This window comes from Gastrolobium bilobum, unplaced genomic scaffold (assembly GCF_033153095.1).
Source record: "Gastrolobium bilobum isolate Gb01-03AN ecotype WA unplaced genomic scaffold, APGP_CSIRO_Gbil_v1 utg10370, whole genome shotgun sequence".
Classification (NCBI taxonomy): Eukaryota; Viridiplantae; Streptophyta; class Magnoliopsida; order Fabales; family Fabaceae; genus Gastrolobium; species Gastrolobium bilobum.
The window spans coordinates 23922-83075 of NW_026895774.1; the positions used below are offsets into that span (position 1 = coordinate 23922).

At 33.5% G+C, this 59154-nt stretch overlaps 3 protein-coding genes across 6 annotated transcripts; all 3 read left to right on the forward strand.

The window, feature by feature from the left end:
- The first annotated feature begins 1201 nt into the window (after positions 1–1201).
- Positions 1202–4932, forward strand: LOC133295779 (LEAF RUST 10 DISEASE-RESISTANCE LOCUS RECEPTOR-LIKE PROTEIN KINASE-like 2.5). 2 transcript variants are annotated; one of them, XM_061494632.1, is made up of 3 exons: positions 1202–1977; positions 2228–2263; positions 3469–4932. In XM_061494632.1, the coding sequence occupies exons 1-3, from the start codon at positions 1248–1250 to the stop codon at positions 4566–4568; spliced, it is 1866 nt and encodes a 621-aa protein (XP_061350616.1). In that variant the 5' UTR covers positions 1202–1247; the 3' UTR covers positions 4569–4932. The 2 variants fall into 2 exon arrangements, with proteins under 2 accessions (XP_061350616.1, XP_061350617.1); XM_061494633.1 differs by having other exon boundaries at positions 3526–4932.
- Positions 4933–17408: 12476 nt separating this feature from the next.
- On the forward strand, positions 17409–28279 carry LOC133295770 (LEAF RUST 10 DISEASE-RESISTANCE LOCUS RECEPTOR-LIKE PROTEIN KINASE-like 2.5). 3 transcript variants are annotated; one of them, XM_061494624.1, is made up of 5 exons: positions 17409–18324; positions 18669–18704; positions 21445–21552; positions 26903–27007; positions 27077–28279. In XM_061494624.1, exons 1-5 carry the CDS (start codon positions 17538–17540, stop codon positions 28000–28002), a joined length of 1962 nt encoding a protein of 653 aa, XP_061350608.1. In that variant the 5' UTR covers positions 17409–17537; the 3' UTR covers positions 28003–28279. The 3 variants fall into 3 exon arrangements, with proteins under 3 accessions (XP_061350608.1, XP_061350607.1, XP_061350609.1); XM_061494623.1 differs by having other exon boundaries at positions 26903–28279; XM_061494625.1 differs by lacking the exon at positions 21445–21552 and having other exon boundaries at positions 26903–28279.
- A 5290-nt stretch (positions 28280–33569) lies between these two features.
- Positions 33570–46803, forward strand: LOC133295777 (LEAF RUST 10 DISEASE-RESISTANCE LOCUS RECEPTOR-LIKE PROTEIN KINASE-like 2.3). Its single transcript, XM_061494630.1, has 4 exons — positions 33570–34385; positions 35453–35545; positions 37545–37583; positions 45618–46803. Exons 1-4 carry the CDS (start codon positions 33587–33589, stop codon positions 46715–46717), a joined length of 2031 nt encoding a protein of 676 aa, XP_061350614.1. The 5' UTR covers positions 33570–33586; the 3' UTR covers positions 46718–46803.
- The last annotated feature ends 12351 nt before the right edge of the window (positions 46804–59154 follow it).

The following is a 59154-nucleotide window of genomic DNA, read 5'->3' on the forward strand; positions in this document are numbered from 1 at the left end:
AGCAAAGGTAGTGCATTTAACGGTACTGAACGCTGTAGAAAATGTACGAAGCACTCCTTTTAAAGAAGACAAAAAATAAGTTTACCGGAAGAAAAAAAAAGACAAAAAATAAAATTTGTGTTATCAATATAACTTGCAAGGTTCATTGTTTGTCATGTCTTAAAAATTAATTTTATTTCCTAAACATATAAAAATATATACTATTCATATGAGGGTATATGAGAAGTAAAGAGGAAAAAAAGAAAAAATTAGGGCCTGTTAAAATACTGTTTTTAAAAATATTTTTTTATTTTCAAAACAAATTTTTTATAATGTCTGTTTTATAAAAAAATATTTAAAAATTATATATATATTTTGTTTTCAAATTTAATTTAGAGAATATCTCTGAATTATTTTTATTTTATATTTTGACTTTTAACTTTTAAAATAAAAATATAAAAAACAAATTTTTTTTAATTATTCTATAAAATAATTTAAAAAGAAGAACACAATAAAACAGACTATAGTTTCATAAACTCATATTTTCTTAAAAGTTGTTATTTTAATTATTTCAACAATAAAAAGTAAAGTTAGGAAAGTATTTTCATCTTTTTAAAAATTTTAATTCTGTTTCTTTTGGTCAATGGATGTCATCCAGTGAAATTGGAAACTCTACGTGTGATATATGTTGTACTGACATTGATACGAGATATGAGATATAATATGACATGACACTTTGACATATTAATTTAAAAAAAAATTAAATTTCGACATGTTAGGACATATTTTGATATTATAAAGTATTTTTAATTTTTATAGTATATATTATATTAAATATTTAATTTAACAAAAAAAAATTAAGCTAAATTTATAATACGCATTAATTTTGTAAAGAAACACAAGATATCTCAATTGTTTATATTAAATTCAAAAAAATAATAATCGTAATTCAACAAATATAATAATTGGAACTCAAGATGTAAAGCAACGTAATTTTTTGAATATTTTTTGAGTCTTTGCAACAAGTATTAAAGTGTCAATGTCAAAATGTCAATAAATATCACGAAACTTGAGACTAGAGATTTTGAAGTGTCGTGCTTTGCAGGGTGATTTCATCTGTGACTGTTGAATTTTAGTTTCCTCGAGAAATAGAAAACACTTTAAAATCTATGTGTATGTGTGGCGTTAAGTAACTTACTGTAAGGGCGTAGTTGATAAGAATGGATGATAATATTCATATACGCTCAGTCATTGCAACCATAGCCACCATGCTTTTGTTCATCTTAACCAATTTGCCACAGTCCCATTCTCAAGAAGAAGAGACCAAATACACAAGCTGTAGCAGGCAGCCATACAACTGTGGAGATGTGTCCAACATCTTCTACCCTTTCTGGGGACACAACAGACCCCAATATTGTGGCGGTGGCCACCAATTAGATTTCAAACTTGAGTGTCAGAACGATAATACCACCGTTCTAATTGGCTCACCAAATTTCCAAGTTTTGCGTATCGACGCAACAGCTTACACCATTACAATGAAGCAAACGGTCGATGATGTTTGTTCTCCGACATTTTACGACACTTTCTTGGGTCTGGACCCAGCCTTCTTCGTGTATCCACCAACTGTGCACAACATCACAATTTTCTACAACTGTTCCTCTTTAGAATTCTCTGCTGCAGATAGATACGAATTCACGTGTGGAAATGAGAATGGTACCTATGGTGTGGGTGGGAAAGATGACGTGTTGAAAGAACATCCAGAGCTTCAGAATTGCGAGCGACATATCCAAGTGCCGATTCAGGTTCCTCTGGATGATATGAAAGGTGCTTTGGATGGTGGGTTTGAGGTGAACTATAATAATCCACACGGTAAAGAATGCAGACGATGTTCGGATAGTAAAGGAGTTTGTGGACACAATTCAACTTCTCATGAATTTACCTGTTTTTGCAAAGATGGATCATCTGATGCTATTGTTTGCTATGGTGGAGGTTCTAATAGTATGCCTTCTTTACCCTCTTTCTTCTTCTTAATTACTTATCTGCCATTTTTCTCATACAGCACCTTCAAATATTAGATTTTCATTATACAATACAATTTTGCTAGAATATTTTGAAAATATATATTATTTGATGTGTCCAATATCAAAGTATAATATTCTCCTTTGAAACTTAAAACCTTCCAATAAGACTAAGTCACCACTGCTGTAATTAACAAGACTCATTTTTGCAATCACTACTACTGTTTCAGGTACTCGGTCGCACTTGCTACGGAAAATACTTACAGGTAATAAATTATATTTTTCCCCTTCACTCTTTCTTGTAATATTTATGATAAATCTTTAATCAATCTGCACTAAATGAAGAATAATTATCCTTCATTAGATCGGAAAGCGCAGACATATCTCTTCTTTGGTTAATAAAGCTTTAATTTTTTTTTTTTTTATACCTTTGTTTTTTGGTATGCCTTTTTCTTTTATACCTTCGACGACACTTTTTCGGACTTCTATTGAAAATAATTTTGAAATATGAAATATCAAGTAATCTGAAATAAAAGTATGGGAAAAATGTTTGTGCAGTTAATGTAGATAAAACGATTTCGTTTTGGTATTGAAAACTTAAAAAATTATAAATATAAAAACTATTATAACCCTTAAATAAATTAAAATTACAAAAACACCATGATTTTTGTCCAAAACGACGTCATATTGAGCTTACTGCAGATAATTTATCTGCATAACTACGTAACAAGCGAACCCTAAAGATATACCCTTCAACGTCCCAAACACAGAATTCAAACACAGGAACCACAAGCATATGAATCAACAAGTGAGATATTATTCAGATTAATTAGTGATTTTGAGTTATAAAGCTATTTTAAAACTTGTCATATCCGGCTTGAATCCAGATTATTCAGCCTTCATTGGCAACTAAATACTAGATGATTTATAAAAAAAATAAAAATAAAAATAAACATTGAGAGCACAATTCTTATTTAAAACTTTAGTAGTTTTATTTTAATCATTTTTCTCTATTCACTTCAACTTTTCCAAGCGTGGTAATTAAGCATAGGGGGAAGGCTACGAGGTATATATGAGTTGTAGTCATTAAATTGTCAGACATAATACCTTCTAGGGTTTGTTTTTTCTGATGTTACTTTAGATAATTTTATCTAATGTTCATTAAAACGACGTCGTTTTGTGACGGAAATCATGGTATTTTTGTAATTTTAATTTATTTCAAGGTTATAATAGTCTTTATCACTCTAATTTTTTAATTTTTCAACTCCAAAACGACGTCGTTTCGATGAACATTAGATAAAAGTTATCTAAAATAACATCTCAAACTTTTTTCCCTAACTTCTATAGGAAATATCCTAGAACTACAACTCTTAATTATTTAGGTTTTGTTTCTCCTGCACATTTTAATTTATGAAAAATAAAACTATATCAAATGTTTCTTACCACTAATTCATTGACTGTCTGCTAACAGGTATTATTGGTGGAGTGATAGCAGGATTGTTGATATGTATTACTATTTTTTGTTTAGGATGCAAGTCCTCGTCTTGGCGTGGAAAATTTTGGTTGACCACAAAAGATAACAAAGATATTGAAGCATTCTTAAAAAATCATGGAGCCTTAACTCTAAAAAGATACAAATTCTCAGATGTCAAGAAAATGACCAACTCCTTCAAAAATAAACTTGGGCAAGGTGGTTTTGGTTCTGTATACAAAGGACAACTATTTAATGGTTGCCCTGTGGCTGTAAAGATATTGAGGTCATCGAAAGGAAACAATGAAGACTTCATCAACGAGGTTGCCAGTATCAGTAGCACTTCGCATGTCAATGTTGTCACCCTTCTTGGATTTTGTTTTGAAGGCCGCAAGAAAGCTCTCATCTATGAATTTATGTCCAATGGTTCCCTTGAAAAGTTTATTTACAGAAATGGACATGAAGCCGTTGCTTCTTTGAACTGGGAGGATTTGTATCAAATTGCCATGGGGATTGCTCGAGGGCTGGAGTACTTGCATAGGGGATGCAATACTAGAATTTTGCATTTTGACATAAAACCACATAATATCCTTTTGGATGAGAATTTCTGCCCCAAGATATCAGATTTTGGGCTAGCAAAGCTCTGTCCTAGGAAAGAGAGCATGATTTCAATGTCAGATGCTAGAGGGACAATTGGGTATGTAGCTCCAGAAATGTGGAATAGACATTTTGGAGGAGTATCTCATAAATCTGATGTTTATAGCTACGGAATGATGCTGCTAGAAATGGTGGGAGGGAGAAGGAACGTTAATGCTGACGCCAGTCACACTAGTGAGTTATACTTCCCACACTGGGTATACAACAGGCTTGAGCAAAGCAGTGATTTGAGGCCAGATGAGGTGATGAAAACAGAAGAAAATGAGATAGCAAAGAGATTGACCGTAGTGGGTTTATGGTGCACTCAAACGTTTCCAGATGATAGACCTACAATGAGTAGAGTGATAGATATGTTGGAAGGCAGCATGAATTCCCTCGAAATTCCACCAAAACCTATGTTATCTTCTCCTACTAGATCAGTGTCTGGATCCTCCACCTCTTGAAATCTCGTTGCATTTTGGATAAATAGTTTAAGTTATACTGTAAAACGGATCATTCAACATATGTGTTGAAAAGCAAGTGTATCTCATATGTGTATTAAACAGTTAATATATTGAATGCAAAATCCAGAGCAATTGATGGATCTGTTGCAGAAGGTCTGGGAACAGTTGATGACTCATATGAAGGAACGTTCGGGACTGTTTGCTAGGTTTTATAGTGAGAATTATCTCCCTGTTGACAGTCTCCCTCTTTTTTCTGAACTACTTCTCGTTCCCCATTTGTTCATGAGTTCTTTCCTTTCATAGTGGATTGACTCTTATTTATCTTATTCCATCTATCACTTCAATAAACTTCAATGAATAGCTTTGTCCCGTGTGGATTTTCTATTCTTTGTGACCGAGAATCGAGTTTCTGCATTGATCCATTGAAATATATTTGCCATTTTTAGTTATCATTAACTATGATTTATGTCGTGTGAAGTATTAATTTTGTGAAAATACTTTTTTTTTTTTTTTGTGAAAGTTCATAATTAAGTGGTTGAATTATCCTTGAAAATGCTTTGTTTTTTCTGCTGATGCCTAGAAGCATAACACCAAATACTACTTAAACGTTTGGTTTCATGATCTACGTTTAAAGAGCCATGTTTCATTCAAGTTTATACTGAAAGATACTATATGTCTGGTAATCTATTCCTAGATCAAACATATTTGCTTCAATATGCAAGTTCAATGTTTCTAAAATGCTTTTCCACTGACCAATAAATATTAAAGAGAAAAGAAAAAATAATAGCTACTTTGGAATTACTGGTTGTTGAGATTAGAGGGTTTGTGTAACATCCCGATCACTACGAGGGCGGAGAGTGATAGCTGGTGTAAAAAGGCACAGATAAAGAGCGGGTCCTGACAGACTTCTAACGGGGGTTACATGCATGAATGAATCGAATCGACACCCGAAAAAGAGAGATTCCAAAGACTGTTCAGGTATGAGACTGCACAGTTTGGGATAACTTATAAGAATTAATTGGTACTACCTATACTAACAAGATGCATTTACTTTTCGGTAGCCCATGATGGAAGTACTTCATAGTTGAGCGTGTTTAACTTGCAGTATTTTTCAGAAAGTGTGCAAGTAAGGAAAAAGCACACTGAAAAACCTCGTCTTAGTATGTGGGGATTCTTGAAGCGGCCAGAAGTTACACTTTGAGTGGAGCTCACAATTCAAAATCTGATATTAACATAAAAAGTTGAAAATAAAAGAGAAAATTCATAATATACAAAGTATCAATAAAGAAAATGCATGCTTTGACTATATGACTTAATTAATAGTCTATATTGGAGAGAATTATTTTGCGTAATTGATTCATTTATCTTATAAAATTATTGAGAACTCAACCATGAGTATTGTGGATTTGTATGAAGAAATCTCATATTAAATAAAAATGAACAAATTAAGAAACATATAAAGTGAAAGGACCATAATCTCAATGGCTTAAGATTTATAAGAAGGGAAGAGGAAGAAAAAGGCACAAAAAAAAAAAAAAAAATTGTTTAGTTTTATCAATTGTCAAATATTTTGGTCAAATGGCAAAACAAGTCCAACCCAAATCATGCAAGTCCAGATGTAATACTCCATGCTCAAATCTTCAGGCTCAATACCAACGTCTGCCAACAAGTGAGCCTAAATGACGAAGCCCAAAGAAATTGCATTTTCTAATATGATTGCACTTTGTATTTTAAATTTAATTTTGTAAAATTACTTCATTTATTTAACATTTTACATTCTAATATTTTATTTTCAACATTTATATTTTATTGATCAAATTTACATATATAATTGTCAAATCTGATACTTGATCCTTTAAAATTACTAAACAATTGATCGATAATCCATAAAGTAAATATTCTCCTCTTAAGTTCACAATTAGAGTTAAAAAAAAAAATTAAAAAATTAAGCATAGACAAATTTTCACCCAAACAAATTATCATACCTTCAAAGTTGAAAGTTGAAACCATATTATTTTAAAACTCTTGACAATTATTCCGGTAAACAATAATACCCTTCAAAAAGCTTATATTGTCAGGATATTCTTTTATGAATACTTGCATTGCGGTGTTGCCAGTAACAAGTTGGCAATATATAAACAGGAACTTGTGCATTTGGACAAAAATGAACGCCCGTGTCCCTTTCATTGCGTCCAGCATCACCATCTCCTCTTTCTTCTTTGTTTTAATTGCCATAATTAATTCCAATGACTCCGTGATTATGACAAAAAATAAGCATTGTCCATTGAACACGGATTTTGCGGTGATCAGTGAGTCAAGAGTCTTGTACCCATTTTCAATTTCTAGATTGTTGTTAATATATTGATGGGCCAGTAAAGCTTATCTTATTTATCTATGCTGAATTCTAATTTCATGTTTGGGACCATGCACCACTAGTACTCTCTGAAGACGACTTTGAAACAATAATTTTCAAAATGTCATTAAGAAAGGTTGTGAAGTGATTAAGAAAGGTTGTGAAGATCATCAAGCCTTCACGAGTCTTGTTATTAATTAAGATCCAGAAACTCTGTAGCAGGAACGAGACTGTTAGACTCCCACCTGGTTGCTGATGACCGGAACCTCCAACTTTTCGATATGTCCCTCCCAGTGGTTGTAGGCTTCTGTTAGATAACGATAGAAGGGGGTCTCTGTACTCCAAGTTGTTAAGTAGTTAGGTTGCTGTAGTTGTCTTTGTTTTCCTTATTTTATCCAAAAAAAAAAAAAAAAAAAAAACAATTTTTTTTTCAAAATGTTTGGAAATGTCTCATTTGTCATTTTCTTTACAACAAAAAGAAATCCTGTATGTTAAATGATAACAATATCTTCTAAACAAGAAACAAAACGCCGTGAGCACGTAAACATGAATAGAAATGAAGTTATTTTCTTTTCTTTTCTTTTTTTCATTTCCACTTTCTTTGTGCATTTCTCACGCACTTAGGCTTTGTTTGGGAGTTTGGAGGGGAAGGGAAGGAAGGGGATCCAAGGAGGAGGGAGGAGAAGGAATGAGAGGAAATTCGAGGGTATCCCCTTCCCTTGTTTGAGAGTCAAAACAATGGAATGGAAGGATAATGGAGGGTCAATCCGATAATTTTACCATTTTATCCTTTTTTTTTAAATTAATATAATTATTATACTTTACAAATTAAATTAAATTTAAAATTTCTAAAAAAAATTACTTATATACTTTTCACAACACCAAAAAAGATCATATTTTTTATGAAATTTCTACGTTGCAAACGATGAAGACTTCATTACAATATTATTTTTTTCGTCGAAATACTTTTCGTCGAAAAGCGACGAAATTTTTCAACCGATGAAAATTTTTACAAAAATAAATTTTCTATCGAAATTTTCGACGAAATCCAGTTTCCATCAAAAGTTTTGACGAAAATGATTTCCTCCATCAAAAGTTTTAAAAGAAAAAGAATTCTGTAAAAAATTTTAAAATTTCGATGGAAATATATTCTCACGAAAATTTCAACAGAAATTATTTTGTTAGAAATTTTGAGGGAAATGTTTCATTCGAAACTTTCGACGAAGTTTTAATTCTGTAAAGAATTTTGACAGAATATTTTTTCGTGAAAATCTTTTACGGAAATATTTTCTGTCGAAATTTTTTAACAGAAATGCATTCCGTTGAAAATTTTGATTGAAATGTTTTTTATCAAAAAACTTGACGAAAATATTTTTTGTCGAAAATTTTCGATGGAAACGTCTTTCGTTAAAAATTTCTACAGAAATTTTTTTGCCAAAGAGTTTAACGAAAATGTTTCCATCGAAACCTTTGTGCGGAATTTAAATTCTATTAAGAATTTTGATGAAATATTGTTTCGTCAACAATTTTCGATAGAAATGTGTTTTGTTGAAAATTTTGATGCAAATATTTTTCGTCAAAAATTTTGATGAATATGTTTTTTTGAGAAATATTTTGGAAAAATTTAGATTCTGTAAAGAATTTTGACAGAAAAAAAATTTCGTCAAAATTTTATACAGAATTATTTTTAGTCACAAATTTTGATGGAAATATTTTCCGTAAAAAACTTTGACGTAATTGTTTTACGTCGAAACTTTTTGATGGAAATGTGTTTCGTCAAAATTTTCGGTGGAAATATTTTCGTTAAAAGTTTCGACGTAATTTAGATTCTATCAGTAATTTTGATTGAATTTTTTTTTTCGTACAAAATTTATGTAAGTGATTATGGCAAAATCTGGTTTCGTTTCTAATTTTGTATATAGTTTTGACGGAAATATTTTGACGTATATGATTTTTATAAAATATTTCATAACTATTTTTGACGAAATATTTTTCGTCAATAAATTTTGTCGGTATTTGATACTTTTATAACAATATCGCATTTAAAAATGATTCACAATTATGTAGTTTTAACATTTTAATGCTAAGGGTAGATAAGTAATTTTCAATATTTTTCCCCTCAAACCCTCCAAATTGGGGAACTTTAATTTTAAGAAGAAGAAGAGTTTTTGAGGGTTTAGTAAAAATCTCTAAATTCTTCCCCTCCTTTTTTTAAACTCACAAACAAGGGAAGGACTTACTAAAACCCTCTCTTTCCTTTCCTTCCCCTCCTAAAACCAACTCCCAAACAAAGCCTTAGGAAACTAGCTCATTGGTGCTTTCCTCTGCGTGTGGGTCCACTTTTGTTTGCACACAAAGTTTCACCATTAAGTAAGAGAAACTCAAAAGTAAAATACATGATCATAATGTAACATTAACACCTTTTTCATGCACATAAAAATGGAAGACCATATCCCCAAGCATGTTCCGTAAGTCCAAATTCACCATCTCTCTCATGTTCTTATTAACCACCTTGCCAAAATTCACAATGTAAAGAAGAAGACACCAAATACTCAGTTTGTAGCAGGCCATACTACTGTGTGATGCTATGGTGTGATGCTTTGCATTTTTATGGTTACAGTAATCCCAACAATATGTATGGCATCTTTTTCCTCTTGCGTGCCATGGCTATAACTTGTTATAGTTATAACTCTTGGAGATGAATAATGTCATGTTAAAATTTTATATCACCTTGATGTCACCTGAAAATTTTAATTGTATTTATCTCTTAGTTCATGTTGTTCTATCTATCTTTTTGCCATATCCTAATTTAGAGATTGGTTTGATAAAATAGGTTTTGATGCAACTAGGATGCAAGATCGAATTGAAGATGGAATTGATCCAAGTTGTCATTAGGAAATCTAAAGAACTAGGAACCCCTTCAATTCAACAAAATAGAGACATGGTAGAGAAATATAATATGAAGTTACTAATGTGACATTCATAGAGTATTTTAAATTTTTGGATTAAATGGTTCTTTACATGTTATTAAAATCTATGTGAACAAGTGAATAAATATTTAAATAATTAAATGTTATAGAGTTTCTTAACACAGATACGTAAGTTTATGCATTTTTCATTCTTTGAACCCAATAAACTCTTGTAATAATTTAAAATTTAAAATTTAAATAATTCTTTAGCCTGTCCAAAATCCATTATATCTTGTCAATTAGTTGTGCAAATTACAGTTGGGAACAACTGTAATTGGTGGAACTTGTTGTACTTTGAGTAAACTTTGTTACACCCCATTAGCTGCCGGTTTATTATCATTACGTATGATATTAAACGCAATTACAATCACAACATTTGAATTAAAATATGGCTAAACTTTTACTTTTTAAACAATAAATGCTTTATGATTAAAAATTTTCCCGTTTTTAAAAACAATTTATAACTATAATTATAACTCATATACACTACGGAAACATATCATACAACTCTTATAAGACCTACCGTGAGGTTCTCATACACCTAATAGCTTAATTTCTCATTTTCAACACTTTTCTCTGCTCGCTGAGATCCTCGCTTAAGCGAGCTTCTTAGCGAGCAATTCATGTTTCCTCGCTGCACTGCTTGCTGAAGCAACTATTGCAGCGAGTAATTGATTTCCCTTGTAGTAGCTACTACCCATGCTCTGTTTCCTCGTGTGCCTTGCTCGCTGATGCCAGCGAGCAAATAACTGATTTTTAATGCATCAACAAAGGTTTCTTGCAACCCAAGGCATTGCTTGTTGGACCTGCTCACTTCAGCGAGCATGTCTGCAAGCAACACTCTGCCTAGATAGTGGCTACTTTCTTAAATTCAATCTTCTCACTGGACTTCTCGCTCAAGCGAGCAAGTCCGCAAGCAGAGTTATATGGCTCAATGCTCTCAATGTTGGCACACCACTTGGATACCCAATAGACATGGAATGACAACTTAATGCCCTACAAACATGTTTGCACTTACATCTTTACAATTACATCAAAGTATGTTTCTTTCTTATATCACAAATTATCATCCATTTAATACTTGATTTATAAGTTATTAACTTTTCTAGTTTTGCATGCATGACACATTCATTTCATAAACACATTCATTTAATAAATGTTCCACATATATAACTATCCAATTATGTATTGTTTACCTATAACTTAGGTCTCATAACATCAAAATAGGCTTAAGAGCCTTCTAATCATATAACAATATCCATGATTATGTAGTTGTCCATATCATTTAATGTTTACATAACACATCACATCATTTGAACCTTAGTTATTACAAAACATATGATCAATGTCTTTCACGCCAATCTACAACATGAAAGATACAAAAGAACCATGATTATAGCCTAAGTCCGTTGAATGCATAATACATCAACATGAATAAAATGTGACTACATATATATAAACAGTTAAATAGTCAACAACAACAACATGCAAAAGACTATGGTCTACATTGGTCTCCTGTCAATAGACGCTCCTGCACCATCAGTGCCAGTACCTGAAAGATGGATCCCTGAAACATGGGATGAGAAAAACATCTCAATAAACTAGGGATCTTTGAAGGAATCCTCCACCTCAAAGATCACTTTAGGAGTAACAACAATAAACAGAATAACACATAATATATGCATCCATGCAATATATGTCAAACAATCCTCACACAAGGTGAGATATACTCATCTTTTTAGGTAATTCCTAAGGTCTATCAGCCCTCAGCGGAATACCCTAAATCAATAATTCTATTGGACAGAGAATAATGTATGTATTACGCAAGAAACTCCATCTTGCAACATATAAAGTATAAGATGTTCCATCTTATATAGCACAAATCCCTCACATAAGGGACTGCATCTTGTATTATACAAGAGACTACATCTTGTCTCCTTTCCAAGGAAACACATATAATGCATTATATCATAATTCATTGAATTTACAAATACACATAAATCACAACCCTTTCAGGGTTTGGTGGAATAGTAAAAGGATATATCCCAAGGTTTGGAAATTTATATGTGAAGCTTTCAACCAAATGCTTACTTCTAGTACAAGTAGGTTCCTACACTTGCAATCATACTTGAAATATACACCAAAACAGATTGCTATCCAAAAACACATTTTCCAAGGTGAATTCACAATCAACCACGTATAATAAAATTCATAGCAACTAATGGATTCAACAACATCAAACCCAAAGTTAGAAAACTTGCCAAATCTTGATTCAATCACGATTCCAAACCCTAATCCATTAGTTCATCTATTGATTGATTTCCAACACCTTGTCCACTTGTCTCAATCCTAGAAACAAAGAACACAATCAATATCAACACATCCATTTACATTACTTGAATTACAAGTAATCTTAACCAATAGGCATCAAATTTTTGAAATTAAAGATGATGACCTAAATGTCTATTTTAATGCATTTTCACCATACATTTAACCTCCCAAGCATTCTTTCCAACATCAACTCAACCTAATTTATGCTCAAACATCATCATCTAGAGTCATATTATCCATGAAATAAGGAGGAAATGAAGATATCTTACCATGGATGTTCCTGGAATTAACTTAAGAGTGCTTTCAAGCTCCAATGCAAGCCAACTACTTCTCCTAGCTCTTGGATGCCCAAAAAATTGCCACCTTCAAAGGAGGATTTCTCTCCTCACAATGGTTTTCTAAGGGATTTTGATGGTGAGATATGATCACAAGGTCACCACCAACATTTTTCATGACAAAGTTTGTTGATTTGGTGACTAGAGAAGAAGTTGCAAATCCAAGCTTCTCTCAAATGGCTTCTCGGTTTCTAAGGGAAGGAGAACAAAGAAGAAGCAGAAAAATTAAGCCTAAGTGTGTTTCACACTCTTCATGAAGTTGGACTTTTAGTCAACCTTTCGAAAAATATCTAATTTGCCATATTACACATATAGCCCTCTTGATAAAACCTTAACAACTTAAGGCTTAACATTTTTCACATGATTCAAACATTCAACAATGTGTTTTAATAATGTTACACCGCATTATTTTCAAGTTCTGGACAACTTTTTCATAATTGCATTTTTGCCTTAAAACTTGCACTATTTGCACTTTTGCCCAAAAGTGACTTTTTATTTAAAATTAGACATTTCATCTAATTATCTCACATTTATCATGATTAAATCTTTAATCATTTCACAAATCCATAATTCATAGATTAAGGTAATTATAAACTTGAAATCTTTTGCAAGATGAAATTTGATTATATGCTTGTGAAGTTCCTATTCCCATGAAGCAAAGCTACAGGTTTGGTATTAAGTATGAAAACTTTGATGCATCATTTGTCAAGTCCATGAAAACATTGGCGTCAATTCGGCTTGTTGACCTTAGCCTAGAAAAAAGCCAATAATTTTTAATTAAGTGTTTGGAACATAAATCATACATAAGTAAGATTCTAATTGAATGTGTGGTAGTGTAAGGATTATGTTCTATCACATGTAGAAATACATAAATAACTTATTTCTTTTGTTATGTGTTCCGGCAATTACCTTAGTCCTTAGTACTAGACCTTGGCCCAGAGCAGGTTCTCACAATGATCCCTTTTGGGCTTGGCTTTAACCCGTGTATCCGAACTCTCTCAAGAAGATAGAAAAAGAATGATAAACCTATGGTTTACCATGTCTTAGGGCTAATTTATACATTAAATACATAGTAAATTGCATGGAAATTAGGGTTCTATATTGAAAAAGCTTGAAGAATGGATTTGGAGCTAACATTTTGTAATCTTGCTTATTTTGAAGGTAATTTGACTGTAAAGAAAGCTCGAATAAAGTAAGGAACTTGGAAGAAAAAGTTGGAGATCAAAAAAAGTCAAATTGAAGCAAGTTGTAAGTAATTCAAGTGCCAGAGAAGCTCGCTCAAGCGCTATACAGTGTTCTCAATCGCGTTATGGCAGCAAATAAGGACAAATCCACTCGAGGAGAGTGCTCAAGAACTCTACACCGCGCTCAAGTGCACTAAGATGAGTAAAATTCCTGTCGATGAGCACGTTCAAGCGCTCTCTCCAGAGCGCTCCAACACGTTAAGAAGCCTGTTGTGACATTGAAATAATTGTTTGCAAAAGAAGCCTGTTGGTCTTGTTCTTATTTGAAACTTGACATCACATGACTTGGTTATTGTAAGTGTCTTGACTATTGGTCATGTTCATTGAAACTAGACAATGATTATTCTCTTACAAATAAACTTAAGTTAATGTCTTTTTACAAATCAAATTATTTAGGCATTGTTCATAATTTATGAAACTAGCTTGATGCTTATGAACATAATATTATGATGCTTTATGATATGTTCTTCTTTGCTTGATGATATGATGCTAAGTTCTTTTAGTAGAACTAGACATTTTTGATAGATTATTCAACTGATTGAATTCATGATAATATGAAATTCATATTTGATATTCTACAAGGGATGACAGAGATGGAGAGAGCTTAATGAGTGGGATCCTGACCAAGATGACCTGCTTGAAGAATGAATATATCATTTAGAGTGTGTGGGGACTTGATAGTTCACCTGCTATTGCCCATTTTGATGGAGTCCATTTATTTGAGATTATTTGAGACTTATATTTTACTATCATTATTTTATGAACATTGTTAATTCTGAACTGATTTTGAGACTTATTTTAGATGTTGGGATTTCGATGAGTTTAGGTTGAATCTAAAACTATAAATATTTATTTTGGTTTGTTGGTCTTAGAACAAATTCATGATAATGATGGTTTATTTATTTAGATTGCAAATGACGATTGAATTTATTATTTTACCATTAAAACCCTTTGATTGATCCGAGTTAATTGTCTTGGACTAGATGTGAATTATTCATATTTGTTTGAACATTACATTGATCACTCTATTGGATTGCGTTGTATGATGAACATAGGAGGAGATTGTTTGATATATTAATAATATAATGGAAAAAACTACTCTTATACTACATGTTATAACTTTCTCTCCTAGACACCATTTGATAACTGTGTCACCTTTTTCTTTTCTTTTCTTTTTATTTTTTCAGATGGTGGAGCCCACATATTTATCTCTATGACATGAGATAACTTATCTCCTTTAACATGAGATTAATAAAACCCTAATATAATCCAATAGGATGTTCACATACAATCTCAATCAATAAGTGAAAGTATGGTTATTTGGGTCCTTATAGGCTGGAGCCCAATAGCTTACACTATCTCTAGGGTTTCCTAAGCTGTAGGCAATACTGTTGAGCATTCCAAACTTAATATTTATTGGTGTAATACTTCAAGCACCTCAAACTCCTTCTCTCTCAAACTCATTACCTCCAACATAAAATTGGTCAGAAGAAAGAATGTCCCACCTCTATCCTCATTGAACGGGGTTTAACTAAGAGTGAACTGTTTAAACTTGTTAGTTGAATCAATCATGTGATAAAACAATTCATTTGTAACAATTACAAAATGTATTAAACAGAGTACTCTGACCGTAAATTTAATTAATAATTATGAGAGACTATATCATAACCTCCTTAAGTGTTTAGTTTATAATTTGACTGGACCGTCTTGTGCAGCATCTCCATTTCCTAGGCATGAAATGGTTTTGGTTTCCCTGTACAAAAAAAAGGGCTCAATTTGATTAGAATGATTCCCTTAGATTTAGTTCTTCAGTTTGAACAGAAGTTTTATAGCCAGGAATGGTCGGTACTTAATGCTATAGAAACAGTAATAAGCACTCTTTCTAAAAAAGACATAATATTTAATGTTCGTTAACTTACATTGAAATCTCGTAAACTTATTGTCTTAATAGCTACTTGCTATCTCCCAAAAAAAAAAAAAATAGTTACTTGCTATTTCAACGATAAAATTATTTCACTTTAACATATGTACCCGGTATGCAAGAAATTTTATACGTGCAATTAATATTTCTCTATTTAAAATCTCTACTATATCCATCATTCAAAATAAATTTTTTTAAAAAAAAAGAAAAGAAAATGTTAGTATAGACCTGAACAATTTTAAAAAAATAAAATAAAATACTACTATTTAAATTGCATTGAAAATAGATAAGTAAAGACAATACTCATTTAGAATTAATGAATTACACTTGAATTTTAAAAGGAAGATTTTAATTTAAGTTTTCTGCTTTCCTTAGGTACTAACTAAGGTTTGAGCTCTCGAAATTAAAATACAAAGGACATAGAACCACTAGGATTAACCTAGTGGTGAGGGGTGTGTAGTGTTCAATTATCATTGGAATCCCAAAAAAAATACAAATGACACATGGCTAATGAGTAGTCTAATTTCTTTGGATAAGAAAATATTAACAAGATACTGTATAAATTTATAGACAAATCTAATACTACGAATTTGATTATAAATTATTATAGCACTATTTAAAAAGGTAGGATATTCTTATTATCTATTTTTTCTACTACCACTCTACTACCATTTTGATCACCATTGGATTCAAAAGTTATTTTTTTTTCTCTCTCTTCATTCAACTTTTCCTTTAATCAAATGGTGATTAGAGTGGTAGTAGAAAAAATAGGTAGTTAGAATATCCTAGCTCTTAAAAAAGTTGACCCACAAAAGGAAAACAAAAAAATAAAGTTAGGAAAGTCAGTGGTACTTTCGTCTTTTTAAAAATTTTAATTCTATTTTATTTGGTCAATCAGCAGTGTCATTCAGTGAAATAGCAAACTAGGTAATTTCGTCCGAGACCTTGAATTTTTAAAAAAATAAATAAATAAATCCAACCTGAACGAGTCAACCACCTGGCGTTGACACAAATTTCAATTTTTGAAGTTGACTATGAACTTAATTATGATCAAAGCTTAGTCACAATTAAAATTCCTTATCCCTTAATAAAATTGTATTCGGTGAAAATTGAATCAAGATTCTTTCTTCACTCTACTCAGCTTGTGTCTCCAACTAAGCTACACTCAGTTATCCCTTATTGCCAATTGAGCATATGAGATGAGAGTATGTGTTTGATTCTCTCTAGTATTATCTTTGAAAATAGTTTAAAGCATTAATCTTACACCCGCTTCGAACAGAATTGTCTCCCATAAAAAATACATATGGTTTATCCAAAACAAAACAAAAAACTATGATATATGCAACGGCGGAACCACATTGTGTGTGGGAGGAAGGGTCTGAGGGCAGCTTATTTTTGAAAATTAATCACATTTTTAAATTGATTAAATAATCATTGCTAACTTTTACGGATAAAATTTAGTGTTAAACTCCATTTAAATTTTTGTTGGACTTAGCTAAATAAATAAGCTGGCTCCGCGGCTGCATATATGTGTACGTGTGGCATTAAGTCAAAGGGTGGCATAGATAATACATATGTAACGATCAAGGACCCCAAATGTCCTATTAGTAATTTTGTTAAAATCATGGGTGTAGCTACTTTCTGTTATTTTTCTTATGATGTTATTTTGCTTTTCTGTAACAACATATTGGGTCGAATATGAATATATGATACTGAAAGACATACTGAAGATTTACCAAAATTCGATTCTCTCTTCTCCAATTCTCTCTCCTTCCCAATTCTCTCAAACACTTGGGTGATCCGTTACAAGATAAAAATGGACGATAACATTCATATACGCTTAGTCCTTACAACCATAGCCACCATGTTTTTCTTCATCTTAACCAATTTGCCACAGTCCCAATCCCAAGGAGGAGAAAACAAATACACAAATTGTAGCAAGCCATACAACTGTGGAAATGTGTCCAACATCTTCTACCCTTTCTGGGGACACCACAGACCCCAATATTGTGGCGGTGGCGACCAATTAGATTTCAAACTTCAGTGTCAGAATGATCATACCATCATTCTAAACGGCTTACAAAATTTCCAAGTTTTGCATATCGACACAACAGCTTACACCGTTAGAATGAAACAAACGGTCGATGATGTTTGTTCTCCGACATTTAACGACATTTACTTGGACCTGGACGCAACCGTCTTCACGTATCCAGCAACTGTGTACAACATCACCATTTTCTACAACTGTCCCTCTTCGGTTTTCACTCATGAAAACAACTTCACGTGTGGAAATGAGAATGGTACCTATCATGTGGGTGAGAAAGATGACGTGTTGAAAGAACATCCAGAGTTTCAGAATTGCACGCGACATATCCAAGTGCCGATTCAGGTTCCTCTGAATCTTGATGGCGATAGATTTGATGCTCTGGAAGGTGCTTTGGATGGTGGGTTTGAGGTGAACTATACTAAAGCACACGCTCAAGAATGCATACGATGTTTGGATAGTGAAGGAGCTTGTGGAGTTAATTTAACTTCTCATCGATTTACCTGTTATTGCCAAGATGGATCCGATGCTATTCATTGCTATGGTCGAGGTTCTAATAGTATGTCTTCTTTACCCCTCTTGTTCTTAATTACTTTATCTACCATTTTTCTCATATATTAGATTTAGATTATGGGAAGAAGGTGTGTCATTTTAAATCACACACCTTATATCCTTTCACTCTCATAAAAATGTGAGATTCATATTTTTTTAAAAAAAATTCATTCATTTTCTCTATCATAATTTATCTTTTTCTCTCACTTAAAATAACACAATTTTATGTCTTTTAAAATGATACATATTTTTTTCTTAGATTATACAATACAATTTTGCTAGAATATTTTGAAAATATTATTTGATGTTACCAAATACCAATCCTTTTTTCTCTTACTACTACTGTTTCAGGTACTCGGTGGAACTTGACATGGAAATTACTTATAGGTAATAAATCTAATTTCTTATTATATTTTTTACCTTCACTGTTTCTTGTAATATTTATGAGAAATCTATAATCAATCTAAACTAAAAGAAGAATAATTATCTTTCATTAGATGGGACTACGGTTGGTAAAACAAGTCAACCCGACCCAACCCGCATGTAACTCGAAAAAAATGAGCCGGGTTAGAATTGGCTCGAAAAAAAGAGAGTCAGAAAACCCAACTCGACCCGAGTCAGGTTAGGGTTGGCTCGTGGGTTGGCTTGAAAAAATAGCTCGCGAGTTAGCTCGAAAATTGCTCGCGGGTTGGCTCATTTTCAGTCTATTTAAATGAACCTGTAGTATTAATGGACCAGCTATATGGCTTCTATCAACTTAAACAAAGGGTTACAAAATGAGAAATAAAAGCAAAATATTTTAGTTGCGAATTTTCTTCACAACAAATTTACACCAACATCATGAAACAATCAGAACCACTTGCTACCAAGTGGGTAATATATTTGAACCAAACAGAGTCAGCACAGCCTAATAATAAAAAAATGGCAAGGATGTGAGTAGATTAGGGACTTAGGATTAAAGAAGGAAGAAAGACGACGATAGCATGTGTGGGTTTTGTCCATTTTTATATATTATATTTTGTATTTTTTTATAATAAAAAAAAACTCAACCCGTGAGCTAGCCCATTTAACCCGCGAATTGGCTCGTTTTTTCCCTAGCTGGCTCGGGTCGGGTTGGCTCGAGTTGGCAGCTCATTTTTGCCAACCCAACCCGACTCATTTTTTACGCGGGTTGGCTCTTTTTTGCCAAATTTAGATGGGACACGCAAACATATTTTTTATTTGGTTAATAAATGTTAGGAAATAGAATCTCATCGAATAGAACTATAACAATAGATAAAGGAAATTAAGAGCGATAAATTGAACACACATATTTAACGTGGAAAAACCCTCAAACAAATTAAGGTGAAAAATCACGGACTAAAAAAAAATTACTATGGAAAATCCCAAAATTACAACCTCCCTTTTTTTTGGTATTACTTACAACCTCCTTTTAATTGCAAGGAGAGAATAATTTTACCTCTCTCGAGAACACTTCACAAAAAATCACTCAAAAAATAAATATAAAACAAGAGAATTTTGATGTGTCTCAAAAGGTTGGAGGGGCCTTTAGTTAGATCTCCCTCACCCCCTTCTTTCCTAACCTTACACCGGTGTGGGACTTGAGCTTCAACAATCTCCATACAAATTTTTTTATCTTGCTATCTTTATGTTGTCTACGTCTCTGCCAAGCCAAATGAAGATCTAAACCATATGAACTTATCAGTGTTGATTGACTTTGTCAGCACATCTGCTATATTCTCCTTTATGTGAATCTTTTGCAAATTCATGCTTCTATCTTCTACCACTTCATGAACAAAATGATATTGAATTCCTATGTGTTTCAATTTGAAATGAAAGACTGGATTACTTGTAATGTGCAAGGGACTCTGACTATCACAATACAAAAGAATATTTTCCTGTTTGTGACTGTGCTCTTCCATGAACCTCTTTATCCAGATTGCTTCTTTACAAGCTTGTGTCTTTGCCATATACTTAGCCTCTATCATAGAAAGTGCCACGACTGACTGTAATTTTGATACGCAACTCATAACTCCTTTTGTAATTGTAAACACATAGCATGTGGTAGATTTTCTTTTCTCCATATCACCAGCAAAATCAAAATCAACATATACTCTGACAATATATTAAGATCCTCCATAACCTAGAGCAAAGATACCTTTGATATATCTCAGGATCTTCTTAACAGCAATCCAATGCTCCTGACAAAGAACACTTACTTTGTTCTTGAACAAAATTTCAAAAGTGTTTCTAATGGTGGTTTTAATGCTTTTTACTCATTAGGTATAACTCATATCATTCTTTCCAAAGGGACTCATGCCCATTTTAAGTCATAAAATATATCATTACTATCCATTTAATTGTGCCGGAGCATAGAATAAAAGAAGTTCATTAATAACCAACAACATTTCTTAAAATCCGAAAGTAGGTGCGAAATCTACTTCAAATGACCTGAAATTTTAATGGTCGAAAGTAGACATTTTGCACTTGAAATTGGTATAAAGTTTGTCCCATTTGGAGGTCTATATCCCCATAAACATAATTTATAAAATGACAGGCATAATTGAAGTTCAAGAAGACTTGTATATATTCCGAAAATCATATAAAATTGAAATCTTCTTCAAGTGATGTGAAATTTTAATGGTCGAAAGTAGACATCTTGATATTCAAAATGGTATAAAGTTTTATTCATTCGGTGGTTTATAGCCCTAGAAATAGAATTTATGAAATGACAAGCAGAATTGAAGTTCAAACTAGGTTTTTGTTATGCAGTATACCATTAACTTCAAAAATTGGTTCTGTTCTACCACATTACATGTTCTAAAAACATTACATTCTTCTAAAGTTTATTATAAGTCACAATCCATAACATTCATCATCATTACTCAAGAAACCTTACTTTGTTCATAGACCAAATTTCGAGAATGAGTGTAACGATAGTTTTCAATGCTTTTTCACCATTAGATACAACTCTTAAACACTTCTTCCAAAGAGATTATTGTCCATTTAAAGTCATGAGTTATCACATCACTATTCATCAAAACCTAAACTTTTTATGAATCTACAAGAAATTTCAAGGAAAGTCTAGTTATCTTACCTCAAACTCCACAAAATGATGCTAGGGTAGTTTCCAAGCTTCAAGGAATCAAGACTCCTCCCAATCACCAATCTTCAAGAATGGCGCCATACTTTGGGAAGGATTTTCTGTCAACACAAAGCTTCTCCAAGGAAAATGGTTGGTGGGTTTTGTTCCTCGTGAGATTCTAAACAATTTTGATGAAGGAACTTAAGTGTTTTGATAGCTTAATCAAAAGTGATGTTTTGGAGCTCAAACCATGGAGTTCATCGGGTGTGGATATTTCTCAACGAAGAAGGAGAAAAATTGGAAGAAATGACTTGGTTTCATAACTTTAAGTGAGTTTTGGCTTTGGTCAACTCAATTAATGGTTAAATGACTAAGTTACCCTTAATGAATAACTTTTAATTTCCTTCAATCCATGAATTAGATCATCTAATATGTATTTTAAGATTTACCAAAATGATTAGATAGTTTCTCACAACATTATTTCCAAGTTTCAGGTAATTTTTATGTAATTATATTTTTATCTCAAAACTTTCACTAATTGCACTTTTGCCTTGAAAAATGATTTTTGTCACAAAATTATATTTAATCTAATTAACTCTTTTAATTTGACTCCTTAGCTTCATGGCATAATGGGTTTGTGTGGAGTATATTACATGGAATTATTTCTAAGTCTGGGTAATTTTTACTAAATTACCATTTTGCTCCCAATGGAGACTTGTCCCTAAAATCAATATTTCTACTTAATTAACCCTCTAACTATGCATTCATTTCTAATTAATGTAATCTGATTATTTGGGTTATTATAGCAAGGTTTTTTTTCAAATAATTCTTCTATGATAGCAAAATTTTGTTTTTATTCATGTCTGTTGATTTGCATTCCTAGAATCTTGTTTACTGGTCTTAAGTCCTTTATTTCAAACTTCCTAGCCAATTATACCTTTAATTCTTGAATTAGATCTTTGTTGGGGCCTATTACCAATATATCATCAACATACAGCAGCAAGATAATGAAATCATTATTAACAAGCATCTTGAAATAAGCACAAAGGTTTGAATTCAGTCTATTGTATTTAAGGCTCAATATGAAGGAATCAAATCTCTTATAGAGATTTGTTAAATTTGAAAACTAAGTTCTCCTTATCTAGTTCTTCAAAACCTTCAGGTTGGAGCATATGTATTTCTTCTTCAAGATCTCCATGAAGAAATACAATTTTTACATCTAACTGCTTTAGATGTAAGTTAAATATTGTACATATAGCCATGACTACACGAATCGTAGCCAGACGAACCAGAAGTGAAAATATTTCGTAAAGTCAATATATTCTTTTTGAGAATAACCTTTCACCACCAATCGTGCACGATATCACTCCCTAGATCATCACAATTTCGTTTGATCTTGTAAATCCATTTGTTACCAATGGGCTTTCTTGCATAAGTTCCCAAGCCTTGTTCTTATTAAGAGCCTATATTTCTTCCTGCATTGTTGCCATCCATAGTGCATACGAGCTAGCTGTTGCATCTCTAAATATTGATTATTCTCCATATTTTGTTAAAATACAATATGCAACATTGCCCTCCAAAACATAGTCAGACTGCCAAGTTGGTTCTTTCTTCTCACGAGGTGACCGTTGAACTTTTGTAGTTTCAAACTCAATTGGTTCTTACTCCTTGTGTTCTGATGTTATTTCTAAAGAATCTTATTGTCCAGATTCGTTTTCCAATTGAATCGTCAAAGTTTCTGAATTATTAGCTAAAGTGCTACTTACATCTTTCTCTTGTAGCTTGTCTCCTACAAATAGTACATCGCTGCTGATAACGGCAATACCGGAAATAAGATCCCATAGTCGATACCACTTGCCTCCATCAATATACCCTAAGAGTCTTCACTTCCTGGATTTTGGATCCAGCTTTTGACTTCTTGGGTGTTGTACATTACGAACACGTGACTCCCAAATGTGTGTACATGTGAATAAACAAATGGCTTACCAATCCACATCTTCATCTGTGTCTTCATATCAATCGTAGTTGTTGGTGAATGATTAAGCTTCAGCCCAAAATGACTTTGCCATACTTGTTGTCTTCAACATAGCTCCAGTTATTTTCAGTACAGTTTTATTCATCTGCTTTGCCACTCCATTCTGTTGTGAAGTGTATGCCACCGTGAATTGTCTTTTGATATATTCATGATTACAAAAGACATTAAATTCATCACTTGTATATTCTCCACCATTGTCTGTCCTAAGGCACTTGATCTTCTTCTCTATCTCCAATTCTATCTGTGCTTTGAATGTATTCAAGACTGAAAACAAGTTTGCATTCATCTTGATCAAATACACCCAACATCTCCTGGAATAATCATTAATGAAGGATACAAAGTACTTCGCTCCTCTTAAGGACATAATCGGTGCTTGCCATACATCAGAGTGAATCAATTCTAGAATATTTTTAATTCTAGAATTCGAAGCAATGAACTTCAATCTATGTTGCTTACTTGTAACACAATGCTCACAAAAAGGTAAGGTTTTCTTTGTGAGACTAACGAATAGTTTTCGTTCAACCAGAATCTTCAACCCTTGTTCTGATATGTGACCCAATTTGTGATGCCACGTCTTTGTTATATCTTACACAGAACTGGTTGATTCAACAGATGCTTCTACCTCTAGATGCGTCTCTCATATAAGCCTATACAAGTTTGCTGCAGTTTTTTTAGCCTTCATAACTACAAGTGAACCCTTATCAATCTTCATCATCTCATTTTCATTACGGGTGTTGCAGTCATTTTCATCAAATTGCCCTAAAGACAATAGATTTTTCTTCAAGCCCTTCACATGTCACACATTTTGGATTGAGTGAATCATTCCATCATACATCTTCGTCTTGATAGTACCAATCCTAGCAATCTCCAAAGGCATGATCATTTCCTATATACACAGACCCTCTAGAAATAAGTTTGTAAGTACAAAACCAATTTCTACGAGAAGTAATGTGCCATGTTACTCTTGAATCCATTATCAATGCATCAGTGAGATCTAATCTATCCGTAGATATGGTTGTTACTTCACTATATAAAACATTTGAGTTAACAACACATTATTGGGAAATTGATGATTCAGAGGTCTTGTTTCAACCCTTCTTGAATCGACACTCATTTTTAAAGTGTCCCTTCATGTCATAATTGTAGCACTTGACATGCTTCTTACTCCTAAACTTTGACCTTCTTTGTTTGTGACTCCCACTGGAACCATGTTACACTGATCGTCCTCTTGTCATCGACGAGACCTTCGCTTGATGCAAATTTTCGAACCTGTCTTCTTTGTTTATCTGTCGGCTTTCCTTTTCAAGAACAACAATAACAATATCGTCGAACACCAAAGATTTTGTTTGTTACTGATGATGAGTTGGTCATATGAATCTAGAAGACTCTGGAATAGAATCTCAGCATGTTCCTTTGGCTCAATATTACGTCCCAATGTTGAAAGTTGAGAACATAGAGAGGTTAAAGTATTGATGTGCTATATTGCTAATCTAGATTTATACACTCGAAGTGTGTAAAGCTTCCTCTTCAAAAATATTTTGTTGTGAAGTAACTTGGATGCATACAGTTTTGTGAGATGATCTCATGTCTCCTTCGCTGTTTTCTTTTTCTCTATCCTTGATAATATGTCATCTGAAAAGGATTGGAGCAGATCAGAGATGGCCAATTCATCAATTATTTTCAACAATAACTTTGTCCCATTAAATTTGCTGATATCCATCTTTGTTTCCAGGGTTCTATCACGAACTGCTTTAGCTACAAAATAGCTCCAACTGCTTTGTTTGGGTCTTGGGCTCCTTAAACCAGTATTTGTACAGTGCACCAGGAAAGTTTCCAGGAAGACTGGAGGGGTCACTAATTCTCCCACTTAAAATCCAAATCTCCTTAATTAGACCATTTATAGTCTTTGTGACAAAGCTTTCCTAGATATGCACTTAATCACCCGAAATATCTCTTCTAAAAATTCTCCGATTGTGAACAGTAACTGTATACAACAGTAGTCCATGTATAATACCTACAACACGTCATTGTAAATTAATACAGAGATCCACCCAACAGCTCCCTAAGGACAATCCGTTTTTGATGTGACCGATCAGCCTAAGTTTTAGTCACATAACATAGTTTAGAAAACCTAAACTTACCTCTGATACCACTGTCAGGAAATAAAATTCCATCGGATAGAACTATAACAATAAATAAAGGAAATTGAAAGCAATAAATGGAACACATATTTAAAGTGGAAAAACCTCAAACAAATAAAAGGAAAAAACCATGGGCGTGAGTAGCAAAAACTTTACTATAGGAAACCCCAAAATTACAACCTTCCTTTAATTACAAGGAGAGAACAATTTTACCTCGCTCTTGAATTAAGAGAGCACCTCACAAAAAATCACTCAATTAAGAAAATAAATAGAAAAGAAGGGGATTTTGGTGTGTCTTAAAAGGGTGGAGGGGGGCTTTATTTATAGTCCCCCACCCCTTCTTTTCTAACCTCCCATCAATGAGGGACTTGAGCTTCAAAAGTAAAGCCTTAATTTTTTTTGTACCTTTGACGACACTTTGCAGACTTCAATTGAAAATAATTTTGAAATATGAATATCAAGTAATCTGAAATAAAAGCATACCCTTCAACATTCTCAACATAGAATAGAGAGCGCGAACCACAAGCATATGGATAAAATGACAGAGAATTGTTCCATCTTAACAAGTGGTTTTGAGTTTCAAATCTTGGTGTACAAGTGTGTTAAAACTTGATAAGGAGAACTTTGTCAAGTAGAATTCCAATTTTAAACTTTAGTAGTTTTATTTTAACTATTTTCTATATTCACTTCAACTTTTCCAAATGTTGTACATAAGCATAGGGGGGAGGCTATGACTAGTTTCAGTCACTAAGAGTCTCTTTAGCATGTCTTATTTTTAATTTATCTTCTCCTTAAAAGCAAAAGTTTAACTAAATATAACTTTATAAAAGTTCTTATTATAAAAAGAGATTTTTTTTATAATAAAATACTAAAACTAAAAGCTAAAAATTCCTTGGAAGAGCTTTTTTTTTAAGATGTGTGCTAACTTTTTGGAGTCCTCATTTTTATTTTACAGTTTTTCTCTTATTCTAAACTTGTATTTATAAATTTTATCCTTTACGCTAATTATTTACTCTAATGACAAATCATGTCATCTCGTTCTTTTAAAACCCTAAAAATAGGCTTATATAATTACGAAAAAAAATCAAAAAAACTTTTATGCTCTTTTTTTTTTTAATTTTAATTTAAAAATAACTTTTAACTTAAAAAAAAAGGTGCCAAACAAGTTCTAAATGGTCAGACATGATAACTTCTATGGGAAATATCCTAGAACTACTACTCTTAATTATTTAGGTTTTGTTTCTCCTTCACATATTAATTTACGAAAATAAAACTATATCAAATGTTTCTTAACCACTAATTCATTGACTCTGTCTGCCAACAGGTATTATTGGTGGAGTGATAACAGTATTGTTGATATGTATCGCTACTTTTTGTTTTAGATGCAAGTCCTCATCTTGGCATGGAAAATTTTGGTTGACCACAAAAGGTAACAAAGATATTGAAGCATTCTTAAAAAATCATGGAGCCTTAACTCTAAAAAGATACAAATTCTCAGATGTCAAGAAAATGACCAACTCCTTCAAAAATAAACTCGGGCAAGGTGGTTTTGGTGCTGTATACAAAGGACAACTATTTAATGGTTGCCCTGTGGCCGTAAAGATATTGAGGTCATCGAAAGGAAACAATGAAGACTTCATCAACGAGGTTGCCAGTATCAGTAGCACTTCTCATGTCAATGTTGTCACCCTTCTTGGATTTTGTTTTGAAGGCCGCAAGAAAGCTCTCATCTATGAATTTATGTCCAATGGTTCCCTTGAAAAGTTTATTTACAGAAATGGACATGAAGCCGTTGCTTCTTTGAACTGGGAGGATTTGTATCAAATTGCCATGGGGATTGCTCGAGGGCTGGAGTACTTGCATAGGGGATGCAATACTAGAATTTTGCATTTTGACATAAAACCACATAATATCCTTTTGGATGAGAATTTCTGCCCCAAGATATCAGATTTTGGGCTAGCAAAGCTCTGTCCTAGGAAAGAGAGCATGATTTCAATGTCAGATGCTAGAGGGACAATTGGGTATGTAGCTCCAGAAATGTGGAATAGACATTTTGGAGGAGTATCTCATAAGTCAGATGTTTATAGCTACGGAATGATGCTGCTAGAAATGGTGGGAGGGAGAAGGAACGTTAATGCTGACGCCAGTCATACTAGTGAGTTATACTTCCCACATTGGGTATACAACAGGCTTAAGCAAGGCACGGATTTGAGACCATATGAGGTGATTAAAACAGAAGAAAATGAGATAGCAAAAAGATTGACCATAGTGGGTTTGTGGTGCACTCAAACGTTTCCAAATGATAGACCTACAATTAGTAGAGTGATAGATATGTTGGAAGGCAGCATGAATTCCCTGGAAATTCCACCAAAACCTTTTCTTTCTTCTCCTACTAGATCAGTATCTGAATCCTCCACTTTTTGAAATATCATTGCATTTTGGGTAAATAGTTTAAATTATACTGTAAAACGGATCATTCAACATACTTGTTTTGTAGTTTTCAATCATCCTGAAAAGCAAGCGTATCTTATATGTGTGTTAAACTGTTAATATATTGAATGCTAATGCCAAAGCAGTGGATGGAGTAAACTCTATGTTATGACTCAAATGAAGGAAGGTTCAGGGTTGATTGATAGGATTTACAGTGAGAATTATATCCCTATATATTGACGGTCTCCCTGTTCTTCCTGAACTACTTCCCTTTCCCCACCTGTTCATGAGTTCATTTCTTTCATAGTGGATTGACTCTTATTTGTCTTATTCCATCTATCAATTCAATAAACTTCAATCAATAGCTTTTTCCAGTTTGGATTTTCTAATCATTGTGACTGAGAACTGAGTTTCTGCATTGATTCCTAGAAATCTGATTGCCATTCTTTGTTATCATTACACTCTGATTGTTGTCGTATGAAGTAATAATTTTTTGAAAATTCTTTCTTTCTTTTTTTATGTGGAAGTTCATGATCATGTGGTTGCAATATTCTTGAAAATACATTTTTTTTTCACTGATGCCTAGAAGCATAGCACCAGATAATATAGACTCGGCAGTGTCTATAACACAACGAAGAAACTGCTTGAAAATTTCACTTCGGTTTCACATGCAAAATCCTTGTATGTTCGTTAGAAACTTTTCCACACTCTCTTGCATAAGTGCTGCATTATCGACGAAACTAATCTCTGATTATTCCAAAAGGCATAGTTGATTGACGGAAAAGTAAAACTAAAACAGGACACAATTATCACCGCGTAATTTATGTTAACTCTGACTTAGATTTTTAAATGGAAGTGTGAATTATTTTCTAGTCAAAATCAGACAATTATTACTAGGAGAAAATGAATATTGAATCTTACGAGAATAATTTGATTTGATTTCATTTGATTTAGCAATCAAATTTTATATTTCGAACTTATAGACAATAGCACTGATTCGATTTCATTTTTTTGTTGTATACTTTTACGCTCATTTGACAAAATTACGATATTTAAAAGATTGTAATCCATGCAATTTTACAAATCAAATTGATTTCTATTTTTTCAAACACAAGATTTGATTATCAAATTAAATGCATCTATATTGATTCCAAACACAATCTTTAGAACTTTTACTGCTGAATTAAAGTGGAAAAAGATCCCTACCAAAAAAAATAAATGGAAAAAGATATGGTGACCGAAATGTGAAGTGCAAACTCCATAGTCACGAGAAGTCAATCCTAGAAATAAGTGGGAAATCTTGCCTGTGATGCCCTTTCACCTTTTTGCCAAAGTTTATTCAAATTCCCAAATCTTCAATTGGTATTATATCTAATCTTACTAAGATTTATCTTCAACTTGTTACACAAGCAATATGAAGCTTTCTCTCTGCCTTCCTACTACAAATTACAGTGTTTTTAGGTTGTTTGTAACTCATACTAAGTAGTTAGAATGGTAGGAAATAAGAGGGAAAATTCATAATATACAAAGTATTAAGAAAGAAAATGCATGCTTTGATGATATGATTTAATTATTGGTCTATATTGGAGATAATTATTTTGTGTAATTGATTCACTTATCATATAAAATTATTGAGAATTCATTTGAGTAAAGAAATCTCATATTATATAGAAATGTACAAAGTAAGAAACAAACAAAGTGGAAGGACCTAATCTCAATGGCTTAAGATTTATAAGAAGGGAAGAGGAATTGAGAAAAAGAAAAAAGAATTTGTAAGATTTGGAAAGACCAATTGTCCAATATTTTGGTCAAATTGTCCAAGCCCAAATCATGCAAGTCCGAATGTTATACTCCATCCTCAAATCTTCAATTTCAATAACAACATATGCCAACAAGTGGGCCTAAATTAACAAGCCCAAGGAAATTGCATTTTTTAAACTTTATTGCACTTTGTATTTTAATTTTGTTAAATTACTCGTTTATTAAACCTTTTACATCCTAATATTTTATTTTCAACATTTACATTTTATTTATCAAATTTACATATATGATTGTCTAATCTGATACTTGAAGCTTGAAAATCACAAAACAATATTCTCCTCTTAAGTTGACAACTAGAGTTCAAAAAAAAAAATTTAAGCATAAACAAATTTTCACACAAACAAATTAACACACCTTCAACATATTGTTTTAAGAGGATGGTTATAGTTACAACCAAAATGTTTTACAACTTTTTTAACAACTTTTTTTTCTCACCGTTAGATTAGCTCTTGATCGACGGTTTACAATTTTTCCTTCTCTCTCCTCAGTTTGTCCATCTCCTGCCATCGTTCTTCCTTGGGTCTCACCAGAAGAAGAAAAACCACCGACTGGAAGAGGAAGACACTCCATTAATCATCCAATCAAACCTAACAGAGGAAGAGATATCAGCTTCTCACATTTTATTTCGTTTTCAAAAACCCTAATCAATCCTTGTTCTTGTTCTCAGGTGATTCTCTTATTCGATGACTTCATGATCCATTCTCATTTCTTTTTTCTTTTTCTTTTTTCTTTTGTATTTTATTTTTTAAATCTCCAAAATTAAAGATAATTTAGATGTTTTCCCCTTGTTTTCGTTGGTCGCTCCATATATTGCTGTGATTGTGTTGGGTTGGGTGACCAATGAACAGAGGGCAAAAAGCAAAAGAGAGCATGGAGGTGAGTCAGATGTAGAGACAGTGCTTGGATTACATCAAATCCTTATTCATGGAGGTAAAAGCGTAAAAGCAAACAAACATTATTTGCAAATCCAACCATTCTCTTGTTTTAAAGGAAAAAGTATTTTTCGTAGAAGCTAAAATTATCTTAAAACTATGGGAAATTAATATATTTTAGGAATTTTATTTGTTTCTTTATTATATGCAGTGTAATTAAACCCGGATTGGACCGGCCGGTTAGAGATAGCCGATCCGAGTAAGCTATTAGATCGGATATGTATTAAAACCAGTGTGAACCGTTCGACTCTGTCGATTTTATTAAAACCCAGCAACTCGGATCGGTTCAAAATAAAAATCGGTAAACATCCAACTCATTAGGTAAGTCACGTGCAGTCCACGTTGCACGATGTTTACACTAGATGGTACTGAAAGTGGTTATAAAGAATGAATTAATTTCTGTGTGGGTCGATGTGGACACTAAGCTCTGTGAATAATCAATTGAGCTTTATTATCGCTGCTGTCATTGCTGGGAGCTGCGACCGGTAGCTGTTCTTGGTCTTGCAGGGGACGGTGGCATTCGACCTTTGTGTTCAACTTTTTGTACACACTACTCAGCCTCTTACTCAATGTGTTAGTGGCTCAAGGCTTAGGCCTTGCCATTGGTGCTGTTGCACTGGACCAAAAATCTGCAACCACACTTGCCTCAGTAATCATGCTATGTTTCTTGTTGGCTGGTGGGTTTTATGTTCAACATGTTCCAAAATTTATAGCATGGGTGAAGTACATCTCCATTAGCTACTATACATACCAGCTCTTTATTGGGTCTCAATATCACACTGGTGAAACATACCCTTGTTCAAATAATGGCCAGTGTCCAATTGTTGAATTTCCATGCTTGTATTTGAATATATTATTAATTTTTATAAATAAAATATAAATTTTTATGCAACCTATATAAAGGACTCAAAAATCTAAAATGAAGTAATCCTGTGATTGACTTTGTTATAAATTGGGTTGCGATTTATTTTGGTTGCACACTTCATTTATTTCTAATGTTGTGGTTTTTTTTACTTGTTTATTTCTTTCATATTTGACGTTTTTCTATTCCTATAAAAATTAAATATGCTTGTATTTGAATATATTATTAATTTTTATAAATAAAATATAAATTTTTATGTACAAACTCGCATCATGCGGTTAAACCAGTGACTCACTGATTGAACCAGTGACCTAGTACCCTGACTGGTTCGATGTCCGGGTCAGTTCTGATAATATTGATTATATGAATTTTGTCAAAATACCCTTTTTAATTCCCTCAACCTTAGAAAATAACATAGATTTAAAATTACAAAGAAATAACTTTATCTCCTAAAAGGAGAATCGATAAACCCTATTTTAAAGTCTTGACAATTATTCCAGTAAACAATATAAACAGGATATTCTTTTTTTTTTCTTTTTTTTGTAGAAAGGATATTCTTCTTTAATACTTGCATTGCGGTGTTGCCAGTAACAAGTTGGCAATATAAACACGAACTTGTGCATTTGGACAAAAATGGACGCCCATGTTTCGGAACAGTGATCATTTTGTCATTGTTGCCAAAAAAAAAATATCAAATTGTCACACTAACAGTAAATTTTGTTAAAATGCCACATGGCATATTTCGTTACACTGTGTAGCAAAATATGTGTGCAAATAATTCGTTACACGGTGTAGCGAAATATGCCGCGTCAGAATGCACAGAACCAAAAATGCCACGTGTCAGACAGGGAGAATTTAGCTACATTGTGTAGCGAAATTCTCCTTGTTTGACACGTGACATATTTCGCTATACTGTGTAACAAATTATTTACACACATATTTTACTACACAGTATAACAAAATATACCACGTGATATTTTGACAAAATTTACTGTTAGCGTGACATTTTAGTATTTTTTTTCCAACGGTGGCACTTTAGCCACTGTTCCCCTATGTCCCCTTCCTTACGTCAATCGTCATTACCATATCCTCCTTTTTCTTCTTTGTTTTTTAAGGCCATAATTAATTCCAGTGACCCTGTGATTTTGACCAAAAATAAGCATTGGCCATTGAACACGGGGATTTTGCAGTGATCAGTGCGTCAAAAAGTCTTGCACCCATTTTCAATTTCTGGCGTAGTTATATGATAGGCAAGCATCTAACATAAAATAAAATAAGATTTTATAAAAGTTAAGGAATAATGATAGGCCTTAATTTTTTATTTATTTTTTTGTTTTAAAACTTATGTTAAAGGGCCAATAAAATAAAATTCCCTCTCTGTTGACAACTTTGAAACAATCATTTTTATTTTATTTTTTAAAATTTCTCCATTTCATCAATTACCCAAATTCTTCAAGTATGTGAAATGATAAGAATATCTTCAAAGGGTTCGTTTTTTCTGCAGTTATCGCAGACAAATTATCTACAGTAAATTTAACACGATGTTATTTTGGACGAAAATCATAGTGTTTTTTGTAATTTTAATTTATTTCAGGGTTATTATAGTATTTATAATTATAATTTTTTAATATTTTAATTCTAAAATAACGTCATTTTGAAAGTAAATAGATAATTTATCTGCATTAACTGCAGAAATATTTTTATCATCTTCAAAACAAGAAAATTAAACGCCAGCTAGGAGCACGTAAACATGAATAGAAATAAAGCTTTTTTTTCTTTAATTCTCATTTCCATTTTCCTTGTCCACTTTGCACGCAAACAAGAAACTCAAAGGTGCTTTCCTCTGCGTGTGGGTCCACTTTCGTTTGCACCGTTAAGAAGAGAAACTCAAAATTAAAATACATGATCATAATGTAACATTAACATCATTCTCATGCACGTAAGAAAGGAAGACCATATCCCCATGTTCCGTAAGTCCAAATTCACCATCTCTTTCATCTTCTTATTAACCACCTTGCTACAATCTCACTCGAAAGTTGAAGACACGAAATACTCAGTTTGTAGCAGGCCATACAACTGTGGAGAAGTGTCCAACATATCCTACCCTTTCTGGGGACAGAACAGACCCCATTACTGTGGCAGCACCGAGCAGTTAAAGCTAAACTGTGAGGCAAACCAAGACACTTCATTTCAATTTGACACACAAAATTTCAGAGTATTGAGGATTGACACTTTATCTAAAACCATGAGACTTGTTCGAACAGACCTTGTCTATGATGATTGTTCCTCTGACTTGACCAACACCTCGTTGAGTTCCAAAATCTTTGAATTTCCCGAAGATGTACACAACATCACCATATTCTACGGTTGTCCCACTGGGTTTTCGTTAGGTGGTAACAACTTTACGTGCAAAGATGACACAAAGTATAGGATTGCTGGCGCACAATTTGGTTTCTATGTGAAAATGACAGAGAGTCTGTTGCAGCAATATCCAGAGCTTGAGACATGCGCGACACGTATACATGTGCTGGTTTACAGGGAAATTCCTCTGGATTCTGACGGTGGTATAGATTCTCTGAGAAAAGCTGCTGCTAATGGTTTTGACGTGTTCTATAATATTGCAGATGATGGAGAATGCACAAGTTGCATGGAAAGTAAAGGAGCTTGTGGAACGAATGATACTGCTAAGGATCAATTTTCTTGTCATTGCCCTGATGGGTCTGATGCTTTGCAATGCTATGGTCACAATACTAATCCCAGCAGTATGGCCTCTTTTCTTTTCCCTCTTGCGCCTTATTGTCTTTAACTAGTTATAGTTATAATGTTGTATTTATCTCTCAGATCATGTTCCTCTGTCTGTCTTTTTGCCATGTACTAATTTAGAGATTGGTTTGATGAAATAGATTTTGATGCAACAAGGATTCAAGAACTGAAGATGAAACATCTTGCTTGATCCAAGTTATAATTAGGAAATTTATACGACTAGCTGATGGGATATTCAAGTGTGATGATTCATAATAAGTTAGATCTATATAAATGAAGGATCCACGAACTTAATATTTTAAGATTCTGGATTGAGATATGGTGGTTGGCTAGAGGTTTCATTGACACGTGAGGGAGAGATTATTATGATATTCAAATGTGATAGAATATTAACTTCAGGTTTTAGATTGAGACACAGTGTTAGACCCACTTGTTATTGGTGTAACTTGACCCATTGGTGATAATTTTCCTTGATGGGCTACTCTTGACTGAGACTATGAACCCCTTTCAGTTCAACGGAATAGAGGTATTAGCCTGTCTAAACTCAACTAATTACATGAGCAAATTACAGTTGGGAATAGCTGTAATTGGTGGAACCCGCTATTGGGTGAACTTGAAATCTTTTGCAGGATGAAATCTGATTATGTGCGCGCGATGTTCCTATTCGCATTAAGCATAGCTATGGGTTTGGTATGAATTAGGTGTGGAAACTTTAATGCATCATTTGTCAAGTCAATGAAAACATTGGCGTCAATTCGGTTTGTTGACCTCAGCTTAGAAAAAAGCCAATGACTTTTAATTAAGTGTTTGGAACATAAATCATACATAAGTAAGATTCTAATTGAATGTGTGGTAGTGGGAGGATTACGTTCCATCACATGTAGCAATACATAAATCACTTACCTCTTTTGTTATGTATTCTATATGTATAATTCTGTGTGTATATAATAAATTGTTTACGGAAGAAAATTTAGACCAGCATATTTTTGCATGGCACAATTGTGAACGAACAATTTATAACAAGATTGCAGCAACAACTGATGTGAAACTTGTGGTAATGATCCAGCATTATCACCATCACCATTGCCAACACCGGCACCGGCACTGTTACCGCCTAGTCCTTCGTCAAACTTCCCAGACCCATCTCCACATGCTACTAGTATGTATTCTTCCTTCTTCTGATTTAGATTACGTTTTTTTTATTGATGGCATTAAATTTTCTTTAAAAAGCTAGATATTTTATTAGTATGCCCTCACCTCACCCTTATTTTTATTGGTCGGAGTTCAATGGAGGGTGATTTTATTTAAACTGGTTAGTTGAACCCAACCATGTCATAAAACAATTCATTTGTAATAATACAAAATGTACTAAACAGAGTAATCAGGCTATAAATTTAATTATTAATTATGAGAGACTATACCATAACCTCCTTAAGTGTTTGGTTTATAATTAGACTGGACCGTCTAGTCCAGCATCTCCATTCCTAGACATGGTTTTGGTTTCCCCGTAAAAAAAGGGGGAATTTTTTTTTTAAAATATTACTTTTTTAATAAATAATTACGAATAAGTTGCTGTTACAAACCTATTTACGAATTTATTACACCCATTCACGTCCAAATTAGGCGTGACCATTCACGCCTAAGTTAGGCGTGACTCCCAAGGCATTCATGCCTAATTTAGGCGTGAATAGTCACATCCAATTTGGACGTGACTCATTTGGTATTGACACATGATACAAAAAGTTAATAGTTTAACCGTAAAATTTTATAAGGCCGCAACTTTTGACTCGGGTATCCAAATCAGATAATTCTTTTTTTGATTTCACATAACTTTTCGAGATCTACGCAATGACATCTCATTTGATATATTTTATCCCTCACAAACACAGTTCAAATTTGCAATAATGGTAGTATAAAGATGGTACCAAAGTAGATTAGTCCATCTAAAGTTTGGAAAAATATGTGATACAAAACAAAGGCTGAGTCTTTATGGTTGGATTCGTTGGAAGCTTATGAATGATTTTCAAAAACAAAATTTTTCTTCCTTAAAGATTTAGAATATTTATTTAATTATTTCCTTTATTAATACAGATTGTTCAAATTGGTTTTTGAGTTTAAATCACAAATCAAATCTTTATTTTGTTTTCCTTATTAATACTAATTTTTTAATTTTTTTTACTTTAAATCACAAACCAATTCTTTATTTGTTTTTTATATTAAAAATTAAAAATTTTGATTTTTTAATTTAAATCATAAATCAAATCTTTATTTTTTTTTTTAACTCGGAAGTTTATGGTTTAAACGCTCTTATAATATCATTATTGCAAATTTGAATTGTTTTTGTGATAGATAAAATATGTCAAATGAGGTGTCATTGCGCAGATCTCGAATAGTTTTGTGGAATCAAATTTTTTTTACCTGATTTGTATACCTGAGTCAAAAGTTATGGCTTTCCAAAGGCTTACGGTTCGTAAGTTGACTTTTTTGTACCACATGTCAACATCAGACGAGTCACGCCCAAATTGGGCGTGAATAGTCACGCCTAATTTAGGCGTGAATGCCTTTGGAGTCACGTCTAATTTAGGCTTGAATAGTCATGCCTAATTTGAGCGTGAATGAGTGCTATAGATCCGTAAATAGTTTCGAAGCGGCTATGTATTCGTAATTATTTATTAAAATAGTAATATTTTACTTTTCTTGCCGACAAAAAAGTGCACAATTTGATTAGAATGATCCCCTTAAATTTAGTTCTTTTGTTTGAATAGAAGTTTTATAACCAGGATTGAGCTTTTGAAGACTGCATAATAAGATGAAGTGTTCGAATTTTGAAATTCAATATACAATGTATGTCTCTAGAGTATTTGAGTTAATTGTAATAGAGAAAAAAGTGAACGCCAAAATTGAAATTTCTTTTAATTTTAAAGGAAAAACTCAAGTGTTTCCTTCCTCTGTCATAAATTTTTAAACTACACTGCTGAGATAAAGTTGAAAAAGATATGGTGACTGAGATGTAATCATGCCATATTTGTAATTCCCCTTTCAAAATTAAGTGATTGCATAGAGTAGAATGTTCTAATTCTATCTGAATAACATTCCAACAAGATTGTCACCGGACACCTATACTCTTAACATACTCTTCTTCGCTCTCACTGTTGCAGGTCATAAATGGAATAGAAAGAGGAAACTCATTATTATAGGTAATAGACCTAACTTCCTTTTATATTTCCTCTTCAACTGTTTTGTGTAATATTTATGAGAAATCTTCAATTCATCTTAGCTAAAGGAAGAATCGCATTATCCTTCAGTGGATAGGCAAGCTTCGACAATGCCTTCTGCTTTTGTTGATGAACTTGAAATGGAAACTTACATTTTTGCCCCCCTTTGAGGACACTAGTTTGGAAGTGTAACACCCCGTTCTAGAACCAATTTGTTAACATTGCATTATGATATTAAGCACAGTTACAATCACATTGGTTCAATTAGAAATTCAGATAAAATTTTCTTTTTGAACAAAGACGAATTTAAAATAACCAATTACGTGATCATAACCATATTACGTTGCGGAATAAATGAAACTAAGTTTAACATCATATTCTTATTTTATTAGACCACACGTCGTTAAACATCTTCATCCCTTTTAATATTATATGAATTCTATACTTCCTCTATAGTTCTCATCTCTTATTATATTGTATATCTCTTTGTTAGCTTCAAGGGGTTCAAACCGCGCCCAAATCGGAGCTCTGTAGCTCGAGTTATGCCAGTTTTACTAAACTATGTTTCTGCTGATTTTTCGGGTAGAGCGTTTTAGCGCCCAACTGGGCGTTAAAACACACGTAGGCAGTGAATTTTGCCTTCTATAGGTCTTTAGCGTGTTTTAGCGCCCAACTTGGGCGTTAAAACGCCCCCTTGAGTGTTTTAGCGCCCATTTGCGCGTTAAAACGCCCAAGGACAGAGACATTTCCTCCATTTCATGAACATAACGTGTTTTAGCGCCCATATCAGTGCTAAAACGCTCTCTAGCAGGGCAAAACATGCCCTCCCCTATTTTCATGTAACTTCATGAGAGATTTCCTCCCTCTTTCACCATTCTCTTAACACCTAATAGACATCATACCATCACTTCAATACATGATCCTTAATTATGTTACTACTTATTTATCAAATGGCATCCATGCCCTTCCATCATTTCTACAATAAGAACAATATTACACAATATCCAAGTGTCTTTAATACATAACCATGGGACTTAGCTACAAAACACTATGATCAACTCCTTGGCTCCCATCAACAAAAGAGACACCAAGGGAAGTGAGCATAGGCCAAGTCCACCAAAATAAAACATGATGTACACATATCAATTGGCTTTCAAATGTGAATCCTATATATAGAACTACTAAATGTCATGCATAACCAGAATAATGCAACATCTTCATATATCAATCTAGTCCAAGTATGGCCACTTGCCATCAGAGGCTCCTGCAGCATCTGTACCTGAAAGGGGGTCCCCACAACACGGGATGAGATATATGAATACATCTCAGTAAACCAGGGGTCCTTGGAGTATTTCTCCATCCCATAGTTCACTCACAGTATAATAGCAATAACTGTAAATAATCCAATAAATACATATCTATGTAGTGTGTAAAAACATATCCACGAGAAATCCCTCGAGCTCTCAAGCTGTCCTATGGATACTCAGATGCAAAATAGTCCTACTGGCCAGCTAAACTACTAAGTATGAATTACGCATCGTCATGCAACATACAAAACATAGGAAAACACCATCCTATGCCACTCCCAAAGAATACACATACGTATAACAAAGCATTAAACTACTTTATTGCATTTACATACACTATTAACAATCATTACCCATTCCGGGCTTGGTGGAACAATAAAGGGATTAACACCCAAGGCCCAAAGGCTTACCTCAATGCTCCAATTCAACCTTTGTTCACCAACAAGTTTGCAACCAATCGAACTCTGAATTCAAGCTACGATTTGTAAAATACACACCTACACCAAGGTGTCACACAATCAATCATCTAACTCACTAATTTCTCAAAATGCTAGAACATCCATAAGCCCAAGCATGAATTTTCCCATATATTGAACAATAACCAAATGACTGTCTAAACTCATTTATACCATTTATTTATCATCTACAACAACTTTTACAAAGGGCTTAAGCTTCAATCAAGCTATAAACTACCCCAACATGCACCCAATTTCTCAAATAAAACCCTAACATACCCATCACCATAAAAATCTTGGAAAAGCTTGTATCTAATGAACTCACCTAGAATCATGCAAGGAAGAGATTGCAAGTCTCCAAGCAAAGAAAATCACTCTTTAAGCTCCTCAATCACAAGTGGGTCACCATTTTCACCACCATTTTTCTCTCAATGCAAGACTTTTTGGTAGATTATGGATTAAGGGTTGTGTTTGCCTCTCAATTCTAAGAAATATTGGTTCAAGAATCAAATGATTTGGTTGAGAGATGGAGAAGTTAAGATTTTGGAGCTCTCATCAATGGTCTCATTTCCCTCTCTTTGTCGCGCGAAGGAGATGAAGCAAATGGGTAGAGTTTCATTTGTTTTATCACTTAACATAGGTTGAGTTATCTCAACCGGGTATTAGCTCATCTATTTATTCAACTCCATTCACCACTAAATTTTACCCAAAGGTCTGGAATATTTTTCTAGGAATATTTTCACTTTTACTTTTATATTTTGGGTACTTTTATCTACACCTATTTTTACCCTATAATTTTCACTGACAGCACTTTTTACCTCAAGAGTGACCCTGATTCATTTAATTAGGTCTTATACTTAATTTTACTCAGTAATACATGCTTAATTACTTAATTACATGTAATTTACTTAGGCCTTATGCTTAACTCAACCAGCGGAAGATATCTGTCTCATGCAGTACCCTGCTCCAGGGTGCAAGCCCTCAGCATATCCTCCAATGTCTGAATGGTCCTCTCAGTCTGACCATCCGTCTGTGGATGATAGGCAGTGCTCAGTCTCAACTAAGTGCCAAGAGCCTCCTGCAATTCTCCCTAGAAGCAAGAAGTGAACTTCGGGTCCCGATCGCTAACAATGCTCTCAGGCACCCCATGAAGCCTTACAATCTCCTTCACATAGAGCCTAGCCAATCTCTCAGCAGAGAAATCTACCCGTACTGGCAAAAAGTGTGCGGACTTTGTCAATCTATCCATAATTACCCATATAGAATCATAACTAGCCTGTGTTCGCGGCAAACCTACTACGAAATTCATGGAGATACTTTCTCATTTCCATTCAGGAACATCCAGAGGTTGCAACATACCAGAAGGCTTTTGATGCTCAATCTTGACCTTCTGACATACGAGACACTTAGAGACGAATTTTGCAATATCTTTCTTCATACCAGGCCACCAGAAATTAATCCTTAGGTCCTGATACATCTTTGTAGCTCCTGGATGAACAGTGAATTGACTCTTATAGGCCTCTGTCATCACTTCCTTCGCCAACTGCCTAGGTACAATAATACGACCCTGATATAATAGTATACCCTGCTCATTGCAGGATACACCACTCTGACCTTTCAATCGTTTAGCACTTTCATTTTGCAGTTAAGCTTCTTTAATTCTGGTCAGCATTTCATTTTCAATTCTTGTAATTTCGATGTCACATATACTACTTGGAAAGACTTCAGATAAATTCATGTCTCGGAACCTCTCAATCACATCATAATCTATCATCATCGTGCTTGCTATGCTCGCAGATTTCTGGCTCAATGCATCAGCTACAACATTAGCCTTGCCGGGATGATATTTCAATTCGAAGTCGTAGTCCTTTAGGAACTCAGTCCACCGTCGTTGTCTCATATTCAACTCCTTTTGATCAAACAAGTACTTCAAGCTCTTGTGGTCACTGAATACAGCAAACTTCATTCCATACAAGAAATACCTCCATTGTTTCAACCCAAAAACGATCGCAGCAAGCTCCAAGTCATGAGTCAGATAGTTTTCTTCATGCAGTTTCAATTGCCTCGATGCATACGCCACTACTCGCTTATCTTGCATCAGCACACATCTCAATCCCTTTTTAGAAGCATCGCTGTATAATTCAAATTCACCTTCCGGATCAGGAAGTACTAACACCGGAGCAGTCGTCAATTTCTCCTTAAGATTCTGAAAACATTCCTCGCATTCATGCGTCCAAATAAACAGAGTATCCTTCGGAGTCAAACGGGTCAATGGCAGAACCATCGCATAAAACTCTTTGATAAATCTCCGATAGTAACCGGCCAAACCTAGAAAACTCCTTACTTCAGTCACCGTCTTGGGTCTCTCCCAATCAATAATTGCCTCTATCTTGCTAGGATCAACCGCCACTCCATCAGCAGAAATGACATGACCCAAGAATTGCACTTGAGAAAGCCAAAATTCGCATTTTGAAGGCTTTGCATACAACTGTTTCTCTCTAAGAATTTGCAACACAGTACTCAAGTGATCCTCATGCTCTTCCTTACTCTTGAAATATATCAGGATATCATCAATAAACACAATCACGAATTGATCCAAAAACGGCTTAAATATGCGATTCATATAATCCATAAACACTGCCGGAGCATTAGTGAGTCCAAATGGAATTACTTGGTACTCATAATGTCTGTATCTAGATCGGAAAGCAGTCTTTGGAATATCTTCCTGCTTAATTCGGATCTGGTGATAACCTGACCTCAAATCAATTTTTGAAAAGACACAAGCACCCCTCAACTGATCAAGCAAATCATCCATGCGAGGGAGAGGATACTTGTTCTTAATAGTAACCTTATTCAACTGACGGTAATCAGTGTACAATCTCATGCTACCGTCTTTCTTCTTGACAAATATAACTGGTGCTCCCCACGGGGACACACTTGGCCTGATAAACTGCTTAGCCGAAAGCTCTTCAATATGTTTCTTTAACTCGGCTAATTCCGATGGTGACATCCGATATGGAGCCAAAGAAATAGGCCCCACACCAGGCAACAAATCAATCGTGAACTCAATCTCTCTAGGAGGTGGAAGCTGCGGAATCTCATCCGGAAACACATCCACAAACTCTTTCACCACGGGACTAGTGTCGATCTCCTCATGACTTCCACCCACTAAACCCCCCACAAATACATATCCCAATGCCCCGTCCCTCAAAGCCTTTCGAACCTGCAACACAGATAGATATGGGGAAGAACTAGTAGCAGAATCATCAGCAGAAAGCACAATCCTTTTTCCACAGCAGTCTATCATAGCATAGTTTTTCGATAACCAGTCCATTCCCAAGATAACTTGAAGACTGATCATAGGCAGACAAATAAAATCCAGCACGTAGTCTCGGCCTTCATATTTAAATTCAACTTCCTTGCATAAAACTGATGTATAACACTTCTCTTCAGTAGCAATCACCACTTTCATTGGAGGAGAAATTTTGTACATACGTAAATTTAGCCCAATAGCCATAAAATCAGACATACAGGAGTGTGTAGCTCCTGAGTCAAACAAGACTTCAATATCCATATTATCAATATAAATTGTACCTTTCACAAGGTTTGGAGCCTTTTCTGATTGCTGACGGTCCATGGTATATACTCTACAACAGTCGGGACTCTATCATAGGTGGAACAAACGAAACAGGAACAACAACAGCTTGAACTGTCATAGTCCTCACTTCATTTTGAGGGCACTTCCTAGAGTAATGATCGGATCTTCCACACTTATAGCAAATAACTTCACCCGTAGCACACGGACCTCGATGCTCTTTTCCGCATCCTCTACACTTTGGAGGAGGTCCTCTATCAACAAAACTCTTTGCGTTTCCGGGCTTCTTGAATATATCGACTAGATTATTCACACTTAGCTTCTTACCCTTCATTTTCTTGTTTTTCCAATAATTTGAGCCAGTTGCTCTACTTGCATTAGATGCCTGGGCCTCAGAAGGCTTCTTGTTCTTAATCACACTATAAACTTCTTCCACTTTTCGACATTGGTTCAAAAATTTGCTAAACTCATGGATATCGCAATTAGACATCTTCCGAGATATTTTCTCATTTAGACCCATTGAAACTTGGAGGTCATCTCGGCTGAAGTAGGTAGAGCTCTCCCGTAGTTAGCATACTTTACCAATTCATTGAACTTGGAAAAATATCGGTCAATGGTCATCACCCCCTGCTTCAAATCATTATAGTCATTTTGCTTCCTTTCCCTAGCCTCCCTAGGAAAGTAGTTATCCAAGAACAAAGTCTCAAACATCCGCCAGGTGATTTCCTGGCCTTCAGCTTCCAACAGTTGCATGGTGTTCGTCCACCAATCCTCAGCTTCACCTTCAAGCATGTACACAGAGTATACCAACTTCAGTGCATCAGGGCATCTCATCACCATGAAAATCTTCTCCATAGCTTGGAGCCATTGCGCCGCAACCAATGGATCATAACCTCCAGTGAAGGATGGAGGTTTGTGTTTTCGAAAAATAGTCAATCGCCTTTCATTCGCGTCTGGCCCATCAACATGTCCCACATGTGGTTGATGAACCACAGTATGATGACTAGAACCATCATCATGGTGACTAGCCTCTTCTTCATTGTTGCTCGCTCCACCCTCTGCATGGAGAGTATGTGGAGTAGGCGTGGTAGTGTGAGGAGAAGGAGTGGGTGGTCGGTTCTCATGTCTAGCACCCCTCAGCGTCCTCAACTCATTCATCATCGCGGTCATAGCATTTTGCGTATCTTCATTCGTCTTCATCAAATTCTCATTAGCTTGACGACTAGTAGTCAACTCCCTTTGAACAGCTTCCAGAGTTTCAGCCACAGGATCAGACTGTCCACCTATTACCCCACGACCACTTCGGGGCCTAACTAAAGCAGCCAAAACAAGATCTGGCTGAGCATTGGCATTCGATGGCCTAGGGTTATTCTGGTTCCTCATCATGACACTACACATGTTACACAAAAAATGAGTTGATCAGACTCACACTCAGTGATCACAGATGCAATAATCATAAAGAGTACCAAAACAACTATAAAGCATTAAACACCAAGCAAACATAGCAATAATCCACAAGTTTCCCTAAGAAACGACTCTAATACCATAAAAATCATGGAAAAGCTTGTATCTAAACATGAACTCGCCTAGAATCATGCAAGGAAGAGATTGCAAGTCTCCAAGCAAAGCAAATCATTCTCCAAGCTCCTCAATCACAAGTGGGTCACCACTTTCACCACCATTTTTCTCTCAATGCAAGGCTTTTTGGTAGATTATGGATTAGGGGTTGTGTTTGCCTCTCAATTCTAAGCAATAAAAGTTAGGATTTTGGAGCTCTCATCAATGGTCTCCTTTCCCTCTCTCTGTCGCGCGAAGGAGATGAAGCAAATGGGTTGAGTTTCATTTGTTTTATCACTTAACATAGGTTGAGTTATCTCAACCGGGTATTAGCTCATCTATCTATTCAACTTCATTCACCACTAAACTTTATCCAAAGGTCTGGAATATTTTTCTAGGAATATTTTTACTTTTACTTTTATATTTTGGGTACTTTTATTTACACCAATTTTTACCCCATAATTTTCACTGACAACACTTTTTATCTCAAGAGTGTCCCTGATTCATTTAATTAGGCCTTATACTTAATTTTACTCACTAATACATGCTTAATTACTTAATTACATGTAATTTACTAATTAATTAGGCTAGGGCTATTATAGGAAGCAACTTTTATATATCACCTACTTTGAAATAAAAGCTTAACCTTTAGGATCAGCAAATGCATAACATGATTCTCATGCTTAATTAAGACATCAATCGGGTTCGATCCTCATCGCCCCCCTCCCCCTCCCCCCAAACTTTCTTTCAAGTGAATTTTTTTTCTTTGCACAGGTAGGTCGGCTTGTGCATTGTCTACACTTCAAACCCAGTAGGCTTTCATGTGAGGGGGCGTGTTGAGATATATAAAAAACCATTAATATAGCATCAGCTTAAGCTTTTGGATTGAATTGGTTCTTTACAGTCTCTTCAACTTTTGCTAGCATAAGTAATTAAGCATTAGGTGCAGAGTAAGAAATGATTATATCATCAACAAACCAAACATCTTAACTTTCATTTGAATTATCATAATTAGGTTTCTGTTTCTCATGCGCATATTAATTTTTAAGGTAATAAAAGGATATCAAATGTTCACTAATTCTCCAACTATATCTGCTCACAGGTGTTACAGGTGCAGCAATTGGAGGATTGTTGATATGTATTGCAATTTTCTATTTGAGATATAAATCATCAACATGGCTAGGAGATTTTGGGTTGACTGCAAAGAGTAACCAACATATTGAAGCATTCTTAAAAAATCATGGAGGTCAAACTCTAAAAAGATACAAATTATCAGATATCAAGAAAATGACCAATGGCTTCGAAGTTAAACTAGGACAAGGTGGTTTTGGTGCTGTCTATAAAGGAAAACTGCTCAATGGTTGCCCTGTAGCTGTAAAGATATTGAATGCATCCAAAAGAAATGGTGAAGAATTTATCAATGAGGTTGCTAGCATCAGTAAAACTTCTCATGTTAACGTTGTCACACTTCTTGGGTTCTGTTTGGAAGGCCCAAAGAAAGCTCTAATCTATGAATTTATGTCCAATGGTTCCCTTGATAAGTTCATTTACAGAAAAGGACCTGAAACTGCTCCACCCTTGAGTTGGGATATTTTGTATCAAATAGCAATGGGCATAGCTCGAGGGTTAGAGTACTTACATAAGGGATGCAACACTAGAATTTTACATTTTGACATAAAACCACATAATATTCTTTTGGATGAGAATTTTTGTCCCAAGATATCAGATTTTGGGCTAGCAAAACTGTGTCCCAGGAAAGAGAGCATTATTTCCATGTCAGATGCTAGAGGAACAATGGGGTATGTTGCTCCAGAAGTGCTGAATAGACATTTTGCTGGAGTTTCACACAAGTCTGATGTTTATAGCTATGGAATGATGCTGCTCGAAATGGTGGGAGGTAGGAAGAACATTAATGCAGAAGCCAGTCACACAAGTGAGATATACTTCCCACATTGGGTATACAAGAGACTAGAGTTTGGCATTGAGTTGAAACTAGATGAGGTGATGACAACAGAAGAAAATGAGATAGCAAAGAGATTGACCGTAGTGGGTTTATGGTGCATTCAAACGTTTCCAAATGATAGACCTACAATTAGTAGAGTGATAGATATGTTGGATGGCAGCATGAATTCTTTGGAAATGCCACCGAAACCTTTGCTTTCTTCTCCTACTAGATCAGTAGTGGAATCTTCCACTTCTTGAAATTATTTTCATTGTGTTTTGTGTAAACCTTCCTAGTTATACTATGAAAAGGATCACACAACATACTTGTTTTGTACTTTTTAATCATCCTGGAAAAACAAGTGGATCTCAAGTGTTAATGCTTGCTTTATTGAATGCAAAAGTCAGGCCAATTGAGGATTCATGGAATGTAGAGAAGGAGAAAAAGACTAGGCAAACACTCAGAATTGTGTGGCATGAATTGTATTTTGCCTTGATTCCTTCTAAGTTAAATAAACTTCGATCAATAGCTTTGTCCGGTGTGGATTTTCTAATAATTGTTATCGAGAACTGAGTTTCTGCATTCATCCATTGGAATATACATTGTGTTAATGATTTTATCATAGTGCAATTTTCAGTCGACTACAGATTGCGTCAAGATATAAAAATGGTCATATAAATTATGATAGCCTTCCTATTATAAGAAGAGTCTTAATAGTTAGTTGCTATTTCAACGATAAAATTATTTCACTTTAACATACCTGAGGTATGTAAGAAATTTTATACCTGTAATTAATATTCCTCTATTTAAAATCTCTACTATATCCATCACTCAAAATAACAATTCATTTTTTTTTAAAAAGAAAAAGAAAATCCTAGTATAGACCTTTAACTCTAAATAAAAATAAAATACTACTATTTATGAATTAAATATAGATAGGTAAAGACAATACTCATATAGAATTAATGAATTACATGTGAATTTTAAAGGAAGATTTTAATTTAAGTTTTCTGTTTTGCTTAGGTACTAAGTAAGGTTTGAGCTCAAGTAATTAAAACAGAAAGGACACGTGCCTAATGAGTAGTCTAATCTCTTTGGATAAGAAAATATTAATTTAATACTGTGCAAATTTATAGACAAATCGAATAGTAAGAATTTGATTATAAATTCTTGGTTGAGTTATATTTATAAACTATTTAATTTATAAACTCTTACAATTAAATTTTAATCATTGATTTTCATTAATTTAATAGGTATAATTTATTAAAATCAATAATTAAAATATTAATTAATTAATAAGTGTGACCTAATAAATTATAAATGTTAAATTGGTAAAAGTCAACGATTAAATTTTAATTTTAAGAGTTTATAAACTAAATAGTTTGTAAATATAACCTCTCTCGTAAATTATTATAATTTATAGCACTATTTAAAAAATTGCGAAAATAAATCTCATATAACATAAAATAACTTTCTTTATATTGTAGACAAACCATGTGAGTGGTCCATCTATTTATTTTTATTTTTTAAAAACTCAAGGCAAAATTTTTACTGAATATATAAAGGGAAATAATTATCTCCTATTGCATGAGATAATTATTTCATCCAACAGAGATAAAATAGTGGAGTATACTATTTTTTTTATTTTTTATTTTTTTGAAAAAATATGGACCCTAGATAATTATCTCATATAACATGAGATAAATAAATCCCATATATAAAAGATATATTTTTTCTCCCCACACAAAAGAAAAACAAAAGAAAGTAAAGTTAGGAAAGTCAGTGGTACTTTCGTCTTTTTCAAAATTCTAATTCTATTTTATTCGGTCAATTCACGGCAATGTCGTTTGGTGGGAATTTATTAACGTGGTTCAAGATCACTATTGTTCTTACACTAAAAAATTGATGTATGAATTAATTTTTTTTTTCTCTCACCTCTTTCTTTAATTTTTTTCCTCTTTCTCTTGTCTCAGTCCCACCAAATCTTTTGTGTTCCCGAAGTATAGAAACTTCGCTCCATTCAGTGATACAGGAAACAAATAGGTAATTTCGTCAGTGACTCTTAGTGCCCGTTTGGATTTTATTTATTTATTTAGAAGCTGTTTATAATTAAAAGTTAGGTTAAATAGATTTAAAAAAAAACTCTTATAATAATTTTTTTTTTTATATTGAAGAAAAAAATTAAAAGCCAAAAGTTCCTTCAAAGAGCTTTCTTTTTAAGCTCTTATTAGCAATTTTTGAATTGTGTATTTTTTTAATAAAGAGTTAAAAAAATAGAGAGTTTTTTTTTTTTTTGAAATATATGTTTTTAAACTAAAAAATTTATATAATTAACAACCAGTTTTTAACTCTCTTTTTTTAAAAACTGTTTTTTTTTTTTTTTTTTTTTTGGTACATAAAAACTCTTTTTTTAGTTTTAACTTAGGGAAAATATTTTCTCATTTCAAAGGAAAAATTTTTACTCCCACTAGTAACTCATAGTATATATGGGGTCTATAAAATAATGGAGAAAAAAAAAATTAAAATAGGATCCACTTATGCTATGAGTCATTAGTAGGAGAAAATATTTTCCCTTTAATTCATAAATAATTTTAGCATAAAAGAAAGAGGATTCAAACATGATTTTAAAATTTACTATATATGGGTTTGAGTGGCATTAAGTAACTTACATTAAGGGAGTTGTTGATAAGAATGGAAGATAAATATTCATATGCGATTACTCCTTACAACCATAGCCACCATGTTTTTGTTCATCTTAACCAATTTGCTACAGTCCCATTCTCAAGGAGAAGAGACCAAATACACCAATTGTAGCAGGCTGCCATACAATGTGGAGATGTGTCCAACATCTCCTACCCTTTATGGGGACACAACAGAACCCAATACTGTGGCGGTGGCCACCAAATAGATTTCAAACTTGAGTGTCAGAATATTAGTACCACTATTCTAAATGGCTTACAAAGTTTCCAAGTGTTGGGTATCGACACAACAGCTTACACCATTACAATGAAGCGAAGGGTCAACGATGTTTGTTCTCCGACATTTTACCGCACTTACTTGGACCTGGACCCTGTTAGAAATTATAAAACATAATTATATGAAATTAGACCACCAAAAGATTTAGGTTTACTTGTTGAAGACATGATTCTTGATTTCTTGAAGGACTTTTGTTTCCTCTAATGCTCTTGCAATGAAAAGACTAAGATTTTCTCGTGCAATTCACACTACTCCCTAATCACAACCGTCGATAGAGCGAGTAGTAGAGTAACGATTTTCCAAAGCATTGTGAATGTAGAGGGGACCTAGGCAAACCCTAGTCCCTTGCCATCATGGGCCTATGGGTTAGACATACACTATTACCCACACTAATCAGTTTATGGATATCCAAGCCTAAATCAAAATGATCACTAATTAACTAGGCTTTATACTGCACCCCTATATGGATCATGACTTAGCCCTTTTTTATTAAAACAAAAAAAACTACAATTGATTGACGCCCACAATTATTATAAAAATTTCTAACAATCTCCCACTTGGGCAAGATCAATTGTAAAATTTTAATTTAAAAGAGAAGAGAAAAACAAGTTATTTGAAAACGACTCTCGGACTAAGGACTAATTCTTATAATGTGACCACATTTTAAGAAAACACATAATTCAAGGTGTGATATCTGAATCTGACTCCATCCAACTAAAATCAAATAACATTGAATCAGACGGTGATTATACTCTTATCGATATAAGACCTTCCATGGTAACAAATGTTACTTAACTCCGTCGACTAGTCGTTAGTGTGGAGTGTAGCAAGAAAATAGTATGCCAATGTGATCCAACAACAGCCAAACTGTTATTTTCTCAATCAGTCCTCAAATTTCTCTCAAATGCCTTAAAGTCAGAGAAATTCCATGGTTTATCAAAAAATCAACATATAATCAAATATAGTGTCGACCACGGGCCCTATAGTTCTAAATACACCATTATGTCTCAAACTCCCATATAGTGTCAACCACAGACATGATAGTTCCATCGACACTGAGTTCCAAAATCATGCCTCAAACTCCAATATAGTGTCAACCACAGGTATGGTGGTCCTAACAACACTGAGTTCCAAAATCTTATTATCATGCCTTAAACTCCAATATAGTGTCAACCACAAGCACGATGGTCCCAACGACACTAAGTTCCAATATTTCACAATTGATAAACACAAACACAAATATGCAATATATACAATAAAAAAATTCAATGCATTATCAATTGCTCCATAAGGGATTTATATATCAACCAAATATCAATTATGTCTGTAATAAACAATTCAACATGATACGTAAATAACAAAAAACTCAAACTCCCACTAACCAAGCACATCAAAGCGACTCACAATGCACATGTTCTTCACATGCATTTCAAATATCATGGGCCTAAGTCCTTTAGTTATATAGTCAGTTAACATTCTCAATAACTAAGTCATCCACATACAATACAAGAAAAGAGACTTTTCTCACACTAACCTTATGGTAAATATACTAACATAAATTATTTTCATCATAGCTCTAGAAAGTCACTACCTCATCAAATCACCATTAATGTAAAATAAAATCCATGTTGATTTAAAAAAGGATATAAAATTCAAGATCCTTCTCACATAGGCCTTATAGAAAATTCATTTCAAAATAAACTCATATCCTGACATTAAAAACTAAGCAATTATCTCCCACTAACTTGACAATAACTTCAAGATCACACAACATTAATCATATCTCTCCCACTAAAAAAACATGTCAAGTATGTTCTCTACATTAATTATAGGCTAACATACAATGCCCTATCAAGATCAAAATTCATAAAAAAATAAAATAAAAATCCAGATCTCATCTCCATTAATCACAATTCAATCCAATCAACAATTCTATTATGGCATTGTTATCTTTCATATCAAAAGTATATTTATTACACAAATGCAATTATTTTAATTACGAGCAATGAAATAATTTTATCGAAATAATTAGCATACACAAACACAACCATAATGGTCCAATGAATGAGTTCCAAGTCACAAGAATGGAAGACTCCACTTTAAGCTCCTCCAATGTCAAATTTTCGCCCCCTTCCACAAGGAAAATCTCACTCCACAATAGTTCCCACTCAAAACTAATTTAGGGTTAATAAAGAGGGGAAGATTTGAAGTAATTTTGGCTTTGGAATCAATGAAAATGGTTAATAAATGAGTGAGTTGTGGTTCAAGGGCATTTGAAGAGCTTCTCTCCTCTCCCTCTCTATGGTTGCCATCGAAGAAGAAGAAAGAAAATGAGGGAGGTGATGTGGTTTCTTCACTTAAGTTACTTAAGTTAAGTTCAACGGGGTAAAAACTCATCTATCTAGTTAACTCTGTTCTCTTTCAAGTTTTACTCAAAGGTCTGTAATATTTTTCTAGGAACATTTCTAATTTTACTTTTATATTTTGGGTACTTTTGTCTACACTCATTTTTACCTCTTAATTCTCACTAACTGCACTTTTTGACCCAAAATGGGCCTTACCCTTTTTATTTAAGCCTTTTACTTAATTCAACCCATTAATGTTTGATTAATTATTTAATCACGTGCAATTTACTAAATACTTGGGTTAGGGATATTATACTAAGAAAAAGAACTATAACTTCCATTAAGTCACAAGAGTCCAAATTTATCATATAGGATATGAAAAATGGATAACAAGACAAAATATTCTTAAATTTACATTGATTCTCAACCCCAAAGGTTTTCTTTCACCTAATAGACATTATATCATCACTCCAATACATGATTCTTAGCTATTTCAAGACACTCACTTATCAAATAGGCATCCATGCCCTTCCATTATGTATACAATAAATACAATATCCAAGTGCCTTTAATACATAACCATGAGACTTAGCTACAAAACACTGTGATCAAATCCTTGGCTCCCATCAACAAAAGAGACACCAAAGAAGGTGAGCATAGTCTAAGTCCACCAAAATAAAACATGATGTGCATATATCAATGGCTTTCAAATGTGAATCCTATACATAGAACTACTATATGATATGCATAACCCAAAATAATGCAACATCCTCATATATCAATCTAGTTCAAGTATGACCACTTACCACCAGAGGCTCCTACAGCATCTGTACCTGAAAGGGGGTCCCCATAACACAGGGTGAGATATACGTATACATCTCAATAAATCAGGGGTCCTTGGAGCATTTCTCCACCCCATAGTTCGCTCACAGTATAATAGCAATAATTAGTAAATAATGCAGCAAATACATATCCATGCAGTGTGTCAAACATCTCCAAGAGACATCCCTCGAGCTCTCATGCTGTCCTAAGGATACTCAGATGCAAAATAGTCTTACTGGCCAGCTAAACTATCAAGTATGAATTACGCATCGTCATGCAACATACAAAACATAGGGAACCACCATCCTATGCCACACCCAGTGCATACACATACGTATAACAAAGCACTAAACTACTTGATTGCATTTACATACACTATCAACAACCACTACCCATTCCGAGCTTGGTCGAACAATAAAGGGATTAATTCCCAAGGTTTGAAGGCTTACCTTGTCACGCTTCTTACCCAATGCTTGGTCCAAGCACCAAGGTTCCACAACCACAAGTTTGCTCTCTAAGCAATAATCAATAGCTTGCCAAATAATCACCTACTTGACAAGATACAATTGCAACCATGTTAATATTAACATATATTCACAACCAACACAACAAACTCTATACATCACTCATATGGTCATGAACTCACCTTCACTTGAAATATCTCAAGTGACAAGATCAAGCTCCATTGGCTCCTCCAATACTTGATCAATCAAGATAGGTCCACTTGCCTCCAACCTAGAAGCACCATGAACACAATCAATACCAACAATCCAAGTCACACTACTTGAAATGCAAGAATTCACATTATCTAGGCCTAATTTTTGAAATTTGATGAAGATGAGTAAAATGATCATCCAAATACATTTTCACCATTAAAATCATCATCTAAATACTTTTCCCAACTTGGCATAAGCCTCAATCATGTCCAAATACCTCATTCAAAGACACATTTTCATAGAAAATCTAGAAATTAATCTTCCACAAAACTCAAAGGAAACTAGGATTTCTTAACTCTAACTCACCTAGAATCACCCAAGGAAGAGATTCTAAGCCTCACTTCAAGCAATGGACCGCTCCAAGACACCCAATCAACAATGGGTCACCACTTTCTCAAGGGATTTTCTCTCCATACACTTGGTTTCTCAAGATTTTGGATTATAGGTTGCACTCTGCTTCAAACATCAAGTGATTCCATTGAGTATTAAGAGAGTTGTGTTTTGGAGCTTAACAACAATAGGGTTTGGTCTCTTAAGAAGCCACACGAAGGAGAAGTTGAAATGGGTCTTCAATGACTTAATTTTAACTTTCATAAAGTATAAAGCAACATCTCCTCAAATGCCCCTTGTGTCCCTTGATCTAATTTAAATCATAATACCACTTTTACCCATCTAATGTGACTTATAATATTTACTAATGACATTAAATAATATCCCACAACATTTTTTACGGTTCCAGTATAATTTGGCTAATTACCGTTTTATCTCAAAATACTCAATTAGGCTCACATTGATTGAACTAAGTACTCTCAATTATTTTATCTACAATGTGTTTAGTTAATATTTAATCTAACCTTTATATTAAGCCTTTCACTTAATTAATCTGATTATATATGATTAAATACTTAACCCAATGTAATTTAGCATTTAATTTATGTTAGAGTTGTTATAATAACCTCAAAGAAAATTTGCTCAATGAACATACACCGGCTTCAGAGATGTGTTCCCTTTAGGCAGATAGATCACCTAGACCAATGCACCTCTATTAACATCATCCCAAATAAATTTACAGTTATAACATACAATTACCCCTTTTGGGCAGGAAATTGCATGAAATAACCAAAATTATTCTCAAATTTACAAAGAAATTTTCACAAACTAATATAAGTAATCCCACTTTGGTGGCAATTACCATAGTAATTCATGAAAACTCTTGCGCATGAATATTTTTTTCTTTCTCAAAATCATGATATTGCCTGTAAGACTTTTTAACACGCATACTAATCATAAATTCAAAACAATAACATTCTCAAATAAGATTTACATTTAAGCTATAAGCAGAAACATACACCTCAATAAAAAACTTTTAACACAGCTTACCAAAAAAAAACAAAAAATTTAACACACATTATAGGCTAAGGAAAAGAATAAACTATAACAATATTTGATATTATGGTATATAGTTATGTTCATTCTATCCAATTCCAAAACCATCACGCGCTAATATATGAATCTTGATTATTATCATGTATGATAACATTTCAATGGTGATATCATTATTTCCGATACCAAAACCATTATATTCCAAATTGTACAACTACCTCAATTCAATCCCATATTGGATAACACATCAATTTGGATAAATTAGTCAAGGTAGAAAAACTTAGAATTAAACCAACATATCCATCAAATGACACCTCAATATATAGCATTGAGTTACTTTCACCATAATTTCCAATGACAAGTTTCATAACGGAGAGAGGAAGACATAACATAGCATTTGGATGTCTATAATCACATAGATATATAATCAAAAGGAATTTTTATTCAGCTTCATTCCTTGTTTGAAGAATTAATATTAAAAAAATCATTTAACGAACACAATTAGTTCCAAATCAAATAAATAAATAAAGTCACTTTTGTCAGTAATTTTTTTTTTTTAATTCAGCATTGTTTGTATTTCATCAAGTTCATCAAATAAAGGCAGCAATGTTTTTCATCAATATTAATATTAAGTGGCGCGCAACATTAGCATTCAAATTCATGGATTCACTTTCGATCATGTAATTTCAATTTATAGCTTTTACCCAACAACAATTCGTTCCAAATCAAAAATTGTTTTTATATGTAATATGTTCATGGACTTCGTTTAAACAATATCAAATGCAATAAATTAAAATCTCACAAAAAAAATTAAAAAATTGTGAAGATAATAGCACCGAACGCCATACTTTTACAACTAAAAGAAAATTAAGTTTTGATTTCTTTAAGAAGAACTATTCAATTAGAAAATAATATATTTGGAGACAACGAATTGAATCCCAAAACAGTCATCATGTTGAATTTTAAATAATTGGGTACTAATTCATATAATTTAGGCTCCGATACCAAATGTTAAAAATTATAAAATATAATCATATAAAATTAGAACACCGAAAGATTTAGGCTTACTTGTTGAAGACATGATTCTTGATTTCTTGAAGGCTCTTCTTGTTTCCTCTAATGCTCCTGCAATGGAAAGACCAAGATCTTTCTCTGCAATTCACATCACTCCCTGATCACAACCGTCAATGGAGCGAATTGTGGAATGACAGTTTTCTAACGCAATGTGAATGCAGAGAAGACCTGGCCAAACTTATTAACTCTAGTGCCCTTCCCATCATGGGCTTATGGGTTAGGCCTACACTGTTACCCACACTAATCAGTTTATGGATATCCAAGCCCAAAACAAAGATCACTAATTAATTGGGCTTTATACTGCACCCCTATATGGATCATGAATTAGTCCATTTGTATTAAAATAAGAAAAACTACAATTGATTAAAGCCCACAATAATTAAAAAAATTTCTAACAGACCCCACCCTCTTCGTGTATCCAGAATCTGTGTACAACGTCACCATTTTCTACAATTGTCCATATCTACATTTCTCTCGTGAATATGACTTAACGTGTGGAAATGAGAATGGTACCTATAGTGTGGGTGAGATGTTCAAAGAACATCCAGAGTTTCAAATTATTGTAGTCTACCATTGTTTTTGGATAGATGATTGTATTAATATCTTTTGTAGAGCTTGATATCTCATAATTATGAATATGATATGTACAGGAAAAAAAATTAAAATATTAATTTTTTAATAAATAATTATCAATAAGTTATGATTTTGAACCTAATTATGAATATACTGCACTCATTCACGCTCAAATTGAATGTGAATATTCACATCTAAGTTAGGCGTGACTTACAAGGTATTCACGCCTAATTTAGGCGTGACTCGTCTGGTGTTGGCACGTGGTACAAAAAATTAACATTTTAATCGTAAAACTTCATAAGGCAATAACTTTTGACTCGGGTATCCGAATCAGGTAATTTTTTTGATTTTATATAACTTTTCGAGATCTACGCAATGACATCTCATTTGATATGTTTTATCTCTCACAAACACAGTTCAAATTTACAACAACGGCACTATATGAACGTTTAAACCCATAAGCCTCCAAGTTCTTTCCGAATCAACACCAAACACAATCTTCTGCCTACTAGAATCTCTCTATCCCTATCCTATAGGTTGTATTCTTATCACTGTGAATAGAGACCTTATCATTTAAGTTGTGGTCTGAAATTAAAGATGACACCAAAGTGGATTAGTCCATCTATAAATAAGAATACTTAATGTCATATTAAAATATATACTTTCTACCAAGCATTTGAAAATAAAATAGTGTACAAGGTTATTGAATCGCAATACGTATCGTGTATCGTTAGGCCGATTTTTCGTATCATGAATCATATCGAATTGTAAGAAACAGAAATATAATAAAAAAATAATTTAAAAATTTATAACTTTTTTATGACTTTTATTGAGCCGTATCGTAAGTTACATCCTTCTGTTTTATGAAATTTTTTTCTTTAAACCCATTTAAATCATGTATGCCTAAGAGAAAGAAAAAATAAATACATTTAAAAGAAAATAAAAAAAGGACTAACGGATATAAGAAAAGAAAACTAAACCTGAAATCGAATCCTGAACTCTGAAGTTTGGAAACGTCTCTGATACGAAACAATGACTGCGTCTTTATGGCTGGATTTGTTGGAAGCTTATAGCCTCTGAATGGTTTTCAAAAATAAAATCCTTCTACCTTAGAGATTTAGAATATTTATTTAATTATTTTCTTTATTAATACAGATTTTTCAAATTGAATTTTGAGTTTAGATCACAAATCAAATCTTTATTTTGTTTTTCTTATTAATAATAATTTTTTAGATTTTTTTTAATTTAAATCACAAACCAAATCTTTATTTATTTTTTAAATGCTTCTGGGATTAAATGCTCTTATAATATTATTATTGCAAATTTGAACTGTGTTTGTGAGAGATAAAATATGTCAAATGAGATGTCATTATGTAGATCTCAAAAAGTTTTGTAGAATAAACAAAATTACCTGATTTGGATAACTGAGTCAAAAGTTATGGCTTTTCAAAGTTTTACGGTTCATAAGTTGACTTTTTTTGTGCCACGTGTCAATATCAGATGAGTCACACCTAAATTGGGCGTGAATGCCTTGTGAGTCACGCCTAACTTTGGTGTGAATGGTCACGCACTCACGCCTAATTTGGGCGTGAATGAATGCAATAGATCCGTAAATAGTTTCGAAATAGCTATATATTCGTAAATATTCATTAAAATAATAATATTTTAATTTTTTTTTGCCTATATATAGGTTGTGAGATAATATCATAATGACACGAAGCCATATTCAGTGTATAGTATTTGGATATGATTTTCTAGATAATAGGTACAAGATGAAATAGTAGAATATGATCCCTAGTTGTCTAAATTATAGTTGTTATGCTATCCATGAGACTCTATCCAGAATCGTACTTGATATCATATTCAGACAATGATATGATCATTAATTATGGTCACAGGGTTATCAAGCAAGGATTTTATAGAGGTATGGGATTGTATTGATATTATTAATTGGAAAATAAATTAGAAATGGCATATAACATAATGTAACATAAAGGAAAAAGTTAAGTCTTCCGTTACTTTAATTAAGTATGCAGCGCTTTTATGACTATATTGTGTGTTAGTAAATCGGCTGCACACAGAATGTTACAATCCCCGTGGGTATTATATTATGACCTCCATCAGGGAGTATTGGATAATGGTATGATGGATGATTTACTATTGTGTTATTATTATATATGCATATTGAGAGAACCATTGGTGGAGTGACCCTCTAAGACCCTTGGTTTATGGGATTTTTATCTAATCATGTGTTTGAGGGGCCAAATTTTAGATACTATTGACGGTATTGGAGTATCTATGGGCAAGAGGCTCGAGTAGGATTGTGGAGCTTGTATATTTTGGATATGCATCATGATTTATGATTTGTATAGGATTTGAATGATATGATGTATTATCATGCTTTTGGTTATAGCCTTGTTATTTTGATGACATTGTATAATGATTTATTAGCATTTGGGGACGTAGCCCATGATCACTAACCTTGTATATTCATGTTGATATATGATGCAAAGACCTTGATCATGTGTTTTGATTAGTTAAGTCCAATTGATGTATTTTGTAAATGATGTATATTATGGGACATTGTTGTATTGCATGTGGACATTATGGACTTTTATGATGGAAGGGCTTGTATGCCTATGTGATAAATTGGGACTATATATATATATATGGTAATAAAATTGTTTATCAAGTTGAGATTAATATTATGATATTTGTCCCTAGTTGTTTGAAAAACAGACGGCGTGTTGTACGTTTCGTTTTGACGATGTTGGTAGAAGATTACCACAATTGTGTGATCAACTACCA

Bases quoted from the DNA above. Each gene is read 5' to 3' on its own strand.
- LOC133295779 (XM_061494632.1), top strand. From the start codon at position 1,248: ATGCTTTTGTTCATCTTAACCAATTTGCCACAGTCCCATTCTCAAGAA. The intron at 1,978-2,227 runs GTATGCCTTCTT...CTACTGTTTCAG, and splicing joins CTATGGTGGAGGTTCTAATA to GTACTCGGTCGCACTTGCTA. The intron at 2,264-3,468 runs GTAATAAATTAT...GTCTGCTAACAG, and splicing joins GCTACGGAAAATACTTACAG to GTATTATTGGTGGAGTGATA.
- LOC133295770 (XM_061494623.1), top strand. From the start codon at position 17,538: ATGGACGATAACATTCATATACGCTTAGTCCTTACAACCATAGCCACC. The intron at 18,325-18,668 runs GTATGTCTTCTT...CTACTGTTTCAG, and splicing joins CTATGGTCGAGGTTCTAATA to GTACTCGGTGGAACTTGACA. The intron at 18,705-21,444 runs GTAATAAATCTA...ATGCTAGGGTAG, and splicing joins GACATGGAAATTACTTATAG to TTTCCAAGCTTCAAGGAATC.
- LOC133295777 (XM_061494630.1), top strand. From the start codon at position 33,587: ATGTTCCGTAAGTCCAAATTCACCATCTCTTTCATCTTCTTATTAACC. The intron at 34,386-35,452 runs GTATGGCCTCTT...GTAATGATCCAG, and splicing joins TCACAATACTAATCCCAGCA to CATTATCACCATCACCATTG. The intron at 37,584-45,617 runs GTAATAGACCTA...ATCTGCTCACAG, and splicing joins GAGGAAACTCATTATTATAG to GTGTTACAGGTGCAGCAATT.